We start from the raw sequence: 72,089 nt of genomic DNA, 5'->3' as shown, positions 1-72,089 counted from the left end.
ATGCACACATCACAAAGATGTTTCTCAGAATTTTTCTGTCTATTTTCTATGTGAAGATATTTTTTTCACCATAGACCTCAAGACATTCCAAATGTCCACTTGCAGATTCTACAAAAGCGTATTTCAAAAGTGCTCCATAAAAAAAAAGTTTCAAATCTGGGAGATGAATGCACACAACACAAAGAATTTTCTGAGATTGCTTCTGTCTAAATTTTATGTGAAGATATTTTCTTTTCCACCATTGGCCTCAAAGCTCTGGAAATGTGCACTTGCAGATTCTACAAAAATAGTGTTTCAAGACTGCACAATCAAAAGAAATGTTCAACTCCATGAGATGAATGCACACCTCACCAAGAAGTTTCTCAGAATTCTTTTTTCTAGTTTTTACATGAAGATATTTCCTTTTCGGCCATAGGCCTCAAAGCACTCCAAATGTCCATGTGCAGATTCTACAAAAAGAGAGTTTCAAAACTGCTCAATCAAAAGAAAGGTTTAACTCCTTGAGATGAATGCACACCAAAAAGAAGTTTCTCAGATTGCTTCTGTCTATATTTTATGTGAAGATATTTCCTTTTCTACCATAGGCCACAAAGCTCTCCAAATGTCCACTTGCAGATTCTAAAAAAAGAGTATTTCAAAACTGCTCAATCAAAAGAAAGGTTCAACTCTGTGAGATGAATGCACAGATTACAAATAAGTTTCTCAGAATTCTTCTGTCTAGTTTTTATGTGAAGATATTTCCTTTTCCACCATAGGCCTCAAAACACTCCAATTGTCCCCTTGCAGATTCTACAAAAAGAGTATTTCAAAACTGCTCAATCAAAAGGAAGGTTTAACTCTGTGAGATGAATCCACACATCCCAAAGAACTTTCTCAGGTTGCTTCTGTCTGTATATTATGTTAAGATATTTCCTTTTCTACCATAGGCATCAAAGCACTCCAGGTGTCCACTTGCAGATTCTAATAAAAGAGTTTTTCAAACCTGCTCAATCAAAAGAAAGTTTTAACTCTGTGAGATAAATGCACACATCACAAAGAAGTTTCTCTGAATTCTTCTGTCTAATTTGTATGTGAGCATATTTCCTTTTCCACCATAGGCCTCAAAGCACTGCAAATGTCCACTGGGAGATTTTACAAAAGAGTATTTCGGGGGTAAAGCCAAGATGGCCGAACAGGAACAGCTCCAGTCTACAGCTCCCAGCATGAGCGTCACAGATGACTGATGATTTCTGCATTTCCATCTGAGATACAGGGTTCATCTCACTAGGGAGTTCCAAACAGTGGTTGCAGGACAGTGGTTGCAGCGCATCATGCACAAGCCAAAGCAGGGCGATGCATTGCCTCACTTGATAAGCACAAATGTTCAGGGAGTTCCCTTTCCTAGTCAAAGAAATGGGTGACATATGGCACCTGGAATATCAGGTCACTCTCACCCTAATACTGTGCTTTTCCAATGGGCTTGGAAAACAGCACACCAGCAGATTGTGTCCTGTGCCTGCCTCAGAGGGTCCTATGCCCAGGGTGTCTCACTGATTGCTCGCACAGCAGTCTGAGATCAAACTGCAAGGTGGCAGCGAGGCTGGGGGAGGGGTGCCCACCATTGCCCAGGTTTGCTTAGGTAAACAATGCAGCCAGGAAGCTCGAATTGGCTGGAGCCCACCACAACTCAAGGAGACCTGCCTGCCTCTGTAGGCTCCACTTCTGGGGTCAGGGAACAGACAAACAAAAAGTCAGCAGTAACCTCTGCAGAATGAAATGTCCCTGTCTGACAGCTTTGAAGAGAGTAGTGGTTCTCCCAGCACGCAGTTGGAGATCTGAGAATGGGCAGACTGCCTCCTAAAGTGGCTCCCTGGCCCCCAAGCAGCCTAACTGGGAGGCACCCCCCAGTAGGGACAGACTGACACCTCACTTGACCGAGTACTCCTCTGAGACAAAACCTCCAGAGGAACGATCAGACAGCTTAACTTGCGGTTCACCAAAATTCGCTGTTCTGAAGCCACTGCTGCTGATACCCAGGAAAACAGGGTCTGGAGTAGACCTCTAACAAAATCCAACAGACCTGCAGCTGAGGGTCTTGTCTGTTAGAAGGAAAACTAACAAACAGAAATGACACTCACACCAAAAACCCATCTGTACATCACCATCGCCAAAGCCCAAAAGTTGATAAAACCATAAAGATGGGGACAAAAAAGAGCAGGAAAACTGGAAACTCTAAAAAGCAGAGCACCTCTTCTCCTCCAAAGGAACACAGTTCCTCACCAGCAATGGAACAAAGCTGGATGGAGAATGACTTTGATGAGTTGAGAGAAGAAGGCCTCAGATGATCAAACTACTCTGAGCTACAGAAGGAAATTCAAACCAATAGCAAAGAAGTTAAAAACTTTGAAAAAAATTAGATGAATGTATAACTGGAAAATGTTAGATGAATGTATAACTGGAATACATTAGATGAATGTATAACTGGAAGCAGAGAAGTGCTTAAAGTAGCTGATGGAGCTTAAAGCCAAGTTTCGAGAACTGCATGAAGAATGCAGAAGCCTCAGGAGCTGATGCAATCAACTGGAAGAAAGAGTATCAGTGATGGAAGATGAAATGAATGAAATGAAGTGAGAAGGGAAGTTTGGAGAAAAAAGAATAAAAAGAAATGAACAAAGACTCCAAGAAATATGGGACTATGTGAAAAGACCAAACCTATGTCGGATTGCTCTACCTGAAAGTGATGGGGAGAATGGAACCAAGTTGGAAAACACTCTGCAGGATATTATCCAGGAGAACTTCCTCAATGTAGAAAGGCAGGCCAACATTCAGATTCAGGAAATACAGAGAACACCGCAAAGATACTCCTTGAGAACAGCAACTCCAAGACACATAATTGTCAGATTCACCAAAGTTGAAATGGAGGAAAAAATGTTAAGGTAGGCAGAGAGAAAGTTCGGGTTACCCACAAAGGGAAGCCCATCAGACTAACAGCTGATCTCTTGGCAGAAACTCTACAAGCCAGAAGAGAGTGGCAGCCAATATTCAACATTCTTAAAGAAAAGAATTTTCAACCCAGAATTTCATATCCAGTCTAACTATGCTTCATAAGTGAAGGAGAAATAAAATCCTTTACTGGCAAGCAAATGCTGAGAGATTTTGTCATCACCAGGCCTGCCATAAAAGAGCTCCTGAAGGAAGCACTAAACATGGACAGGAACAACCAGTACAAGCCACTGCAAAAACATGCCAAATTGTAAAGGCCATCAAGACTAGGAAGAAACTGCATCAACTAACGAGCAAAATAACCAGCTAATATCTTAATGACAGGATCAAATTCACACATAACAATATTAACTTTAAATGTAAATGGGCTAAATGCTCCAATTAAAACACACAGACTGGCAAATTGGATAAGGAATGAAGATCCATCAGTGTGCTGTACTCAGGAAACCCATCTCCCGTACAGAGACACACATAGACTCAAAGGGATGGAGGAAGATATACCAAGCAAATGGAAAACAAAAAAAGGCAGGGGTTGCAATCCTAGTCTCTGATAAAATAGACTTTGAACAAACAAAGATCAAAAGAGACAAAGAAGGCCATTACATAATGCTAAAGTGATCAATTCAACAAGAAGAGCTAACTATCCTAAATATATATGCACCCAATACAGGAGCACTCAGATTCATAAAGCAAGGCCTGAGTGACCTACAAAGAGACTTAGACTCCCACACAAGAATAATGGGAGATTTTTACACCCCACTGTCAACATTAGACAGATCAATGAGACAGAAAGTTAACAAGGATACCTAGGAATTGAATGCAGCTATGCACCAAGTGGACCTAACAGACATCTACAGAACTCTTCACTCCAAATCAACAGAATATACATTCTTTTCAGCACCACACCACACCTATTCCAACATTGACCACATGGTTAGAAGTAAAGCTCTCCTCAGCAAATGTAAAAGAATAGAAATTATAACAAATTGTCTCTCAGACCACAGTGAAATCAAACTAGAACTCAGGATTAAGAAATTCACTCAAAACCGCTCAACTACATGGAAACGGAACAACCAGCTCTTGAATGACTACTGGGTACACAACAAAATGAAGGCAGAAATAAAGATGTTCTTTGAAACTAATGAGAACAAAGACACTACATACCAGAATCTTTGGGACACATTCAAAGCAGTGTGTACAGGGAAATTTATAGCACTAAATACCCACAAGAGAAAGCAGGAAAGATCCAAAATTGACCTCCTAACATCACAATTAAAAGAACTAGAAAAGCGAGAGCAAACACATTCAAAAGCTAGCAGAAGGCTAGAAATAACTAAAATCAGAGCAGAACTGAAGGAAATAGAGACACAAAAAACCCTTCAAAAAATTAATGAATCCAGGAGCTGGTTTTTTGAAAAGATCAACAAAATTGACAGACCGCTAGCAAGACTAATAAAGAAGAAAAGAGAGAAGAATCAAATAGATGCAATAAAAAATGATAAAGGGGATATCACCAACGATCCCACAGAAATAAAATCTACCATCACCTCTACACAAATAAACTAGAAAATCTAGAAGAAATGGATAAATTCCTGGACACATACACCCTCCCAAGACTAAACCAGGAAGAAGTTGAATCTCTGAATAGACCAATAACAAGCTCTGAAATTGTGGCAAAAGTCAATAGCTTACAACCAAAAAGAGTCCAGGACCAGATGGATTCACAGCCGAATTCTACCAGAGGTCCAAGGAGGAACTGGTACCATTCTTTCTGAAACTATTCCAATCCATAGAAAAAGAAGGAATCCTCCCTAACTCATTTAATGAGGCTAGCATCATCCTGATACCAAAACCTGGGAGAGACACAACGAAAAAAGAGAATTTTAGACCAAAATCCTTGATGAACATTGATTAAAATAACCATCAGTAAAATACTGGCCAACTGAATCCAGCAGCACATCAAAAAGCTTATCCACCATGATCAAGTGGGCTTCATCCCTGGGATGCAAGGCTGGTCCAACATATGCAAATCAATACATGTAATCCAGCATATAAACATAATCAAAGACAAAAAACACATGATAATCTCAATAGATGCAGAAAAGGCCTTTGTCAAAATTCAACAACCCTTCCTGCTAAAAACACTCAATAAATTAGGAATTGATGGGACGTATCTCAAAATAGTAAGAGCTATCTATGACAAACCCACAGCCAATATCATACTGAATGGGCAAAAATTGGAAGCATTCCCTTTGAAAACTGGCACAAGACAGGGATGCCCTCACTCACCACTTCTATTCAACATAGTGTTGGAAGTTCTGGCCAGGGCAATCAGGCAGGAGAAGGAAATAAAGGTACTGAATTAGGAAAAGACAAAGTTAAATTGTCCCTGTTTGCAGATGACATGATTGTATATCTAGAAAACCCCATTGTCTTAGCCCAAAATATCCTTAAGCTGATTAGCAACTTCAGCAAAGTCTCAGGATACAAAATCAATGTACAAAAATCACAAGCATTCCTGTACACCAATAACAAACGGAGAGCCAAATCATGAGTGAACTCACATTCACAATTGCTTCAAAGATAATAAAATACCTAGGAATTCAACTTACAAGGGATGCAAAGGACCTCTTCATGGAGAACTACAAACCACTGCTCAATGAAATAAAAGAGGATACAAACAAATGGAAGAACATTCCATGCTCATGGGTTGGAAGAATCAATATTGTGAAAATGGCCATATTGCCCAAAGTAATCTATAGATTCAATGCCATCCCCATCAAACTACCAATGACTTTCTTCACAGAATTGGAAAAAAACTACTTTAACGTTCATATGGAACCAAAAAAGAGCCCGCATCACCAAGTCAATTCTAAGCCAAAAGAACAAAGCTGGAGGCATCATGCTACCTGACTTCAAACTATACTTAAGGCTACAGTAACCAAAACATCATGGTACTGGTACCAAGACAAAGACATAAGTCAATGGAACAGAACAGAACCCTCAGAAATAATGCCACATATCTACAATTATCTGATCTTTGACAAACCTGACAAAAACAAGAAATGGGGAAAGGTTTCCCTATTTAATAAATGGTGCTGGGAAAACTGGCTAGCCATATGTAGAAAGCTGAAACTGGATCCTTTCCTTACACCTTATAAAAACTTAATTCAAGATGGATTAAAGACTTACATGTTAGACCTAAAACCATAAAAACCCTAGAAGAAAACCTAGGCAATACCATTCAGGACACAGGCATGGGAAGGGACTTCATGTCTAAAACACCAAAAGCAATGATAACAAAAGACAAAATTGACAAATGGGATCTAATTAAACTAAAGAGCTTCTGCACAACAAAAGAAGCTACCAACAGAGTGAACAGGCAACCTACAAAATGGGAGAAAATTTTTGCAACCTACTCATCTGAGAAAGGGCTAATATCCAGAATCTACAATGAACTCAAACAAATTTGCAAGAAAAAAACAAATAACCCTATCAAAAAGTGGGTGAAGGACATGAACAGACACTTCTCAAAAGAAGACGTTTATGCAGCCAAAAAACACATGCAAAAATGCTCATCATCACTGGCCATCAGAGAAATGCAAATCAAAACCACAATGAGATACCATCTCACACCAGATAGAATGGTGATCATTAAAAAGTCAGGAAACAACAGGTGCTGGAGAGGATGTGGAGAAATAGGAACACTTTTACACTGTTGGTGGGACTATAAACTAGTTCAACCATTGTGGAAGTCAGTGTGGTGGTTCCTCAGGGACCTAGAACTAGAAATACCATTTGACCCAGCCATCCCATTACTGGGTATATACACAAAGGACTATAAATCATGCTGCTATAAAGACACATGCACACATATGTTTATTGCGGAACTATTCACAATAGCAAAGACTTGGAACAAACCCAAATGTCCAACAAAGATAGACTGGATATAGAAAATGTGGCACATATACACCATGGAATACTATGCAGCCATAAAAATGTTGAGTTCATGTCCTTTGTAGGGACATGGATGAAGCTGGAAACATTAATTCTCAGCAAACTATCGCAAGGACAAAAAACCAAACATTGCATGTTCTCACTCATAGGTGGGAATTGAACAATGAGAACACATGGACACAGGAAGGGGAACATCACACTCTGGGGACTGTTGTGGGGTGGGAGGAGGGGGGATAGCATTAGGAGATATACCTAATGCTAAGTTACGAGTTAAGGGGTGCAGCATACCAACATCGCAGAAGGATACATATGTAACAAACCTGCACTTTGTGCACATGTACCCTAAAACTTGAAGTACAAAAATATTTAAAAAAATGAAATAATAAATAAAAATATTTAAAGAAAAGAAAGAAAACCACTCATTGATCATGGCTCCCCTGTCAGAATTGTGTGTACTCTGTAACTTCTTTGGTAGTGGTAGTCCTGTTTTCCTAATCACTTGGTTACTGTGCTGTGAACGACTAAGAATTTGAATATGAAGTATACATGCTATTCATTTGTGAATTTTTGGGACACATGTAACAGCTTATAATCATGTGAAGATACCGGTAATTGATAGCTTCTTAAGGACAATTTGCTTCCAAATTTTAAGCTGGAACGTCACTGGAATAACTTTAAAAAAAAGAATTACAATACATTACTTTTTAGATTTTCAGTGAGTAGTTAAGAATTGTGTACAAATTGAAATGTCTGTACTGATCCTCAACCAATAAAATCTCAATTATGAAAGAAATAAACCTTTCTTTTGATTGAGCAGTTTTGAAACTCTCTATTGTAGAATCTACAAGTGGACATTTGGAGCACTTTTAGGCCTATGGTGGAAAAAGAAATATCTTCATATAAAAACTAGATGGAAGCATTCTGAGAAACTTCTTTGTGATGTGTGAGTTCATCTCCCACAGTTGAACTTTTGTTTTGATTGAGCAGTTTTGAAACATTCTTTTTGTAGAATCTGCAAGTGTACATTTGTAGAACTTTGAGGCCTATGGTGGAAAAGGAAAAATCTTCACATAAAAATTAGACAGAAGAAGTATGAGAAACTACTTTGTGATGTGTGCATTCATCTGCCAGAGTTGAACTGTTCTTTTAATGGAGCAGTTTTGAAATACTCTTTTTGTACAATCTGCAAGTGGACATTTGGAATGCTTTGAGGCCTATGGTGGAAAAGGAAATATCTTCATATAAAAACTAGACAGAAGCATTCTCAGAAACTTCTTTGTGATGAGTGCATTCACCTCACAGAGTTGAACGCTTCTTCTGATTGAGCAGTTCGGAAACACTTTTTGTAGAATCTGCAAGTGCACATTTGCAGAGCTTTGAGACCTAAGGTGGAAAAGGAAATATCTTCACATAAAAACTAGACAGAAGCATTCTGAGAAACTACTATGTGATGTGTGCATTCATCTCCCAGAGTGGAACACTTCTTTTGATGGAGCAGTTTTGAAATACTCTTTTTGTAGAATCTCCAAGTGGACATTTGGAGCGTCTTGAGGCCTATGGTGGAAAATGAAATATCTTCATATAAAAACTAGACAGAAGAATTCTGAGAAACTTCTTTGTGATGTGTGAGTTCATCTCATAGAGTTGAACATGTTTTTTGATTGAGCAGCTTGGAAACACTCTTTTTGTAGAACCTGCAAGTGGACATTTGGAATGCTTTCAGCCCTATGGTGGAAAACGAAATATCTTCACATAAAAACTACACAGAAGAATTCTGAGAAAATTCTTTCTGATGTGTGCATTTATCTTACAGAGTTGAAGCTTTCTTTTGATTGTGCAGGTTTGGAACACTATTTTTAGGATCTCAAAGTGGACATTTGTAGTGCTCTATGGCCTATGGTGGAAAAGGGAATATCTTCACATAAAATCTAGACACAAGCAATCTAGGAAACTTCTTTGTGATGAGTGCCTTCATCTTTCAGACTTAAACCTTTCTTTTGATTGAGCACTTTTGAAACTCCCTTTTTGTAGGATCTGCAAGTGGACATTTGGAGCAGTTTGAGGCCTATGGTGGGAAAGGAAATATCTTCACATAAAAACTAGAGAGAAGAATTCTGAGAAAATACTTTGTGATGTGTGTGTTCATCTGACTGAGATGAACATTGCTTTTGATTGAACAGTTTGGAAACACTCTCTGTAGAAACTTCAAGTGGACATTTGTAGTGCTTTTGGGCCATGGGTGGAAAAGGAAATATCTTCATACAACAACTAGACAGAAGCATTCTGAGAAACTTATTTGGGAAGAGTGCACTCATCTCAAAGAGTTAAACCTTTCTTTTAATTGAGCAGTTTGAAAATCTCTTCTTGTAGAATCTGCAAGTGCACATTTGCAGAGCTTTGAGGTCTATGGTGGAAAAGGAAATATCTTCACATAAAAACTAGACAGAAGCATTTTGACAAACTTCTTTGTGATGTGTGCATTCATCTCCCAGAGTTGAACATTTCTTTTGATTGAGAAGATTTGAAATTCTCTTTTTGTAGAATCTGCAAGTGGCATTTGGAGCTCATTCAGGCCTATGGTGGAAAATGAAATATGTTCACATAAAAACTAGACAGAGGAATTCTGAGAAACTTCTCTGTGATGTGTGCACTTATGTCACAGAGTTGAACCTTTCTTTTGATTGAGCAGTTTTGAAATACTCTTTTTTTAGGATCCGCAAGTGGACATTTGGAGTGCTTTGTGGCATATGGTAGAAAAAGAAATATATTCACACAAAATATAGACAGAAGCAATCTGACATACTTCTTTTTGATGTATGCATTCATTTCACAGAGTTAAACATTTCTTTTGATTGAGCAGATTTCAAAATCTCTATTGTAGAATCGGCAAGTGGACATTTGGAGTGCTTTGAGGCCTGTGGTGGAAAAGGAAATATCTTCACATAAAAACTGGACAGAAGAATTCTCAGAAACTTATTTGTGATGTGTGTGTTCATCTCAAAGAGTTAAACGTTTCTTTCTTTGACCAGTTTTGAAACTCCCTTTTGTAGAATCTGAAAGGTGATGTTCAGAGCGCTTTGAGGCCTATGTTGGAATATAAAATATCTTCAAATAAAAACCAGACAGAAGAATTCAGAGAAATTAATTTGCAATACATGCATTCATCTCACTGAGTTGAATATTTCTTTTGATTGAGAAGTTTGGAAACACTCCTTTTGTAGAATCTACAAGTGGACATTTGGAGTGCTTTTAGGCCTGCAGTGGAAAAGGAAATAACTTCATATAAAAACTAGACAGAAGCATTCTGAGAAACTTCTTTGTGATGAGTGCATTCATCTCCCAGAGTTGAACATTTCTTTTAATTGAGTAGTTTTGAAACACTCTTTTTAGAATCTCAAAGTGTAGATCTGGAGCGCTCTGAAGCCAATGGTAGAAAATGAAATATCGCTACATAAAATCAAGACAGAAGCAATCTAAGAAACTTCTTTGTGATGTGTGCGTTAATTTCAAGGAGTTAAACCTTTCTTTTGATTGAGCAGTTTTGAGACTCTCTATTGTAGAATCTGCAAGTGGACATTTGTAGTGCTTTGAGGCCTATGGTGGAAAAGGAAATATCTTCACATAAAAACTAGACAGAAGAATTTTGAAAATATTTTTCATGATGTGTGCATTCACCTCACAGAGTTGAACCTTCCTTTTGATTGAGCAGTTTGGAAACATTCTTTTTGTAGAATCTACAAGTGGACATTTGGAGAGTTTTTAGGCATACAGTGGAAAAGGAAACGTCCTCATATAAAAACTAGACAGAAGCATTCTGAGAAACTTCTTTGTGATAAGTGCATTCATTTTTCAGAGTTGAACTTTCTTTTGAATGAGCAGTTTTGAAACACTCATTTTGTAGAATCTGCAAGTTCACATTTGCAGAGCTTAGAGGCCTATGGTGGAAAAGGAAATATCCTCACATAAAAACTAGACAGAAGCATTCTGAGAAACTACTTTGTGATGTGTGCATTCATATCCCAGAGTTTAACCTTTCTTTTGATAGAGCAGTTTTGAAATACTCTTTTTGTAGAATCTGCAAAGGGACATTTGGAGCGCTTTGAGGCCTATGGTGGAAAATGAAATAACTTCACATAAAATCTAGACAGAAAAATTCTGAGAAACTGCTTTGTGATGTCTGCACGTATCTCACACAGTTGAATCTTTCTTTCATTTGAGCAGTTTGGAAATACTCTTTTTTTAGACTGCAGGTGGACATTTTGAGGGCTTTTCAGCCTATGGCAGAAATGGAAATATCTTCACATAAAATCTAGACAGAAGCAAGCTGAGAACTACTTTGTGATGTGTGCATTCATTCCACAGACTTTAATGTTTCCTTTGATTGACCAGTTTTGAAACTCTCTTTTTGTAGAATCTGCAAGTGGCTATTTGGAGTGGTTTGAGACCTCTGGTGGAAAAGGAATTATCTTCACATAAAAACTAGACAGAAGAATTCTGAGAAACCTCTTTGTTACGTGTGTATTCATCTCACAGATTTGAAACTTTTGATTGAACAGTTTTGAAACACTCTTTTTTAGAATCTGCAAGTGGACATTGGAGTGCCTTGCAGACTAAGGTGGAAATGGAAATATCTTCACATAAAATCTGGACAAAGCATTCTGAGAAACTTCTTTGTGATGTGTGCATTCATCTCACAGAGTTGAACATTTTTTTTGATTGGCCAGTTTTGAAACACCCTTTTTGTAGTATCTGCAAGAGGACATTTGGAGCGGTTTGAGGCCTATGGTGGAAAAGGAAATATTTTCACATAAAAACTAGACACAAAAATTCTGAGAAACTTCTTTGTGATGTGTGCACTCATTTCACAGAGTTGAACATTTCTTTTGATTGAACAGTTTGGAAACACTCTTTTTGTAGAATCTGCAAGTGTACATTTGGAGTGCTTCTTGGCCTATGGTGAAAAAGGAAATATCTTCATATAAAAATTAGACAGAAGCATTCTGAGAAACCTGTTTGGCATAAGTGCATTCTTCTCCCAGAGTTGCACCTTTCTCTTAATTGGGCAGTTTTGAAACACTCTTTTTGTAGAATCTGCAAGAGCACATTTGCAGAGATTTGAAGGCTATGGTGGAAAAGGAAATATCCTCACATAAAAACCAGACAGAAGCATTCTGAGAAACTACTTTGTGATGTGTGCATTCATCTCCCAGAGTTGAACATTTCTTTTGATGGAGCAGTTTGTAAATTCTCTTTCTGTAGTATCTGCAAGTGGCATTTGGAGCTCTTTGAGGCTTATAGTGGAAAATGAAATACGTTCACATAAAAACTAGACAGAAGAATTCTGAGAAACTTCTTTGTGATGTGTGCACTTATCTCACAGAGTTGAAGTTTTCTTTTAATTGGGCCATTTTGAAATACTCTTTTTTTAGAATCTTCCAGGGGACATTTGGAGTGCTTTGTGGCCTATGGTACAAAAGGAAGTATCTTCACATAAAATCTAGACAGAAGCAATCTGAGAAACTTCTTTGTGATGTGTGCATTCATCTCACAAAGTTAAACATTTATTTTGATTGTGCAGATTTGAAACTCTCTATTGTAGAATCTGCAAGCGGACATTTGGAATCCTTAGAGGCCTATGGTGGAAAAGGAAATATCTTCACATAAAAACTAGACAGAAGAATTCTGAGAAACTCCTTTTGGTGTGTGCGTTCATCTCACAGAGTTAAACGTTTCTTTTGATTGAGCAGTTTTGAAACTCCCTTTTTGTAGAATCTGAAAAGGGACATTTTGAGTGCTCTGAGGCCTATGTTGGAATAGGAAATATCTTTAAATAAATACTGGACCGAAGAATTCTGAGAAACTAATTCTTGATGTGTGCACTCATCTCACAGATTTGAACATATCTTTTGATTGAGCAGTTTGGAAACACTCTTTTTGTGGAATCTACATGTGGACATTTGGAGTTCTTTTAGGCCTATGGTGGAAAAGGAAATAACTTAATATAAAAACTAGACAGAAGCATTCAGAGAAACTTCTTTGGGATGAGTACATTCATCTCATAGACCTGAAGCTTTCCATTGATTGAGCAGTTTGAAACACTCTTTTTGGAGAATCTGCAAGTTCACGTTTGCAGAGCTTAGAGGCCTATGATGGAAAAGGAAATACCATAACACAAAAACCAGACAAAAGCATTCTGAGAAACTACGTTGTGATGTGTGCATTCATCTCCCAGAGTTGAACATTCCTTTTGATTGAGCAGTTTGGAAATACTGTTTTTTTTAGAATCCGCAAGTGGACATTTGGAATGCTTTGGGACCTACGGTAGAAAAGGAAATATCTACACATAAAATCTAGACAAAAGCAATCTGAGAAACTTGTTCAGGATGTGTGAATTCATCTCACAGAATTAAAACTATCTTTTCATTCAGCTGTTTTGAAAATCTCTTTAAATAGAATCTGAAAGGGGAAATTTTGAGCACTTTGAGGCCTATGGTGGAAAAGGAATTATCTTCACTTAAAAACTAGACAGAAGAATTCTGACAAATTTCTTTGTGATGTGTGAATTCACGTAACAGAGTTGAACATTTCTTTGGATTGAGCACTTTAGAAACACTCTTTTTGTAGAATCTACAAGTGGACATTTGGAGTGCTTTTAGGCCTAAAGTGGAAAAGGAAATATCTTCACATAAAAAGAAGACAGACGGATTTTGAGAAACTACTTTGTGATGTGTGAATTCATCTCCCAGAGTTGAACATTTCTTTTGATAGAGCAGTTTGTAAATTCTCTTTCTGTAGTATCTGGGAGTAACCAACCTGATGATGATGAAGCTTCTGGGAGTCACCTCACCGAAGATGATGAAATTTCTGGGAGTCACCACCCCAATGATGATGAAGCTTCTGGGAGTCACCACGCCTAAGATGATGAAGCTTCTGGGAGTCACCACCAAAAAGATGATGAAGCTTCTGAAAGTCACCAACTTGAAGATGAAGCTTCAGGGAGTCACTATGCTGATGATGATGCAGCTTCTGGGAGTCACCACCCCAATGATGATGAAGCTTTTGGAAGTCACCACAGAGATGATAATAAAGCTTCTGTTAGTCAATACCCCAATGATGATGAAGATTCTGGGAGTCACCACCCAGATGATAATGAACCTTCTGGGAGTCACCACCCCGATGATGATGAAGAATTTAGGAGTCACCACCCTGATGATGATGAAGCTTAAGTTAGTCAACACCTCAATGATGATGAAGCTTTGGGGAGTCACCACAACGATGATGATGAAGTTTCTGAGAGTCACCACCCCTATGATGATGAAGCTTCTGGGAGTCGCCACCCCAAAAATGACGAAGCTTCTGGGAATAACCACCCCAATGATGATAAAGCTTCTGGGAGTAACCACCCAGATGACAACGAATCCTCTAGGAGTCATCACCCCAGTGATGATGAAGCTTCTGACAGTCACCACCCCGATGATGATAAAGTATCTGGGAGTCACCAATCCGATGATGATGAAACCGTTGAGACTCACCACCACAATGATGATGAAGCATCAGGGAGTCACAACCCCGATGATAATGAAGTTTCTGGGAGAGACCACTATGATGATGGAGATTCTGGGAGTCACCAACCCGATGATGAAACTTTTGGGAGTCACCACTGTGAAGATGACGCTTCTGGTAGACACCAAGTCGATGACGAAAGTTCTGGGAGTCACCACCCCAATGATGAAGCTTCTAGAAAGCACCAATTTGGTGATAAAGCTTCTGGGAGTCACCACCACGATGATGATGAAGCTTCTGGGAATCACCACCACGATGATAAATCTTCTGGCAGTCAACACCCCGATGATGATGAAGCTTCTGGGAGTCATGACTCCGATGATGATGAAGTCTCTGGGAATCACCACCCCAATGATGAAGCTTCTGGTAGTCACGACCATGATGATGACGAGGCTTCTGGGAATCACCACCCTGATGATGAAGATTCTGGGAGGGACCACTCCGATGATGAAGCTTCTGTGAGTCACCACCCTGATGACGAAGCTTCAGGGAGTCACCACCCAGATGATGAAGCTTCTGGGAGTCAACACCATGGTGAAGAAACTACAGGGAAACACCACCCTGATGATGAAGCTTCTGGGAATAATCACCCTGATGATGATGAAGCTTCTGGGAGTCACCACCCTGGTGATGATGAAGATTCTGGGAGTCACCACCCAGATGATGAAAATTCTGGGAGTCACCACTCCGATGATGAAGCTTCTGGGATTCACCACCCCAATGATGAAGCTTCTGGGAGACACCACCTGGATGATAACGAAGCTTCTGGGAGTCAACACCCCGATGATGATGAAGCTTCTGGGAGTCAAAAGGCCAAAGATGATGAAGCTTCTGGGAGTCACCAGCCCGATGATGATGAGGCTTCTGGGAGTCACCACCCCGATGACAACGAAGCCTCTGGGAGTCATCACCACAATGATGATGAAGCTTCTGACATTCACCACCCCGATGATGATGAAGTATCTGGGAGTCACCAATCCGATGATGATGAAACTGATGGGAGTCACCACCCCAAAGATGATGAAGTATCTGGGAGTCACCAATCCGATGATGAGGAAACTGCTGGGAGTCACCACCCCAATGATGATGAAGCATCAGGTAGTCACCACCCCGATGATAATGAAGCTTCAGGGAGAGACCACTACGATGATGGAGATTCTGGGAGTCAACAACACAATGATAAAAATTCTGGGAGTCACCACTGTGAAGATGAAGCTTCTGGTAGAAATCAAGCCAATGACGAAACTTCTGGGAGTCACCACCCCGATGATGAAGCTTCTAGAAGGCACCAATCCGGTGATGAAGCTTCTGGGAGTCACCACCACGATGATGATGAAGCTTCTGGGAATCACCACCACGATGATGAAGCTTCTGGCAGTCACCACTCCAAGGATAATGAAGCTTCTGGGAGTCATGACTCCGATGATGATGAAGTTTCTGGGAATCACCACCTCGATGATGAAGCTTCTGGGAGACACCACCCTGATGATGAAGCTTCAGGGAGTCAGCACCCCGATGATGAAGCTTCTGGGAGTCACCACCACCATGATGAAACTTCAGGGAAACACCACCCCGATGATGAAGCTCTGGGATTAACCACCCCGATGATGATGAAGCTTCTGGAAGTCACCACCCTGGTGATGATGAAGATTCTGGGAGTCACAACCCAGATGACAAAGCTTCTGGGAGCCAGCACCCTGATGATCAACCTTCTGGGATTCAGAACCCCGATGATGAAGCTTCTGGGAGTCACCACCCCGATGATAACGAAGCTTCTGGGAGCCAACACCCCGATGATGATGAAGCTTCTGGGAGTCAAAAGGCCGAAGATGATGAAGCTTCTGGGAGTCACCAGCCCGATGATGATGAAGCTTCTGGGAGTCACCACCCCGATGATGATGAAACTTCTGGGAGTCACCACCTCGATGATGGTGAAGCTTCTGGGAGTCACTAAACCTATGATGATGAAGCTTTTGGGAGTCACAACCCCGATGATGATGAAGCTTCTGTTAATCAACACCCCAGTGATGGTGAAGCTTCAGGGAGTCACAACCCTGAGGATAATGAAGTTTTGGGAGTCACAACCCCGAGGATGATGAAGCATTTGGGAGTCACCACCACTATGATGATGAAGCTTCTGTTAGTCAACACCCCGATGATGATGAAGCTTCTGGGAGTCACCACCAAGATGATGATGAAGCTTCTGGAAGTCAACACCACTATGATGATGAAGCTTCTGAGAGTCACCAGTCCAATGGTGATGAAGCTTCGGGACTCACTACCACGAGGATGATGAAGCTTCTGGGAGTCACCACCCCAATGATGATGAAGCCTCTTGGAGTCACCACCCCAATGATGTTGAAGCCTCTGGCAGTCACCACCCTGATGATAATGAAGCTTCTGGTAGTCACCACCCTGATGATGAAGATTCTGGGAGTCATCACCCCGATGATGAAGCTTCTGGGAGACACCACCCCGATGATGAAGATTCTGAGAGTCACCACCCTGATGATGATGAAGCTTCTGGGAGTCAACAACCCGATGATGAAGCTTCTGGCAGTCACCACCCCGATGGTGATGAAACTTTTGGGAGTCACCATCCCTATGATGAAGCTTCTGGTAGTCACCACAATGATGATGATGAAGCTTCTGGGAGTCACCACTCCGATGATGAAGCTTCTGGGAGTCACCACCTGGAAGATAAAGCTTCTGGGAGTCAACACCCTGATGAAGAAATTTCGGGGAATCAATACCACGATGATGAAGCTTCTGGGAATCACCACTCTGATGCTGATGAAGCTTCTGAGAGTCAACTCCCTGATGACGATGAGGTTTCTGGGAGTCACCATCGTGATGATGAAGCTTCTGGGAGTCACCACCCTGATGATGATGAAGCTTTTGGGAGTCACCAACCAGATGATGAAGCTTCTGGGAGTCAGCACCCAGATGATGAAGCTTCTGGCAGTCACTACCCCAATGATGATGAAGCTTCTGAGAGTGAACACCCTGATGATGATGTAGTTCCTGGGAGTCACCACCCTGACGATGAACCTTCTGGTAGTCACCACCCTGATGATGAAGCTTCTGGGAGTCACCACCCCAATAATGAAAATTCTGGGATTCACCTCCCCGATGATGAAGCTTCTTGGATTGACCACCCCGATGATGAAGCTTCTGGGAGTCAGCACCTGGATGATGAAGCTTCTGGGAGTCAACCTCCTGATGATGATGAAGCTTCTGGGGGTCACCAGTGTGATGATGAAGCTAATGGGAGACACCACCCTGATGATTTTGTAGCTTCTGAGAGTCACCACCTCGATGACGAAGCATCTGGGAGTCACCACCCCGATGATGAAGCTTCTTGGAGTCACCACACAGAAGATGAAGCTTCTGGGAGTCAATACCACGATGATGATGAAGCTTCCAGGAATCACAAGCCTGATGATGAAGTTTCTGGCAGTCACCGCTATGATGATGATGAAGATTCGGGAATCACCACCCTGATGAATGCTTTCTGGTAGTCAACACTCCGATGATGAAGCTTCTGGTAGTCAGCACCATGATGATGATGAAGCTTCTGAATTCATCACCATGATGATGAGGCTTCTGGGAGTCGCCACCCAGATGATGAAGCTTCTGGGAGACAGCAACCCGATTATGAAGCTTCTGTGAGGCAGCAACTAGATGATGAAGCTTCTCTGAGTCACCACCCAATGAAGAAGATTCTGGGAATCACCACCCTGATGATGAAGCCTCTGGGAGGCACCAACAGGATGACGAAATTTCTGGCAGCCAGCACCCCGATGATGAAGCTTCTGGGAGTCAGCAAACAGATGATGAAGCTTCTGGGAGTCACCACCCTGATGAAGAAGCTTCTGCGAATCACCACCCCTATAATGAAGCTTCTGGGAGTCACCAAAACGGTGATGAAACTTATGGGAGTCACGGCCACGATGATGAAGCTTCTGGGTGTCACCACGCTGATGATGAAGCTCCTGGGAGTCAACACCCCAATGATGAAGCTTCTGGGAGTCACCACCATGAAGATGAAGCTTCTGGTAGTCACCAACCTGCTAATGAAACTTCCGGGAGTCACCATCCCAATGATGATGAAGCTTCTGGGAGTCATCACCCTGAAGATGATGAATCTTCTGGGAGCCACCACACCGATGATTATGAAGCTTCTGGCAGTCACGTCCCTGTTGATAATGAAGCTTCTGGGAGTCACCACCCCAATGATGAAGATTCTGGGAGTCACCACTCTGATGATGAAGCGTCTGGGAGTCAACACCGCAAAGATGAAGCTTCTGTGAGTTAACTCCCCGATGATAAAGCTTCTGTGAGTCAACTCCCCGATGATGAAGCTTCTGGGAGTCACTACCCCAATGATGAAGCTTCTGGGAGACACCACCCTGATGATAAAGCTTCCGGGATTCTCCACTAAGAAGATGATGAAGATTCTGGGAATCACACCTCAATGATGAAGCTTCTGGAAGTCACCACCCCGATGATAAAGCTTCTGGGAATCACCACCCCGAGAATGAACTTCTGGGAGTCGCCAAACCAATGATGATGAATCTTCCGGGAGTCACCACCCCGATGAAGACAAAGGTTCTGGGAGTCTCCACCCCGAAGATGACGAAGCGTCTGGGAGTCACCACCCTGATGATAATGAAGCTTCTGGGAGTCAACACCCCGATGATGATGAAGCTTCTGGGAGTCACCAACCAGATGATGATGAAGATTCTGGGAGTCACCATCCCGAAGATGACGAAGCTTCTGGGAGTCAACACCACGATGATGAAGCTTCCCAGAGTCACCACCCCGAAGATGAAGTTTCTGGAAATCACAACCCCGACGATGAAGCTTCTGGGGGTCACAACCCAGATGATGAAGCTTCTGAGATTCACCACCCCGATGATGAACTTCTGGGAGTCATAACAATGACGATGAAGCTTCTGGGAATCACCACCCCGTTGATGAAGCTTCAGGGAGTCACCACCCCGATGATGATGGCGCTTCTGAGTGTCACAAAGCCAATGATGAAGTTTCTGGGATTCACCACCTCAATGACAAATCTTCTGGGAATCATCACCCCGATAATGAAGCTTCTGGAAATCACCACCCCAATGATGAATCTTCTGGGAGTCACCACCCCAATGATGATGAAGCTTCTGGGAGTCACAATCTGGGTGATGATGAAGCTTCTGGGATTGCCTACCCCGATAATGAAGCTTCTGGAAATCACCACCCCAATGATGAATCTTCTGGGAGTCACCACCCCGATGATGATGAAGCTTCTGGGAGTCACAATCTCGATGATGATGAAGCTTCTGGGATTGCCTACCCCGATGATGAAGCTTCTGGGAGTCACCACCTTGATGATGATGAAGCTTCTGGGAGTCACCACCCTGATGATGAAGCTTGTGGGATTCGCCACTGCCATGATGAAGCTTCAGGGAGTCTCCAAAACGATGATGAAGATTCTGGGAATCACCACCCAGGTGATGAAGCTTCAGGGAGTCATGACCCTGATGACGATGAAGCTTCTCTGTGTCACCACCCCAATGATGAAGCTTCTGGGATTCACCAATGCAATGATGAAGCTTCTGGAAATCACCACCTTGATGATGAAGCTTCTGGGAATCACCACCCCAATGAGGAAGCTTCTGGGATTCACCACCCCAATGATGATGAAGCTTCTGGGAGTCTCCACCCCAATGATGATGAAGCTTCTGGGAGTCCCCACACCGATGATGAAGCTTCTGGGAGCCACCACACCGATGATGAGGAAGCTTCTGGGATTCACTACCCCGATGATGAAGCTTATGGGAGTCACTACCCGGATGATGAAAATTCTGGGAGTCACCACACCGATGATGAAGATTCTGGGAGTCACCACCCCAATGATGAAGCTTCTGGGAGTCACTACCTCGATGATGAAGCTTCTGGGAGTCACCACAACGATGATGAAGCTTCAGGGAATCACCACCCCTATGATGAAGCTTCAGGGAGTCACCACGCGTCGATGATGGTGCTCCTGAGAGTCACCACCCCAATGATGAAGCTTCTGGGATTCACCACCCCGATGAAGAAGCTTCTGGGAATCACCAACCCAGTGATGAAGCTTCTGGGAGTCACGGCCCCAATGATGAAGCTTCTGGTAATCACCACCCCAATGATGAAGCTGCTGGGATTCTCCATGCCGACGATGACGAAGTTTCTGTGAGTCACCACGCTGATGATGATAAAGCTTCTGGGAGTCACCACCCAGATGATGAATCTTCTTGTGATCACCACCCCGATGACGAAGCTTCTGGGAGTTACCACACTGACGATGAAGAATCTTCTGGGAGTCATCACCGTGATGATGAAAATTACATGAGTCACCACCCTCATAATGAAGCTTCCCAGTGTCACCACCTCGACGATGAAGTTTCTGGGAATCACGACCCCAATGATGAAGTTTCTGGGAGTCACAACCCCGATGATGAAGCTTCTGTTAGTCACCACCCTGAAGAAGAAGCTTCTGGGAATCTCCACCCCGATTATGAGGCTTCTGGGAATCACCACCCAGATGATGAAGCTTCTGGGAGTCTCGACCACAATGATGATGAAGCTTCTGAGAGTCACCACCCCAATGACGAAGCTTCTGGGATTCACCACCCCGATGATGAAGCCCCTGGGAGTCACCAAACCGATGCTGAAGCTTCTGGGATTCGTCACTCCAATGATGAAACTTCTAGGATTCACAACCCCGATGATAAAGATTCTGAGAGTCGGCACCGCGATGAAGATGAACATTCTGGGGGTCTCCACACATATGATGGTGTATCTTCTGGGAGTCAACACCCCGATTATGATGAAGATTCTAGGAGTCAAACCCCAATGATGACGAAGCTTCTGGGAGACACCACCTCAATGATGAAAGTTCTGTGAGTAACGACCCCGATGACGAAACTTCTTGGAGTCACCAACCCATTGATGATGAAGCTTCTGGGAGTCACTAACCTGATGATGAGGCTTCTGGGAGTCCTCAAACCGATGATGAAGATTTTGGGAAGCACCACCCAGATCATGATGCTTCTGGGAGTCACCACTCCGATGATGATGAATCTTCTGGAAGTCACCACCCCAATGATTATGAAGCTTCTGGGAGTCACCAACCCGATGCAGAAGCTTCTGGGAGTCACCATAAAGATGATGAAGCCTCTGAGAATCACCACCCCGATGATGAAGCTTCAGGGAATCATGACTCCGATGATGAAGGTTCTGGGAATCACCACCCCGATGATGACGATTCTGGGAGTCATCCCCCTGATGATGATGAAGCTTCTGGGAGTCAAAACGCCAATGATAAAGCCTCTGGGAGTCAACACCCCAAGGATGAAGTTCTGGGAATTACTCACCAGATGATGATGAATCTTCTGGGAGTCACCACCCCGATGATGAAGCTTCAGGGAATAAAGACTCCGATGATGAAGGTTCTGGGAATCACCACCCTGATGATGACGCTTGTGGGAGTCAACCCCCCGATGATGATGAAGCTTCTGGGAGTCAAAACGCCAATGATAAAGCTTCTGGGAGTCAACACCCCGAGGATGAAGTTCTGGGAATTACTCACCAGCTGATGATGAATCTTCTGGTAGTCACCACCCCGATGATGACGAAGCTACTGGGACTCAAACACAGATGATGATGAAACTTCTGGGAGTCACCAAACCAATGATAATGAAGATTCGGTGAGTCACCACCCCAATGATGATGAAGCTTCTTGGAGACAGCACCCCGATGATGATGAAGCTTCTGAGAGTAACCATCCAGATGATGATGAAGCTTCTGGGAGTCTCCACCTCAAGTATGATGAAGCATCTGGGAGTCATAACCCCAATGACGAAGCTTCTCATAGTCACCACCGAGATGATGAAATTTCTGGGAATCACCACCCCAATGATGAAGCTTCTGGGAGTTACCACCCTGGTGATGAAGCTTCTGGTAGTCAACACATTGATGATGAAACTTCTGAGGATCACCACAACGATGATGAAGCTCCTAGGAATCACCAGCCCGATGATAAACTTCAGGCAGTCACCACCCTGATGATGATTAAGCTTCTGGGAGCCAACAACTCGATGATGATGAAGCTTCTGGAGTCACCACCCCGAAGATTATGAAGCTTCTGGGAATCACCACTGCGATGATGATGAAGCTTCTGAGAGTCACCACTACGATGATAAAGCCTCAGGGAGTCACCACCCTGATGATGATGAAGCTTCTGGGAGTCACCACCCCGATGATGAAGCTTCTGGGTGTCACCACCCCAATGATGAAGGTTCTGTGAATCCCCACCCTGATGATGAAGATTTGGGGAGTCACCAACCCGATGATGAAGCTACTGGAAGTCACCAAGCCGATGATGATGAAGTTTCTGGAATTAATCCCGATGATGAGTAAGCTTCTTGGAGACACCATCCTGATGATGCAACTTCTGAGAGTCACCACCCTGATGATGATGAAACTTCTGGGAGTCATCACCCCAATGATGAAACTTCTGGGAGTCACCACCCTGATGATGAAGCTTCTGGGATTCACAACCCTGATGATGAAGCTTCTGGGACTCACCATCCCGATTATGAAGTTTGTGGGATTCACCAACCCGATGATGAAACTTCTGGGAGTCACCAACATGATGAAGATGAAGCATCTGCGTGTCACCACCCCGATGATGATGAAGCTCAGGGAGTCACCACCACGATGATGAAACTTTTGGGAATTACAACCCGATGATGAAGTTTCTGGGAATAACCACCCGAAAGATGAAGCCTCTGGGAGTCACCACGGCGATGATGAAGCTTCTGGGAATCACCACCCCGATGATGAAGCTTCGGGTAATCACCACCCCTATGATGAAGCTGCTGGGTTTCACCACCCCAATGATGACTAAGTTTCAGGGCTTCACGACCCCAGTGCTGTGAAAGCTTCTGGGAGTAACCACCCTGATGATGAAGCTTCTGGGAGCCACCAACCCGATGATGAAGCTTCTGGGAGTCAAAACCCCAATGATGAGTCTTCTCGGAGTCACCACCCTGATTATGAAGATTCTGGGAATCACACCCTGATGATGAAGCTTCTGGGAGTCACCACCCCGATGCTAAAGCTTCTGGGAATCACCAAACCGAGGACGAAGCTCCGGGAGTCACAAACCCAATGATTATGAATCTTCTAGGAGTCCCCACCCCAATGATGATGAAGTTTCTGGGAGTCAACACCCTGATGAGGAATCTCCTGGGAGTCACCACCCCGATGATAATGAAGCTTCTGGGAGTCACCACCCTGATGATGGTGAAGCTTTTGGGAGTAACCACACCGATGATGATGAAGATTCTGGGAGTCGCCACTTTGAAGATGATGAAGCTTCTGGGAGTCAAAACCCCGATGATGAAGATTCTGAGAGTCACCACCCCGATGATGAAGCTTCTGGGATTTGCCACCCCAATGATGAAGATTTTGGGAGCACCACACGGATCATGATGCTTCTGGGAGTCACCACCCCGAAGATGATGAAGCTTCTGGGAGTCATCAACCCGATGATGATTAAGCTTCTGGGAGTCACCACCCCAAAGATGATGAAGCTTCTGGGAATCACCACCCAGATGATTAAACTTCAGGGATTCACCACCCTGATGATGAAGATTTTGGGAGCACCACCCGGATCATGATGCTTCTGGGAGTCACCACCCTGATGATGATGAAGCTTCTGGGAGTCACCACCCCAAAGATGATGAAGCTTCTGGGATACAAAACACCGATGATGATGTTTCTCGGACTACCACCCGGATCATGAAGTCTCTATGAATTACCATCCCGATGATGAAGCTTCAGATAGTCACCACCCCAATGATGAAGCTTCTGGAAATCACCACCACGATGATGAAGCTTCTGGGAGTCAACATCCTGATGAAGAAGATTCTGCGAGTCACCACAACGATTATGAAACTTCTGGGATTCATGACCCCAATGATGAAGCTTCTGGGAGTCACCACCCCGATGATGAAGATTTTGGGAAGCACCACCCCGCTGATGATACCTCTGGGTATCACCACCCCAATGATGATGAATCTTCTGGGAGTCACCACAATGATTATGATGAAGCTTCTGGGAGATACCACCACAATGATGATAAAGCTTCTGGGAGTCACCACCCTGATGACGATGAAGCTTCAGGGATTCAACACCCCGATGATGATGAAGCTACTGGGAGTCACCACCCTGATGATGATGAAGTTTCTGGTTGTCTCCATCTCGAAGACGATGAAACTTCTGTGAGTAAAAACCCCGATGATGAAGCTTCTTGGAGTCAACACCCCGATGATGAAGTTTCTGGGAATCACCACCCCTATGATGAAGCATCTGGGAGTCACCAACCTGATGATGAAGCTTCTGGGAATCACCACTTCGATGATGAAATTTCAGGGAGTCACCACGGTGATGATGATGAAGCTTCTGAGCCTCACCACCACGATTATGAAGCTTCTGGAAGTCACCGCCCCGATGATGAAGCTTCGTGGAGTCACCACAACGATGATTAAGCTTCTGGGAATCAGCATCCAATGATGAAGCTTCTGGGATTCAGCACCCCGATGATGATGAAGCTACTGGGAGTCACCACCCCGATGATGATGAAGCTTCTGGGTCTCACCATCTCGAAGATGATGAAGCTTCTGGGAGTAAAAACCTCGATGATGAAGCTTCTCGGAGTCACCACCCCGATGATGAAGTTTCTGGGAATCATCATCCCTATGATGAAGCATCTAGGAGTCACCAACCCAATGATGTAGCTTCTGGGAATCACCACCCCGATGATGAAGATTCTGGGTGTCACCACAAAGATGATGAAGCTTCTGGGAATCAACAACCCGATGATGAAACTTCAGGGAGTCACCACGCCGATGATGAGGAAGCTTCTGGAAGTCACCACCCCAATGATGAAGCTTTGGGGAGTCACAACAACGATGACTAAGTTTCTGGGAATCACCACCCAGTTGATGAATCTCCAGGGAGTCACCACCCCGATGATGATGAAGCTTCTGAGTGTCATCACCCCAATGATGAAGCTTCTGGGATTCACCACTGCAATGATGAAGCTTCTGGGAGTCACCACCCCGATTATGAAGCTTCTGGGAATCACCACCCCAATGATGAAGATTTGGGGATCATCACCCCAATGATGATGAAGCTCCTGGTAGTCACCACCCTGATGATGATGAAGCATCTGGGAGACACCACTCCTATGATAACAAAGCTTCTGGGAGTCACCACCCCGATGATGATGAAGCTTCTGGGATTCAGCACCCCGATGATGATGAAGCTACTGGGAGTCACCACCCCGATGAAGATGAAGCTTCTGAGTGTCTCCATCTCGAAGATGATGAAGCATCTGGGTGTAAAAACCCCAATGATGAAGCTTTTCAGAGTCACCACCACGATGATGAAGTTTCTGGGAATCACCACCCCTATGATGAAGCATCTGGGAGTCACCAACCCGATGATGTAGCTTCTGGGAATCACCACCCCGATGATGAAGTTTCTGGGTGTCACCACAAAGATGATGAAGCTTCTGATAATCAACACCTCGATGATGAAACTTCAGGGAGTCACCACGCCAATGATGATGAAGCTTCTGTGAGTCACCGCCATGATTATGAATCTTCTGGAAGTCACCACCCCAATGATGAAGCTTTGGGGAGTCACCACAACGATGATTAAGTTTCTGGGAATCACCAACCAGTTGATGAAGCTTCAGGGAGTCACCACTCCAATGATGATGAAGCTTCAGACTGTCACCACCTCAATGATGAATCTTCTGGGATTCACCACTGCAACGATGAAGCTTCTGGGAGTCACCACCCTATGATGAAGCTTCTGGGAATCACGACCCCAATGATGAAGCTTCGGGGAGTCACCACCCCGATGATGATGAAGCTTCTGGGAGTCACCATCCAGATGATGATGAAGCTTCTGGGAGTCCCCAACCCAATGATGAAGCTTCTGGGAGTCACCACCCTGATGATGATGAAACTTCTGGGAGACACTACTCCAATAATGAAGCTTATGGGGGTCACTACCCCGATTATGAATATTCTGGGAGACAACACACTGATGATGAAGATTCTCGGTGTCAAAACCCCGATGATGAAGCTTCTGGGAATCACGACCCCAATGATGAAGCTTCTGGGAGTCAACACAACGATGATGAACTTCAGGGACTCACCACCCCGATGATGAAGCATCGGGGAGTCACCACCCCAATGACAATGAAGCTTCTGAGAGTCACCACCCCAATGATGAAGATTCTGGGATTCACCACCCCCACGATGAAGCTTCTGGGAGTCACCACCCCGATGATGACAAAGCTACTGGGAGTCACCACCCTAATGATATAGAAGCTTCTGGGAGTCATCACCGCAATGGTGTAAATTATGAGAGTCAACACCCTGATGATGAAGCTTCTGGGAGTCTCCACCGCCATGATGATGAAGCTTCTCAGAGTCACCACCCCGATGACGAAGCTTCTGTAATCCACCACACCGATGATGAAGCCTCTGGGAGTCACCAACCCAATGATGAAACTTCTGGGATTCATCATCCCGATGATCTAACTTCTGGGATTCACCACCCCGATGATGAAGGTTCCGGGAATCACCACCGTGATAATGATGAAGCTTCTGGGAGTCACCACCCCGATGATGTTGAAGCTTCTTTTAGACACCACCCCAATGATGAAGCTTCCGGGTGTCACAGCCCTGATGATGATGAAGCTTCTGGGAGTTACCATCCCGATGATGATGAAACTTCTGGTAGTCCTCACTCTGATGATGAAAATTCTGGGAGTAACCACCCCAATGATGAAGCTTCTGGGAGTCACCACCTTGATGATGATGAAGCCTCTGGGAGTCACTACCCTGATGATGAAACTTATGGGAGTCACTACCCCGATGATGAAAATTCTGGGAGTCACAACAACGATGATGAAGCTTCTGGGATTCACCACCCCTATGATGAAGCTTCTGGGAGTCACCACCCTGATGATGACGAAGATTCTGGGAGTCACCACCCGACGATGATGAAGCTTCTTGGAGTCACCACCCCAATGATGAAGTTTATGGGTGTCTCCACCCTGATGAAGAAGCTTCTCGAAGATATCACCGCGATGATGAAAATTATGGGAGTCACCACCCTGATGATGAAGCTTCTGGGAATCATAACCCAGATGATGAAGCTTCTCGGAGTCACCACCCCGATGATGAAGCTTCTGAAATTCACCACACCGAAGATGAAGCCTCTGTGGGTCACGAACCAGATGATTTAGCTTCTGGGATTCATATTTCTGAAATGAAACTTCTGGAAGTCACCACAACGATGATGAAGCTTCTAGGAATCTCAACCACGATGATGAAGCTACTGGGAGTAACCACCGCAATGATGATGAAGCTTCTGAGAGTCACCACTCCGATAATGAAGCTTCTGGATTCATCACACCAATGATGACGCCTCTGGGAGTTACCAACCTGATGATGAAGCTCCTGGGATTCATTTCTCGATGATGAGACTTCTGGGATTCACCACCCCGATGATGAAGGTTCCAGGAGTCACCACCACGATGATGGTGAAGCTTCTGGGAGTCACCACCCCGATGATGATGACGCTCCTGAGAGTCACCACCTCAACGTTGATGAAGTTTCCTTTAGACAACACACCAATGAAGAAGCATCTGTGAGTCACCACCTCGAAGAGGAAGCTTCTGGGAGTCACCACCCTGATGATGATGAAGCTTCTAGGAGGAACCATCCCAATCATGAGGCCTCTGGGAGTCCCCACACCGTTGATGAAGCTTCTGGGAGTCACCACCCCAATGATGAAGGTTGTGGGATTCACCATCCCGATGATGAAGCTTCTGGGAGTTGCCACCCCGATGATGGAGATTTTGGGAAGCACCACCCCGCTAATGATACTTATGGGAGTCACCACCCCCATGATGATGAATCTTCAGGGAGTCACCATACGGATAATGATGAAGTATCTCGGAGTCACCATCCCTATGATAATGAAGCTTCAGGGAGTCACCACCCCAATGATGATGAAGCTTCTGAAAGTCACCACCTCAATGATGAAGCTTCTATGAGTAACCACCCCAATGTTGAAGATTCTGGGAATCACCACCACGATGATGAAACTTCTGAGAATCACCACACCGATGATGAAGCTTCTGGGAGTCACCACCCGATGATGAAACTTCTGGGAGTCACCATCCCGATGATAGAGATTTTAGGAAGCACCACACCGCTGATGACACTTCTGGGTGTCACCACCCCGATGATGATGAATCTTCTGGGAGTCACCACCGCGATCATGATGAACCAAAAAAAAAAAGCTGGAGTCACCACCCGATATGATGAAGCTTCCAGGAGATACCAACCTACGATGATGAAGCTTCTGGGAGTCACCACCCCGATGATGATGAAGCTTCTGGGATTCACCACCACGATGATGATGAAACTTCTGGAAGTCCCCAACCCGATGATGATGAAGCTTCTGGCAGTCTCCCTCCCGAAGATGATGAAACTTCTGGGAGTCAAAAGCCCGATAATGAAGCTTCTCGATGTCACCACCCAGATGATGAAGTTTCTGGGAATCAACACCCCGATGATGAAGACTCTGAGAGTCACCAAAACAATGATGAAGGTTCTGGGAATCACCACCCCGATGAGGAAGCCTCAGGGAGTCACCTACCCTATGATGAAGCTTCTGGGATTCACCACCACCATGATGAAGCTTCTGGGAGTCAAAACCCTGATGATAAAGCTTCTGGGAATCACCACCCCTATGATGATGAACCTTCTGGGAGTCACAACCCTGATGATAATAAAGCTTATGGTAGTCACCACCCCGATGATGATGAAGCTTTTGGGAGTCACCACACCGATGATGCTGAAGCTTCTGCGAGTCTCCACTTCGAAGACGATGAAGCTTCTGGGAGTCAAAACCCCGATGATGAAGCTTCTGTGAGTCACCACCCCAATGATGAAGCTTCTGGGAATCACCAGCCAGATGATTAAACTTCTGGGATTTGGCACCCCGATGATGAAAATGTTGGGAGCACCACCTGGATCATGATGCTTCAGGGAGTCACCACCCCACTGATGGTGAAGCTTCTGGGAGTCACCACTCCGATGATGATGAAGCTTCTGGGAGTCAAAATACCGATGATGAAGATTCTTGGACTCACCACCTGGATGATGAACTTTCTATGAATCACCACCACGATGGTGAAGCTTCTGGGAGTCACCACCCCGATGATAAAGCTTCTGGGAGTCACCACAACAATGATGAAGCTTCAGGGAATTACCATCTCGATGATGAAGTTTCAGGGAATCACCACCCTGATGATGATGAAGCTTCTGAGAGCCACTACCCCGAAGATGAAGCTTCTGGGATTCACCACCGCCATGAGAAGCTTCTGCGAGTCACAAGCCCGATGATGGAACTTCTGAGAATCACCACCCCGATGATGAAGTTTCTGGAAGTCGCCACCCCAATGATGAAGCTCCTGGGAGGCATCAACCCGATGATGAAGCTTTTGGGAATCACCACCCCGTTGATGAAGCATCTGAGAATCACCAACGCGGTGATGAAGCTTCTGGGAATCACCACCACGATGATGAAACTTCTGGGAGTCACCACTGCGATGATGAATATTTTGTGAAGCACCAACCTGCTGATGATATTTCTGGGAGCCACCACCTTGATGACGATGAATCCTCTGGGAGTCACCACCCTGATGATGAAGCTGCTGTTAGTCACCATCCTGATGATGAAGAAGCTTCTGGGAGTCATGACCACGTTGATGATGAAGCTTCTGGGAGTCACCACCACGATGATGAAGATTCTGGGAGTCACCACCCTGATGAGGAATATTCTGAGAATCACCACTCAGATGATGATGTTTCTGGGAGTCACCACCCCGATGATGAAGCTTCTGGGCGTCACCAACCCAATGATGAAACATCTGGGAACAACCATCCCGATGATGAATCCACTGGGAGTCACCACCCTCATGATGAAGGTTCTGGGAGCCACCACCCCAATGATGAAGCCTCTGGGATTCACCACCCCGATGATGAAGATTCTGGGAGTCACCACCCAATGATGATGAAGTTTCTGGGAGTCACCACCCCGATGATGATGCAGCCTCTGTGAGTCACCACCACGATGATGACGCTTCTGAGAGTCACCACCCTGATAAAGATGAAGCTTCTGGGAGTCACCACCTTGATGATGATGAACCTTCTAGTAGACACCACCCCGTTGATGAAGCTTCTGGGAGTCACCACCCCGATGATGAATATTCTGGGAAACACAACACTGATGATGAAGCTTTTGGGAGTCACAACCCCAATGAAGATGCTTCTGGGTGCAACCACCCCGATGATGATGAAGATTCTGGGAATCACTACCCGACGATGGTGAAGCTACTGGGAGTCACCACCCCTGTGCCGAAGCTTCTGGGAATCACCACCCTGATGATGAGGAAGCTCCTAGGAGTCACCACCGTGATGATGAAAATTATGGGAGCCATCACTCTGATGTTGAAGCTTCTGGGATTCATAACCGTAATGATGAAGCTTCTCGGAATCACCACCCCGATGATGAAGCTTCTGGGATTCACTACCCAGATGATGAAGCTTCTGTGATTCACCAAAACGATGATGAAGCATCTGGGAATCACTACCCTGATAATAAAGCTTCTGGGAGTCACCACCGCGATGATGATGAAGCTTCTGGGAGTCACCACCGCGATGATGATGAAGCTTCTCAGATTCACCACCACAATGATGAAGTTTCTGGGATTCACCACACTGATGATGAAGCCTCTGGGAGTGAACAACCCGATGATGAAGCTTCTGGGATTCATCATCCCCATGATGAAATTTCTGGGATAAACCACCCTCATGATGAAGGTACTGGGAGTCACCACCAGGATGATGATGAAGCTTTTGGAAATCACCACCCTGATGATGAAGCTACTGGGAGTCACCACCCCGATGATGATGAAGCTACTGGGAGTCACCACCCTGTTGATGATGAAGCTTCATTTAGACACCACCCCAACGATGAAGCTTCTGTGAGTCACCACCTCAATGATGAAGCTTCTGGAAGTCTCCATCCCGATGATGATGAAGCTTCTGGGAGTCACCACCCTGATGATGAGGCTTCTGGGAGTCACCACACCGATGATGAAGCTTCTGGGAATCACCACCCCGATGACGAAGATTCTGGGATTCACCATCCCAGTGATGAAGCTTCCGGAAGTGAACACCCCATTGATGAAGCTTCTGGATGTCACCACCCGATGATGAAGATTGTGGGAATCACTACCCCAATGATGAAAATTCTGGGAGTCACCACCCCGATGATGGAGATTTTGGAAAACACCACCGCTCTGATGATGATTTTGGGAGCCACCACCCAGATAATGCTTAATCTTCTGTTAGTCACCACCCCGATGATGATGAAGCTTCTGGGAGTCACTACCCCTATGATGATGAAGCTTCTGAGAGTCACCACCATGATGATGATGAAGCTTCTGGGATTCACCACACCGATGATGATGAAGCTTCTGGGAGTCACCTCCCCGATGCTGATGAAGGTTCTGGGAGTCTCCGTCTTGAAGATGATGAAGCTTCTGGGAGTCAAAACCCCGATGATGAAGCTTCTGGGAATCACCACCCCGATGGTGAAGTTTCTGGGAATCACCACCGAGATGATGAAGCTTCTGAGAGTCACCACCCCGATGATAAAGCTTCTGGGAATCACCACCCCGATGATGAAACTTCTGGGAGTCACCACCCTGATGATGAAGATTTTGGGAAGCACAACCCCGATCATGATGTTTCTGGGACTCACCACACTGACGATGATGAAGCTTCTGGGAGTCACCACCCCAAAGATGATGAAGCATCTGTGAATCAACACCACCATGATGAAGAAGCTTCTGGGAGTAACCACCCCGACGAAGAAGCTTCTGGGAATCACCACCCCAATGATGAAGCTTCTGTGAGTCACCACAGCGATGATGAAGCTTCACAGAATCATCACCACGATGATGAAGCTTCAGGGAGTCAATATTCAGATGATGATGAATCTTTTGGGGGTCACCATTCCGATGACGACTAAGCTTCTGGGAGTCACAACCCCGATGATGATGAGGGCTTTGGGAGTCACTACCCCAATGATAATGAAGCTTCTCAGTGTCACCACGCCGATGATGACAACGCTTCTTGGAGTCAAAACCATGATGATGGTGAAGCTTCTGGGTAACAGCACTACGAAGATGATGAAGCTTCTGGGAGTCAATACCTCGACGATGAAGCTTCTCAGAGTCACCACCCCAATGATGAAGTTTCTGGGAATCCCCAATGCAATGATGAAGCTTCTGGGAGTCACCACCCCAATGATGAAGCCTTTGGGGGTCACCACAACGATGATGAATCTTATGGGACTCAACAGCCTGCTGACGAAGCTACAGGGAGTCACCACCCCGATGATGATGAAGCTTCTGAGTGTCAACCACCCGACGATGAAGCTTCTGGGATTCACCACCGCAATGATGAAGCTTCTGGGAATCACCACCCCGATGATGAAGTTTCAGGGAATCACCACCCCAATGACGAAGCTTCTGGGAGACACCGCCCAGATGATAATGAAGCTTCCAGGAGTCACCATCTGGATGATGATGAAGTTTCTGGGAGTCATCACCGCGATGGTGAAACTTCTGGGAGTCACCACCCTGATGATGATGAAGCTTCTGGGACTCACTACCCCGATGATGAAGCTTATGGGAGTCACTACACCAATGATGAAATTTCTGGGAGTCACCCCCAGGATGAAGAAATTTCTAGGTGTCACCACCCCGATGCTGAAGCTTCTGGGAGTCACCACCCCGATGATGAAGCTTCTGGGATTCACCAACCCGATGATGAAGCTTCAGAGAGTCACCCCCCTGATGATGAAGAAGCTTCTGGGAGTCATCACCTCGATGATGAAAATTATGGGAGTCACCTTCCGGATGATGAAGCTTCTGGGATTCATATCTCCGATGATGAAGCTTCTCCGAATCACCACAGCGATGATGAACATTCTGGGATTCACCATCCCGATGATGAAGCATCTGGGAGTCACCACCCTGATGATGAAACTTCTGGGAGTCACCACCCCGATGATGAAGCTTTTGTGAGTCCAAAAACGATGATGAAGCATCTCAGAATCACCACTCCGATGATGAAGCTTCTGGGAGTAACCACCGCGATGGTGATGAAGCTTCTGAGAGTCACCACCACGATGATGAAGCTTCTGGGATTCTCCAAACCGATGATGAAGCCTCTGGGATTCACCATCCCTATGATGAAGCTCCTGGGATTCATCATCCCGATGATTAAACTTCTAGGATTGACCAATCCCATGACGAAGTTTCTGGGAGTCACCAACCTGACGATGATGAAACTTCTGGGAGTCAACACCCTGATGATGAAGCTTCTTTTAGACATCACCCCAATGATGAAGCTTCTGAGAGTCACCACCTCAAAGATGAAGCTTCTGGGAGTCACGACCCTGATGATGATGAAGCTTCTGGGAGTCACCACCACGAATATGAGGCTTCTGGGATTCCCCACACCGATGACGAAGCTTGTTGGTGTCACCACCATGATGACGAAGATTCTGGGATTCACCATCCCAGTGATGAAGCTTCTGGGAGTCAACACTCCAATGATGAAGTTTCTGGGTGTCACCACCCCATGAGGAAGATTCTGGGAATCACCACCACGGTGAGGTAACTTCTGGTACTCACCACCCTGATGATGGAGATTTTGGGAAGCACCACACCGCTGATGATACTTCTGGGAGTCACCACCCTGATGATGATGAATATTCCGGGATTCACCACCCCGACGATGATGAAGCTTCTGGGAGTCACCACCCTTATGATGATGAAGCTACTGGGAGTCATCACCCCGATGATTATGAAGCTTCTGGGATTCACCACACCGATGATGATGAAGCTTCTGGGAGTCACCACCACGATGATGATGAAGCTTCTGGGAGTCTCCATCTCGAAGGTGATGAAGCTTCTCGGAGTCAAAACCCCAATGATGAAGCTTCTCATAGTCTCCACCCCAATGATGAAGTTTCTGGGAATCACCACCCCGTTGATGAAGATTCTGGGAGTCAGCCCTGATGATGAAGCTTCTGGGAGTCACCACAATGATGATGAAGACTCTGTGAATCACCACCCCGAAGATGAAGCTTCAGGGAGTCACCACCCCGATGATGAAGAAGCTTCTGTGAGTCACCACACTGATGACGAAGTTTCTGTGAGTCACCACCCCGATGATGAGGTTTCTGGGCATCCCAACACCGAGGATGAAGCTTCTGAGAGTCACTACCCCGAAGATGAAGATTCTGGGATTCACCATCCTGATGATGAGGCTTCTAGGAGTCAACACACCAATGATGAAACTTCTGGGAGTCACCACCCGGACGATGAAGCATCTGGGAATTACAAACCGGATGATGAAACTTCTGGGAGTCACCACCCCGTTGATGAAGGTTTTGAGAATCACCACCCTGCTCATGATGCTTCTGGGAGTCATCACCCCGATGATGAATCTTCTGGGAGTCACTACCCCAGTGATGATGAAGCTTCTGGGAGTCACCATCCAAATGATGATGAAGCTACTGGGAGTCACCAAGATGATGATGAAGCTTCTGGGAATTACCACCCCAATGATGATGAAACTTCTGTGAGTAACCACCACGACAATGGTGAAGCTTCTGGGAGTCACCTACCCAAAGAAGATGAAGCTTCTGGGAGTCAAAATCCCGATGATGAAACTTCTCAGAATCATCACCCCAATGATGAAGTTTCTGGGAATCACCACTGCGATGATGAAGTTTCTGGGATTCACCACTCTGATGATGAAGCCTCTAGGAGTCACCAACCCGATGATGAAGCTTCTGGGATTCATCACCCCAATCATGAAACTTCTAGGACTCACCAATCCTATGATGAAGATTGTGGGAGTCACCACCACGATGATGATGAAGATTCTGGGAGCATCCACCCAGATGGTGATGAAGCTCCTGGGAGTCAATGCTTCGATGATGATGAAGCTTCTAGGAGTCAGCTCCGCAATGATGATGAAGTTTCTGGGAGAAACCACCCGAATGATAACGGTTCTGTGAGTCACCACCCCGATGATGAAGCTTCTGGGAGTCAACACACCGATGATGATGAAGCTTCTGGGAGTCACCACCCTGATGATGAGGTTTCTGGGAATCCCCACACCGATGATGAAGCTTCTGGGAGTCTCCACCCCGATGATGAAGATTCTGGGATTCACCATCGCAATGATGAAGCTTCTGGTGTTCAACACACCGATGATGAAGCTTATGGGAGTCACCACTCCAATGACGAAGCTTCTGGGAATCACCATCCCAATGATGAAACTTCTGGCAGTTGACACCCCAGTGTTGAAGATTTAGGGAGGCACCAACCTGATCATGATGCTTCTGGGAGTCACCACCCTGATGATGATGAATCTTAAGGGAATCACCACCCCGATGATGATGAAGCCTCTGGGAGTCACCACCCTGATGATGATGAAGCTTCTCGGAGTCACCACCCAGATGTTGAAGTTTCTGGGATTCACCAACAAGATGATGTAGCTTTTGGGAGTCACCAAACTGATGATGAGGCTTCTGGGAGTTAACACAAAGATGATGAAGTTTCTGGAATCACCACCTCGATGGTGAAACTTCTGGGAGTCTCCACCGCGATGATGATGAAGCTTCTGAGAGTCCCCACCCCGAAGACGAAGCTTCTGGGATTCAACATCCCGATGATGAAGCCTCTGGGAGTCACCAACCCGATGATGAAGCTTCTGGGATTCATTTCCCCAATGATGAAATTTCTAGGATTCACCACACCGATGATGAATATTCTGGGAGTCACCAAGGAGATGACGATGAAAATTCAGGGAGTCACCACACTGATGATGATGAAGCTTCTTGGAGTCACAACACCGATGATGATGAAGTTTTAGGAGTCACCCCCCATGATGATGATGATGCTTCTGGCAGACACCAAACCAATGATGATGGTTCTGTGAGTCACCACTCCAATGACAAAGTGTCTGGGAGTACCTACACCGATGATGAAACTTCTGGGATTCACCACCCCGATTATGAAGCTTCTGGGAATCACCACCATGATGATGAGAGTTCTGGGAGTCGCTACCCCAATGATGAGGATTTGGGGAAGAACCACCCTGATCATGATTCTTCAGGGAGTCACCACATGGATGATGATGAATCATCTGGGAGTCACCAGCCTGATGATGATGAAGCTTCTGGGAGTCACCACCCTGATCATGATGAAGCTTCTGGGAGTCACCACCCTCATGATGATGAAGCTTCTGGGAGTCACCACCCTGATGATAATGAAGCCTCTGGGAGTCGCCACCGCGATGATGATGAAGCTTCTGGGAGTCACCAACCCGAAGATAATGAAGCTTCTCGGAGTCAAAACCCTGATGATGAAACTTCTCAGAATCTTCATCTCTATGATGGTTTCTGGGAATCACCACTGCGATGATGAAGCTTCTGGGACTCGCCACACCGATGATGAAGCTTCTGGGATTCACCTCCCCGATGCTGAAGCTTCTGGGAGTCAACACAACGATGATGAAGCTTCTGGGAAACACCAACCTGATGATGAACCTTCAGGGTATCACCACCCCGATGATGAAGCTTCTGGGAATCACCACCACGATGATGAATCTTCTGGGAGTCACCAACCCTATGATGATGAAGCTTCTGGGAGTCAAAATCCCAATGATAAAGCTTCTGGGAGTCACAACCCCGAGGATTAAGTTCTGGGAGTCAGCAACCAGATGATGAATCTTCTGGAATTCACCACCCGATGATGATGCCTCTGGGAGTCACCACTCCGATGATGAAGCTTCTGGGAATCACCATCCCAGTGATAAATCTGGGAGTGACCACTCAGATGATGGTGAAGCTTCTGGGAGTCACTACACTGAAGTTGAAATTTCTGGGAGTCACAACCACAATGATGAAGCTTGTGGGAGTCACCACCCCGATAATAAAGCTTCTGGGAGTCACCACCCTGATGATGAAGCTTCTGGGAGTCACGACCAAGATGATGAAGAAGCTTCTTGGAGTCATCACCGCGACAATGAAAATTATGTGAGTCATCACCCTGATGATGAAGGTGGTGGGATTCAAAACTGATGATGAAGCTTCTCGGAGTCACCACCAGGATGATGAAATTTCTGGGATTCACCAACCCGATGATGAAGCTTTTGAGAGTCACCACCCAAATGATGAAGCTTCTGGATGTCACCACAATGATGATGATGATGAAGTTTCTGATAGTCACCACACCGTTGGTGAAGCTTCTGGGATTCAAAACCTCGATGATGAAACCGCTGGGATTCACCAACACCATGATGAAGCTTCTGGGATGCAACACCCCGATGATGAAACTTCTTGGATTCACCAACCCGATGATGAATATTCTGGGAGTCACCACCGCGATGATGATGAAGATTCTGGGAGTCACCACTCTGATGATGATGAAGCTTCTGGGAGTCGCCACTATGATGAATGAAGCTTCTGTGAGTCACTACCCCATTGATGATAAGTTTTTGGGAGTCATCACCCCGATGATGATGAAGCTTCTGGGAGTCTCCACCTTGAAGATGATGAAGCTTCTGGGAGTCAAAATCCTGAAGATGAAGCTTCTGGGAGTCATCACCCAGAACATGAAACTACTGAGAATCACCACCCCGAAGATGAAGTTTCTGGGAGTCACCACCCCAATGATGAAGCTTCTGGGAATCACCACCCTGATGATGAAGCTTCTGAGAATCACCACCACGATGATGCAGATTCTGGGAATCACCACCCAGATGATGAAGGTTCTGGGAATCACCAACACGATGATGAAGCCTCTGGGAGTCACCACTCAGAAGATCAAACTTCCAAGAGTCACCACCCCAGTTATGAAACTTCTGGTAATCACCACCCCAATGTTGAAACTTCAGGGAATCACCACCTCGATGATGATGAAGCTTCTGAGAGTCACCACCCCGATGATGAAGTTTCTGGGATTCATCACCGCAATGATGAAGCTTCTGGGAATCACCACTCTGATGATGATGAAGCTTCTGGAAGTCACCAACCCGATGATGATGAAGCTTCTGGGAGTCGCCACCACGATGATGATGCTTCTGGCATTCACCAATCCGATGATGAAGCTTATGGGAATCACCACCCAGATTCTGATGAAGCTTCTGCGAGTCACCACTCCGACGATAATGAAGCTTCTGGGAGTCATCACTCAGATGACGAAGCTTCTGGGAGTAACCACCCTGATGATGAAGAAGCTTCTGGGAGTCATCACTGCGATGATCAAAATTATGGGAGTCAGCACCCTGATGATTAAACTTCTGGGATTCAAAACACTGATGATGAAGTTTTGGGGTAACCACCCCGATGATGAATATTCGGGGAGTCACCACCGCTATTAAGAGGCTTCAGGGAATCACCACCCTGATGATGAAGCTTCTGGGAGTCTCCATCACAATGATGATGAAGCTTCTGAGAGTCACCACCCCAATAATGAAGCCTCTGGGATTCACCACCCTGATGATGAAAATTCTAGGATTCAGCAATCCCATGATGAAGATTATGGGAGTCACCGCAGCATTGATGACGAAGATTCTGTGAGTGTCCACCCCTATGATTATGAAGTTTCTGGGAGTCAACACCCCGATGATGATGAAGCTTCTAGGATTCACCCCCCAAATGATGGCGAAGCTTCTGGGAGACACCACCCCAGTGATAAAGGTTCTGTGAGTCACCACCCCAATGACGAAGCTACTGGGAGTCACCACCATGACGATAAGGCTTCTGGGCATCCCAAAACCGATGATGAAGCTTCTTGGAGTCACCACCCCGATGATGAAGATTCTGGGATTTACCATTTCGATGATGAAGCTTCTGGGAGTCAACACACTGATGATGAAACTTCTGGGAGTCACCACCCCGATGATGAAGTGTCTGGGAATCACCACCCTGATGATGAAACTTCTGGGAGTCACCAACCCTACGATGAAGATTTTGGGAAGCACCACTCTGATCATGATGCTTCTGGGAGTCACCACCACGATGAAGTTGAATCTTCTGGGAGTCACCACCCCGATGATGTTGAAGCTTCTGGGAGTCACCATCCCAATGATGATGAAGATTCTGGGAGTCACCAACAGGATGATAATGAAGCTTCTGGGAATTACCACCCCGATGATGAAGCTTCTGGAAGTAACCACCACGATGATGATGAAGCCTCTGGGAGTCACCAACCTGAAGATGAAGAAACTTCTGGGAGTCCAAACCCCGATGATGAAACTTCTCGGAATCATCACTCCAATGATGAAGTTTCTGGGAATCACCACTGCAATGATGAAGCTTCTGAGATTCACCACCCAGATGATGAAGCCTCTGGGAGTCACCAACCTGATGATGAAACTTCTGTGATTCATCACCCTGATGATGAAACTTGTAGGATTCACCAATCCCATGATGAAGATTGTGGGAGTCACCACCACGATGATGATGAAGATTCTGGGAGTATCCACCCAGATGATGATGAAGTTTCTGGGAGTCAACGCCCTGATGATGATGAAGCTTCTGGGAGTCACCTCCCCAATGATGACGAAGCTTCTGAGAGACACCACACCAGTGATGAAAGTTCAGTGAGTCACCACCCCGATGCCGAAGCTTCTGGGAGTCACCACCCTGATGATGAAGAAGCTTCTGGGAGTCACGACCACAATGATGAGGCTTCTGGGAGTCCCCACACTGACGATGAAGCTTCTGGGAGTCACCACCCTGATGATGAAGATTCTGGGATCCACCATCCCATGATGAAGCTTCTGGTGGTCAACACAACGATGATGAAGATTCTGGGAGTCACCACCCCGGTGATGAAGCTCCTGGGAATCATCACCCAGATGCTGAAGATTCTGGCAGTCGACACCCTGATGATGAAGATTTTGGGAATCACCACCCTGATCATGATGATTCTGGGAGTCACCACCCCGATGATGAATCTTCTGGGAGTCACCACGCCGATGATGATGAAGCTTCTTGGAGTCACCACCCTGATGATGATGAAGCTTCTCAGAGTCACCACCCGGTAGTTGAAGTTTCTGGGATTCACCAACGCGATGATGAAGCTTTTGGGAATCACCACTCTGATGATGAGGCTTCTGGGAGTCACCACAACAATGATGCAGTTTCTGGAATCACCACCCCGATGATGAAACTTCTGGGAGTCTCCACTGCGATGATCATGAAGCTTCTGAGAGTCACCACCCTGAAGATGAAGCTTCTGGGATTCAATACCTCGATTATGAAGCTTCTGGGACTCACCAACCCGATGATGAAGCTTCTGGGATTCATCTCCCTGATGATGAAACTTCAAGGATTCACCACCCTGATGATGAATATTCTGGGAGTCTCCAAAACGATGATGATGAAGTTTCTGGGAGTCGCCACCCTGATGATGATGAAGCTTCTTGGAGTCACAACCCCGACGATGATGAAGTTTTAGGAGTCACCCCCAGATGATGATGAAGCTTCTGGGAGACACCACCCCAATGATGATGGTTCTGTGAGTCACCACTCCGATGACAAAGTTTCTGGGAGTAACCATCCTGATGATGAAGCTTCTGGGAGCCACTACCCCGATTATGAAGCTTCTGGGAATCACCACCCTGATGACGAAATTTCTGGGAGTCGCGACCCCGATGATGAAGATTTTAGGAAGCACCAAGCTGATCATGATGCTTCTGGGAATCACCACCTCGATGATGATGAATCTAGTGGGAGTCACCAGCCTGATGATGATGAAGCTTCTGGGAGTCACCACCATGATGATGATGAAGCTTCTGGGAGTCACCACTCCGATTCTGATGAAGCTTCTGTGAGTCACTGTCCTGATGATGATGAAGCTTCTGGGAGTCACCACTCCGATTCTGATGAAGCTTCTGTGAGTCACTGTCCTGATGATGATGAAGCTTCTAGGAGTCACCACCCCAATGATGAAGCTTCTGTGAGTTACCACCCTGATGATGATGAAGCTTCTGGGGGTCACTACGCCGATGTTGAATCTTCTGGGAGTCACTACCCCGATCATGAAACTTCTGGGAGTCACCACCCGAAAGATAATGAAGCTTCTGAGAGTCATCACCCGATGATGAAGCTTCTGGGAGTCACCACCCCCATGATGAAGCCCCTGGGAGTCACCAACCCGATGATGAAGCTTCTGGGATTCATCACCCCGATGATGAAACTTCTAGGATTCACCAATCCCATGATGAAGACTGTAGGAGTCACCACCACGATGATGATGAAGATTCTGGCAGTATGCACCCAGATGATGATGAAGTTTCTGGAGTCAACGCCCTGATGATGATGAAGCATCTAGGAGTCACCTCCCCAATGGTGAGGAAGCTTCTGGGAGACATGACAATGATGAAGGTTCTGTGAGCCACCACCCCAATAATGAAGCTTCTGTTAGTCACCACCCCGATGATGATGAAGCTTCTGGGAGTCACAACGCCAATGATGAGGCTTCTGGGAGTCACAACACCGATGATGAAGCTTCTGGGAGTCACCAACCCTATGATGCAGATTCTGTGATTTTCCACCCCGATGATGAAGCTTCTGGTGGTCAACACATCAATGATGAAGATTCTTGGAGTCACCACCCCGATGATGAAGCTTCTGGGAGTCAACACCCCGATGATGAAGATTTTGGAAATCACCAAACGGATCATGATGCTTCTGGGAGTCACCACACTGATGATGATGAATCTTCTGGGAGTCACCACCCCGATGATGACGAAGCTTCTGGGAGTCATCACCCTGATGGTGATGAAGCTTCTCGGAGTCACCACCCGGATGTTGAAATTTCTGGGATTCACCAACGCGATGATGAAGCTTTTGGGAATCACCACACTGATGATGAGGCTTCTGGGAGTCACCAAAATGATGATGAAGTTTCTGGAATCACCACCCCGAGATGAAACTTCTGGGAGTCTCCACCGCGATGATGATGAAGCTTCTGAGAGTCACCACCCCGAAGATGAAGCTTCTGGGATTCAACACCTCGATGATGAAGCTTCTGGGAGTCACCAACCCGATAACGAAGCTTCTGGGACTCATCGCCATGATGATGAAACTTCTAGGATTCACCACACCGATGAGGAATATTCTGGGAGTCTCCAACGCGATGATGATGAATATTCTGGGAGTCACCACCCTGATGATGATGAAGCTTCTGGGAGACACCAACCCAATGATGATGGTTCTGTGAGTCATGACTCCGATGACAAAGGTTCTGGGAGTCACCATCCTGTTGATGAAGCTTCTGAGAGGCACCACACCGATTCTGATGAAGCTTCTGGGAGTCACCACCCCGACGATAGTGAAGCTTCTGGGAGACATCACCCCGATGAGGAGCTTCTGGGAGTCTCCATCGCGATTATGATGAAGCTTCTGAGAGTCACCACCCCGATGATGAAGCATCTGGGAGTCACCAACCTGATGAAGAAGATTCTGGGATTCATCACCCCGATGATGAAAGTTCTAGGATTTAGCAGTCCCAAGATGAAGATTATGGGAGTCACCATCGCGTTGAAGATGAAGATTCTGTGAGTGTCCACCCCTATCATTATGTAGTTTCTGGGAGTCAACACCCTGATGATGATGAAGCTTCTAGGAGTCACCCCCCAAATGATGGCAAAGCTTCTGAGAGACACCACCCCAGTGATAAAGGTTCTGTGAGTCACCACCCCAATGACGAAGCTTCTGGGAGTCACCACCCCGATGATGAGGCTTCTGGGCATCCCAAAACCGATGACGAAGCTTCTTGGAGTCACCACCCCAATGATGAAGATTCTGGGAGTCAACACACCAATGGTGAAACTTCTGGGAGTCATCACCCCGATAATGAAGCGTCTGGGAATCACCATCACTATGATGAAACTTCCGGGAGTCACCTCCCCGATGATGAAGATTTTGGGAAGCACCAACCTGATCATGATGCTTCTGGGATTCACCACCACGAAGACGTTGATACTTCTGGGAATCACTACCCCGATGATGATGAAGATTCTGGGAGTCACCACCAAGATGATGATGAAGCTTCTGGGAGTTACCACCCCGATGATGATGAAGCTTCTGGGAGAAACCACCGCAATAATGATGAAGCTTCTGGCAGTCACCAACCCGAAGATGAAGAAGCTTCTGAGAGTCCAAACCCCAATGATTAAACTTCTCGGAATCATCACAACGATAATGAAGTTTCTGGGAATCACCACTGCGATGATGAAGCTTCTGGGATTCACCACCACGATGATGAAGCCTCTGGGAGTCACCAACCCGATGATGAAGCTTCTGGGAATCACTACCCCAGTGATAAATCTTATTTGAGTAATGACTCAGATGATGATGAAGCTTCTGGGAGTCACTACCCCGATGATGATTAAGTTTCTGGGAGTCACTAACCCAATGTTGAAACTTCTGGTAGTAACTACCCCGATGATGAAGCTTCTGGGAGTCACCACCCAGATGATGATGAAGCTTCTGGGAATCACCACCCTGACGAAGATGAAGCATTTGGGAGTCACCACCCCGATGAAGAAGCTTCTGGGAGTCACCAACCTGATGATGAAAAAGCTTTTGGGAGTCATCACCACGATGATGAAAATTGTGGGAGTCATTACCCTGATGGTGAAGGTTCTGGAATTCAAAACACTGATGATGAAGCTTCTCAGAGTCACCACCAAGTTGATGAAGTTTCTGGGATTCACCAACCCGATGATGAAGCTTTTGGGAGTCACCACCCCACTGATGAAGCTCTGGGTGTCACCACAACGATGATGAAGCTTCGGGGAATCACCACCCCGATGATGAAAGTTCTGGGTGTCTCCACCGCCATCATGATGAAGCTTCTGAGAGTCACCACCCTGATGATGAAGCTTCTGGGATTCAACACCCCAATGACGAAGCCTCTGAGAGTCACCAACCCGATGATGAAGCTTCTGGGATTCATCACCCCGATGAAAAAACTGCTAGGATTCACCAACCCGATGATGAATATTCTGGGAGTCACCACCACGATGATAATGAAGATTCTGGGAGTCATCACCGCGATGATGATAAAGCTTCTGGGAGTCACCACCCCGACGATGCTGAAGCTTTTATGAGTCACCCACCCGTTAATGATGATGACGATTCTGGGAGACACCACCCCAATGACGAAGGTTCTGTGAGTCACCACTCTGATGATGAAGCATCTGGAAGTCACCACTCTGATGATGATGAAGCTTCCGGGATTCACTACCACGATTACAAGGCTTCTGGGAGTCCCCACACCGATGATGAAGCTTCTGGGAATCACCTCCCCAATGATGAAGACTCTGGGATTCATCACCCTGATGATGAATCTGCTGGGAGTCAAAACCCCGATGATGAAGCTTCTGGGTGACACCAACCCGATGATGAAGTTTCTGGGAGTCACCAGCCCGATGACAAAGCTTCTGGGAGTCACCATCCTGATGATGAAGAAACTTCTGGGAGTCATCACCGCGATGATGAAAATATGGGAGTCATTACCCTGATGGTGAAGGTTCTGGAATTCAAAACACTGATGATGAAGCTTCTCGGAGTCACCACCAGGATGATGAAGTTTCTGGGATTCAACAAACAGATGATGAAGCTTTTGGGAATCACCACCCCAATGATGAAGCTTCTGGGTGTCACCACAACGATTATGAAGCTTCGGGGAATCACCATCCCGATGATGAAACTTCTGGGAGTCTCCACCGCCATGATGATGAAACTTCTGAGAGTCACCACCCCGAAGATGAAGCTTCTGGGATTCACCACCCCGATGATGAAGATTCTGGGAGTGAACATCCGGGTGATGAAACTTCTGGGAGTCGCCACCCCGATGATGAAGATTTTGGGAAGGATGATGATGATGATGATGCTTCTGGGAGTCACCACCCCAATGGTGATGAAACTTCTGGGAGTCAATACCCTGATGATGATGACGCTTCTGGGAGTCACCATGGCGATGATGATGAAGCTTGTGGGAGTCACCACCCTGATGATGATGAAGCTTCTGGGGGTCACCACCCCAATGATGACGAAGATTCTGGGAGTCCCCAACCTGAGGAGGAACTTTCTGGGAATCACCACACCAATGATTAAGCTTCTGGGAGTCACAACCCCAATGATGAAGCATGTGGGATTCACCACCAAAATGAAGAAGCTTCTGGGTATCACCACAACGATGATGAAGATTCTGGGAATCACCACCACAATGATTAAGCTTCTGGGAGACACCACCCTGATGATGAAGCTTCAGGAATTCACCACCTCAATGATGAAGCTTCTGGGAATCAACAACCTGATGATGAAGCCTCTGGGAATCACCACCCCGATTATGAAGCTTGTAGGACTCACCAACCCAATAATGAAGGTTTTGGTAGTCACCACCCCGATGAGGAAGATGCTGGGGCTCACCACCCCACTGAAGATGAAGCTTCTGTGAGTCACCTTCCCGATGATGATAAAGCTTCAGGGAGTCACCACCCCGATGAAGAAGCTTCTGGGAGTCACCACCCCGATGAAGAAGCTTCTGGGAGTCACCACCCAGATGATGAAGCTTCTGAGAGGCACCACCACGATGATGAGAATTCTGGGAGTAACCACCCGGATGATGAAGCTTCTGGTAATCACCAAACCAATGATGAAGACTCTTGGACTCACCACTATGATGATGAAGCTTCTGGGAGTCACCACCTAGGTGATTATGAAGCTTCTGAGAGTCACCACCCCTTGATGAATCCTCTGTGACTCACCACCGCCATTATGAATCTTCTAGGAGTCACATCCCCGATGATGAAGCTTCTGGGAAACACCACCCCATTGATGAAGCTTCTGGGAGTCACTACCCTGATGATGAATCTTCTGGGATTGAACACCCTGATGATGAAGCTTCTGGGAATCACCAACCTGATGTTGAAGCCTACGGGAGTCACGACCCTGATGATGAAGCTTCTCGTAGTCACTATGCCGATGATGAATCTTCAGGTAATCACCACCCCGATGATGAAGCTGCTGGTATTCACCACCACGATGATGAGGAAGTTTCTGGGAATCAGCACCCCAATGATAGTAAAGCTTCTGGGAGTCACCACCCTGATGATGAAGCTTCTGGGAGTCACCACCCTGATGATGAAACTTCTGAGAATCAACAGCCTGATGATGAAGTTTCTGGGAGTCACCACCCCGATGATGAAGCTTCTGGGAGTCACCACGCCGATTTTGAAGCTTCTGGGAATGACCACCCCGATGATGAAGCTTCTGAGACTCACCACCACGATGATAAAGTTTCTGGGATTCACCACCCAGATGATGAAGCTTCTGAGAATCACGAACCCAAAGATGAAGCCTCTAGGAGACACCACTAGGATGATGAAGCTTCTGGGAGTCAACAACCCAATGATGAAATTTCTGGGATTCACCATCCCAATGATGAAACTTCTGGGAGTCACCACCCTGATGATGAAACTTCTTGGATTCAAAACCCAGATGATGAAGCTTCTCGGAATCACCACCCTGATGATGAAGTTTCTGAGAGTCACCACCGCGATGATGAAACTTCTGAGAGTCACCACCTCGATGATGTAGCTTCTGGGAATCAACAACCCGATGATGAAGCCTCCTGGAGTCAACAACCCGATGATGAAGCTGCTGAGATTCATCACTACGATGAAGAAACTTCTGGGATTCACCAACACAATGATAAAGATTCTGGGAGTCACCACCGTGGTGATGATGAGGCTTCTGTGAGCCACCACCCTGATGATGATGAAGCTTCTGAGATTCAATACCCCGATTATGATGAAGCTTCTGTGAGTCACAACACCAATGATGAAGCTTCTGTGATTCACCAGCAAGATGATGAAGCCTCTGGGAGGCACCAACCCAATGATGAAGCTTCTGGGATTCATCACACCAATGATGAAGCTTCTGGGATTCACCATCCCGATGATGAAGACTCTGGGAGTCACCACTGCGGTAATGATGTAGCTTCTGGGAGCCACCACCCCGATGATGATGAAGCTCAACACAACAATGATGAAGCTACTATGAGTCACTGCACCGATAAAGAAGATTCTGGGAGTCACCACCCTGATGATGATGAAGTTTCTGGGAGTCACCAACCCAATGATAAGGCTTCTGTGAGTACCCACCCTGATGATGAAGCTTCTGGGATTCACCACCATGATGATGAAGATTCTGGGAATCATCATTCCGATGATGAAGCTTCTGGGAGTCAAAATCCCGATGATGAAGCTTCTGGGAGTCAATACCCAGATGAGGAAGCTTCTGGGAATAAACACCCGGATGATGAAATTTCTGGGAGTCGACACCCTGATTATGAAGATTTGGAGAAGCACCACCCCGATGATGATGCTTCTGGGAGTCACCTCCCTGATGATGAAGAAACTTCTGGGAGTCACCACCCCGATTATGAAGCTTCTGGGAATCACCAACCTGATGACGAAGCCTCTGGGATTCACCACTATGATGATGAATCTTCCAAGAATCACCACCCCGAGGATGAAGTTTCTGGTAGTCAACACCCCGATGATGAAGCTTCTGGCAGTCACCAACCCGATAATGAAGCTTCCAGGAATCACCATACAGATGACGAAGCCTCTGGGAGTCACCACGACAATGATGAAGCTTCTGGGAGTCTCCACCCTGATGATGATGATGCTTCTGGGAATCACCACCCCCATGATGATGAAGCTTCTGGGAGTCAACACCCCGAAGATGACGAAGCTTCTGGGAGTCATCATCCCGATGATGAAGTTTCAGCGAGTCACCACCCCGATGATGAAGCTTCTGTGAATCCCCATCCCGATGATGAAGATTCTGGGAGTCACCAACCTGATGATGAAGTATATGGAAGTCACCAACCTGATGATGACGAAGTTTCTGGGAGTGACAATCCTGATGATGATGAAGCTTCTTGGAGTCACCACCCCGATGATGCAACTACTGGGAATCACCACCCTGATGATGATGAAACTTCTGGGAGTCATCACCTCAATGATGAAACATCTGGGAGTCATCACCCCAATGATGAGGCTTCTGGGATTCACCACCCTGATGATGAAGCTTCTAGGATCACCAAAACTATGATGAAGCTTCTGGGAATCACCAGCCCGATGATGAAGCTTCAGGAATTCACCTCTCCGATAATAAAGAAGATTCTGAGAGTCACCACCACGATGATGAAGCTTCTGAGATTCACAACTGCCATGATGAAGCTTCTGGGAGTCACGACCCTGATGATGAAGCTTCTAGGAATCACCACCCCTACGATGATGAAGCTTCTGGGAGTCACCACACCGATGAAAATGAATCTTCTGGAGTCACCACCACGATGATGATGAAGCTTTTGGGAGTCACCACCCCGATGATGATGAAGCTTCTGAGAGTCTCCACCTCAAAGATGATGAAGCTTCAGGGAGTCAAAACACTGATGAAGAAGCTTCTGGGAGTCACCACCACGATGATGTAACTTCTGGGAATCACCACCCTGATGATGACACTTCTGGGATTCGCTCCCCCCGATGATGAATGTTTTGGGAGCACCACCCCGATCATGATGCTTCTGGGCGTCACCACCCAGATGATGATGAATATTTTGGGCGCCACCACCCCCATGATGATGAAGCTTCTGGGATTCACCATCGCGAAGATGATGAAGCTTTTGGGAGTCACCACGCCTATGATGATGATGCTTCTGGGAGTCACCACCCCGATGATGATGAATCCCGTGGGAGTCACCACCCCAAAGATGATGAAGCTTCTGGGAGTCATAACCCTGATGATGATGCTTCTCAGAGTCACCAGCCAGACGATGAAATTTCTGGGAATCAACACCCCGATGATGAAGCTTCTGGGAGTCACAACACCAATGATGAAGCTTCTAGGAGTCAACACCCCAATGATGAATATTCTGGGAGTCACCACAACGATGATAAATCTCCTGGGAATCACCACCCCGATGATCAATCCTTAGGAACTCACTACCCTGATGACGATGAAACTTCTGGGAGTCACCAAACCGGTGATGATGAAGCTTCTGGGAGTCACCACCCCAAAGATTATGAAGCTTCTTGGAGTCAACACCCCGATGATAAACTTCTCAGAGTCACAACCCCTATGATGAAGTTTCTGGGAATCACCACCCCAATGATGAAGCTTCTTGGAGTCCCCACCTCAATGACGAATCTTCTGGGAGTCACCACAACAATGATGGAACTTCTGGGAATGACCACTCCATTGATGAAGCTTCAGGGAGTCACCACCCCGATGATGATGAACTTCTGACTGTCGCCACCCCAATGATGAAGCTTCTGGGATTCACCACTGCAATGATGAAGATTCTGGGAGTCACCACCCCGATGATGAAATTCTGGGAATTACCAGCTCAATGATGAAGCATCTGGGAGTCACCATCCCGATGATGATGAAACTTCTGGGAGTCCCCATCCCCATGACGAAGCTTCGGTGAGTCACAACTCTGCTGTCGATGGAGCTTCTGGGAGTCACTACCCTGATGATGAAGCTTAAGGGAGTCACTACCCCGATCATGAAAATTCTGGGAGTCACCACCCCGATGATTAAGGTTCTGGGTGTCACCACCCCGATGATGAAGCTTCTGGGAGTCATCACGCCTATGATGTAGCTTCTTGGATTCACCAACCCAATGATGAAGCTTCTGGGAGTCGCCACACCGATGATGACAAAGCTACTGGGAGTCACCACCCTGATGATGAAGAAGCCTCTGGGAGTCATCACCATGATGATGAAAATTATGGGAGTCACCACCCTGATGAGGAAGCTTCTGGGATTCCTAACCCCGATGATGAAGCTTCTGGGATTCATCATCACGATGATGAAACTTCTGGGATTCACCACGCCGATGATGAAACTTCTGGGATTCACCACAACGATGATGAAACTTCGGTAAATCACGACCACGATGATGAAGCTTCTGGGAGTCACCACCGTGATGATGATGAAGCTTCTCAAAGTCACCACTCTGATGATGAAGCTTCTGGAATTCACCACACTGAAGATGAAGCCTCTGGGAGTCACAAACCCGATGATGAAGCTTCTGGGATTCATTTCCCAATGATGAAACTTCTGCTATTCATCATCCCAATGATGATGAAGCTTCTGGGAGTCACCACCCAGATGATGAGGCTTCTGGGAGTAATATCCCCGATGATGATGAATCTTCTGGGAGTCACCACCCTGATGATGAGGCCTCTGGGAGTCGCCACACCTATGATGAATCTTCTTGGAGTCACCACCCCGATGATGAAGATTGTGGGATTCACCTTCCCTGTGATGAAGCTTCTGAGAGTCAACACCCCGATGAGGAAGCTTCTGTGAGTCACCATCTGATGATGAAGCTCCTGGGAATCACCACCCCGATGATGAAACTTCTGGGAGTCACCACCCCGTTGATGGAGATTTTGGGAAGCACCACCCCGCTGATGATACTTATGGGAGTCACCACCCTGATGATGATGAATCTTCTGGAAGTCAATACCCCAATACTGATGAAGCTTCTGGGAGAAATCACCCCTGTGATAATGAAGCTTCAGGGAGTCACCACCCTGATGATGATGAAGCTTCTGAGGGTCACCACCCCAATGATGAACCTTCTTGGATTCACCACCACCATGATGAAGCTTCTGGGAGTCACCACCCCGATGATGAAACTTCTGAGAATCACCACCCCAATGATGAAGTTTCTGGGAGTCACCACCAAAATGATAAAGCTTCTGGGAGTCACCATCCCAACGTTGAAGCTTCTGAGAATCACCACCCCGATGATGAATCTTCTGAGAATCACCACTGCGATGATGAAGCTTCTGGGAATCACCACCTGATGACGAAGCATCTGGGAATCACCACCCCGATGATGAAACTTCTGTGAGTCACCACCCAGAAGATGGAGATTTTGGGAAGAACCACCCAGCTGATGATACTTTTGGGTGTCACCACACCGATGATGAATCTTCTGGGAGTCACCACCCCAATGATAATTAAGCTTCTGTGAGATAGCACCCCTATGATGATAAAGCTTCTGGGAGTCACCACCCGGATGATGATGAAGCTTCTGGGATTCACCACCTCAATGATGATGAAACTTCCTTGAGTCACGTCGACGATGATGATGAAGCTTCTGGGAGTCACCACCCCGATGATGATGAAGAATCTGGGAGTCCCACCCCAACGATGTTGAAGCTTCTTTTAGACACCAACCCATTAAGAAGTTTCTGTGAGTCACCACCTTGATGACATAGCTTCTGGGAGTCATCACCCCAATGATGATGAAGCTTCTGGCAGTCTCCCTCTCGAAGATGATGAACATTCTGGGAGTCAACACACCAGTGATGATGAAGTTACTGGGAGTCACCACCTAGGTGATGATGAAGCTTCTCGGAGTCACCACACCGATTATGAAGTTTCTGGTAGTCACTCCCATGATGATGATGAGGCTTCTGTGAGTCCCCACCCAGATGAAGCCTCTGGGAGTCACCACCCCGATTATGAAGCTTCTTTGTGACACCACCCTGACGATGAAGTTTCTGGGAATCACAACCCCGACGATGAAGCTTCTGGGAGTCACCACCCCGATGGTAATGAAGTTTCTGGGAGTCACCATCCCAATGATGATGGAGCCTCTGGGGGTCAGCACCCAGATGATAAAGCTTCTGGGAGTCACCACCCCAATGATGAAGCTTCTGGGAATCACCAACCTGATGATGAAGCCTCTGGGAATCACCACTCCGATTTTGAAGCTTCTGAGACTCACCACCCCGATTATGAAGCTTTTGGTAATCACCACCCCGATGATGAAGATGCTGGGGCTCACCACCCCAATGATGATGAAGCCTCTGGGAGTCACCTCCCCGATGATGATAAAACTTCTGGGAGTCACCACGCCGATGATGAAACTTCTGGGGGTCACCACACCTATGATGAAACTTCTGAGAGGCACCACCATGATGATGAGATTTCTGGTAGTCACCACCCGGATGGTGAAGCTTCTGGTAATCAGCAAACCGATGATAAAGCCTCTAGGATTCACCACTATGATGATGAAGCTTCTAGGATTCACCACCCCATTGATGAAGTCTCCGGGATTCACCACTTCAGTGATTATGAAGCTTCTGAGAGTCACCACCCCGATGATGAATCTTCTGTGATTCACCACTGCCATGATGAATCTTCTGGGAGTCACATCCCCGATGACGAAGCTTCTGGGAAAAACCACCCCATTGATGAAGCTTCTGGGAACCACCACCCTGATGATGAATCTTCTGGGATTGAACACCCTGATGAAGCTTCTGGGAATCACCAACCCGATGCTGAAGCCTCAGGGAGTCACCACCCCGTTGATGAAGCTGCTGGTATTCACCACCCCGATGATCATGAAGTTTCTGGGAATCACCACCCTGATGATAATAAAGCTTCTGGGAGTCACCACCCTGATGATGAAGCTTCTGAGAGTCACCATCCTGATGATGAAACTTCGGAAAATCAACAGCCTGATGATGAAGTTTCTGGGAGTCACCACCCCGATGATGAAGCTTCTGGGAGTCACCACGCCGGTTTTGAAGCTTCTGGGAATCACCACCGTGATGATGAAGCTTCTGAGACTTACCACCGCGATGATAAAGTTTCTGGGATTCACCACCTGGATGATGAAGCTTCTGGGAATCACGAACCCGTTGATGAAGCCTCTGTGAGACACCACTAGGATGATGAAGTTTCTGGGATTCACCACCCCGATGATGAAAATTCTGGGAATCACCACCCCGACGATGAAAACTCTGGGAGTCTCCACCCTCATGATGAAACTTCTTGGATTCAAAACCCCGATGATGAAGCTTCTCAGAGCCACCACCCCGATGATGAAGTTTCTGAGAGTCACCACCAAGATGATGATGAAACTTCTGAGAGTCACCAACCTGATGATGTAGCTTCTGGGATTCAACAACTTGATGATGAATCCTCTGGGAGTCAACAACCCAATGATGAAGCTGCTGGGATTCATCACCCCGATGAAGAAACTTCTGGGATTCACCAACCCAATGATGAAGATTCTGGGAGTCACCACCCCGATGATGGTGAAGCTTCTGGGAGTCAACACAACGATGATGAAGCTTCTATGAGTCACTGCCCTGATAACGAAGACTCTGCGAGTCACCACCCAGATAAATGATGAAGCTTCTGGGAGTAACCAACCCGATGATAAGTCTTCTGGGAGTCCCCTCCCCGATGATGAAACTTCTGGGATTCAACACCCCAATGATGAAGATTCAGGGATTCACCATCCCGATGATGAAGATTCTGGGAGTCAAAATCCCAATGATGAAGATTCTGGGAGTCACTACCCAGATGATGAAGCTTCTGGGAATCAACACCCCGATGATGAAATTTCTGGGAGTCGCCACCCCCATCATGAAGATTTTGGGAAGCACCACTCTGATGATGATGCTTCTGGGATTCACCACCCCAATGATGATTAATCTTCTGGGAGTCAACACCCCGATTATGAAGCTTCTGCGAATCACCACCCCGATGATGAAGCTTCTGAGATTCAACACTCCGATGATGATGAAGGTTTTGAGAGGCATAACCCCGCTGATCAAGCTTCTGGAATTCATCAGCCAGATGATGAAGCCTCTGGGAGTTAACAACCAGATGATGAAGCTTCTGGGGTTCATCACACAGATGATGAAACTTCTGGGATTCACCACCCCGATGATGAAGATTCTGGTAGTCACCACCGTGGTGATGACGTAGCTTCTGGGAGACACCACCCTGATGATGATGAAGCTTCTGGGAATCACCACCCCCATGATGATGAAGCTTCTGGGAGTCACCACCCTGATGATGATGAAGCCTCTGGGAGTCATCATCCCGATGATGAAGTTTCAGCGAGTCACCACCCCAATGATGAAGCTTCTGTGAATCCCCATGCCGATGATGAAGATTCTGGGAGTCACCAACCTGATGATGAGGTTTATGGAAGTCACCAACCTGATGACGATGAAGCTTCTGGGAGTGACAATCCTGATGATGATGAAGCTTCTTGGAGTCACCACCCCGATGATGCAACTTCTGGGAATCACCACCCTGATGATGATGAAACTTCTGGGAGTCATCACCTCAATGATGAAACATCTGGGAGTTACCACTCTGATGATGAGGCTTCTGGGATTCACCACCCCGATGATGAAGCTTCTAGGACTCACCAAAACTATGATGAAGCTTCTGGGAATCACCAGCCCGATGATGAAGCTTCAGGAATTCACCTCTCCGATGATAAAGAAGCTTCTGAGAGTCACCACCACGATGATGAAGCTTCTGAGATTCACCACTGCCATGATGAAGCTTCTGGGAGTCACGACCCTGATGATGAAGCTTCTAGGAATCACCACCCTACGATGATGAAGCTTCTGGGAGTCACCACCACGATGATGATGAAGCTTTTGGGAGTCACCACCCCAATGATGATGAAGCTCCTGAGAGTCTCCACCTCGAAGATGATGAAGCTTCAGGGAGTCAAAACACTGATGAAGAAGCTTCTGGGAGTCACCACCACGATGATGAAAATTCTGGGGATCACCACCCTGATGATGACACTTCTGGGATTCGCCCCCCCGATGATGAATGTTTTGGGAGCACCACCCCGACCATGATGCTTCTGGGCATCGTATGATGATGAATCTTTTGGGCGTCACCACCCCCATGATGATGAAGCTTCCGGGATTCACCACGCCGAACATGATGAAGCTTCTGGGAGTCACCACGCCTATGATGATGATGCTTCTGGGAGTCACCACCCCGATGATGATGAATCCCGTGGGAGTCACCACCCCAAAGATGATGTAGCTTCTGGGAGTCATAACCCTGATGATGATGCTTCTCAGAGTCACCAACCAGACGATGAAGTTTCTGGGAATCAACACCCCGATGATGAAGCTTCTGGGAGTCACAACACCAATGATGAAGCTTCTAGGAGTCAACCCCCAATGATGAATATTCTGGGAGTCACCACAACGATGATAAATCTCCTGGGAATCACCACCCCGATGATCAATCCTCGGGAACTCACTACCCTGATGATGATGAAACTTCTGGGAGTCACTAAACCGGTGATGATGAAGCTTCTGGGAGTCACCACCCCAAAGATTATGAAGCTTCTTGGAGTCAACACCCCGATGATAAAGCTTCTCAGAGTCACAACCCCTATGATGAAGTTTCTGGGAATCACCACCCCAATGATGAAGCTTCTTGGAGTCCCCACCTCAATGATGAATCTTTTGGGAGTCACCACAACAATGATGAAACTTCTGGGAATGACCACCCCGTTGATGAAGCTTCAGGGAGTCACCACCCCGATGATGATGAACTTCTGACTGTCACCACCCCAATGATGAAGCTTCTGGGATTCACCACTGCAATGATGAAGATTCTGGGAGTCACCACCCCGATGATGAAATTCTGGGAATTACCAGCTCAATGATGAAGCATCTGGGAGTCACCATCCTGATGATGATGAAACTTCTGGGAGTCCCCATCCCGATGATGAAGCTACGGTGAGTCACAACCCTGATGTCGATGGAGCTTCTGGGAGTCACTACCCCGATGATGAAGCTTAAGGGAGTCACTACCCCGATCATGAAAATACTAGGAGTCACCACCCCGATGATTAAGGTTCTGGGTGTCACAGACCCGATGATGAAGCTTCTGGGAGTCACCACGCCTATGATGTAGCTTCCTGGATTCACCAACCCAATGATGAAGCTTCTGGGAGTAACCACCCTGATGATGAAGAAGCCTCTGGGAGTCATCACCGTGATGATGAAAATTATGGGAGTCACGATCCTGATGAAGAAGCTTCTGGGATTCCTAACCCCGATGATGAAGCTTCTGGGATTCATCATCACGATGATGAAACTTCTGGGATACACCACGCTGATGATGAAACTTCTGGGAGTCACCACAACGATGACAAAACTTCTGCTATTCACCATCCCAATGATGATGAAGCTTCTGGGAGTCACCACCCCGATGATGAGGCTTCTGTGAGTAACATCCCCGATGATGATGAATCTTCTGGGAGTCACCACCCTGACGATGAGGCTTCTGGGAGTCTCCACACCTATGATGAATCTTCTGGGAGTCACTACCCCGATGATGAAGATTGTGGGATTCACCATCCCTATGATGAAGATTCTGGGAGACAACACCCCGATGAGGAAGCTTCTGTGAGTCACCATCTGATGATGAAGCTCCTGGGAATCACCACCGTGATGATGAAACTTCTGGGAGTCGCCACCCCGTTGATGGAGATTTTGGGAAGCACCACCCCGCTGATGATACTTATGGGAGTCACCACGCCGATGATGATGAATCTTCTGGAAGTCAATACCCCGATACTGATGAAGCTTCTGGGAGAAATCACCCCTGTGATAATGAAGCTTCAGGGAGTCACGACCCTGATGATGATGAAGCTTCTGAGAATCACCACCCCGATGATGAACCTTCTTGGATTCACCACCACCATGATGAAGCTTCTGGGAGTCACCACCCCGATGATGAAACTTCTGAGAATCACCACCCCAATGATGAAGTTTCTGGGAGTCACCACCCCAACGTTGAAGCTTCTGGGAATCACCACCCCGATGATGAATCTTCTGAGAATCACCACTCCGATGATGAAGCTTCTGGGAGTCACCACCCGATGATGAAGCTTCTGGGAATCACCACTGCAATGATGAATCTTCTGTGAGTCACCACCCAGAAGATGGAGATTTTGGGAAGAACCACCCAGCTGATGATACTTTTGGGTGTCACCATACCGATGATGAATCTTCTGGGAGTCACCACCCCAATGATAATTAAGCTTCTGTGAGATAGCACCTGTATGATGATAAAGCTTCTGGGAGTCACCACCCGGATGATGATGAAGCTTCTGGGATTCACCACCTCGATAATGATGAAACTTCTGGGAGTCACCTCGATGATGATGATGAAGATTCTGGGAATCACCACCCCGATGATGATGAAGAATCTAGGAGTCCCACCCCGACGATGTTGAAGCTTCTTTTTTTTTTTTTTTTTTGAGACGGAGTCTCGCTCTGTCACCCAGGCTGGAGCACAGTGGCGCAATCTCGGCTCACTGCAAGCTCCGCCTCCTGGGTTCACGCCATTCTCTTGCCTCAGCCTCTCCGAGTAGCTGGGACTACAGGCGCCCACCACCACGCCCGGCTAATTTTTTGTATTTTTAGTAGAGACGGGGTTTCACTGTGGTCTTGATCTACTGACCTCGTGATCCGCCCGCCTCGGCCTCCCAAAGTGCTGGGATTACAAGCGTGAGCCACCGCGCCCGGCCTGAAGCTTCTTTTAGACACCAACCCATTAAGAAGTTTCTGTGAGTCACCACCTTGATGACTTAGCTTCTGGGAGTCATCACCCCGATGATGATGAAGCTTCTGCGAGTTAACATCCTGATGATGAGGCTTCTGGGAGTCACCACCCCAATGATGAAGATTGTGGGGTTCACAATCCCGATGATGAAGCTTCTGGGAGTCACCACCCCAATGATGAAGATTGTGGGATTCACCATCCCGATGATGAAGCTTCTGGGAATCACCACTCCGATGATGAAACTTCTGTGAGTCACCACCCTGAAGATGGAGATTTTGGGAAGAACCACCCAGCTGATGATACTTTTGGGTGTCACCACCCTGATGATGAATCTTCTGGGAGTTACCACCCCATGATAATTAAGCTTCTGTGAGATAGCACCCCTATGATGATAAAGCTTCTGGGAATCACCACCCAGATGATGACGAAGCTTCTGGGATTCACCATCTCGATGATGAGACTTCTTCGAGTCACCTCAATGATGATGATGAAGCTTCTGGGAGTCACCATCCCGATGATGATGAAGAATCTGGGAGTCCCAACCCGATGATGTTGAAGCTTCTTTTAGACACCAACCCGTTAAGAAGTTTCTGTGAGTCACCACCTTGATGACGTAGCTTCTGGGAGTCATCACTCTGATGATGATGAAGCTTCTGCGAGTCAGTCTCCCGATGATGAGGCTTCTGGGAGTCCCCACTCCGATGATGAAGCTTCTGGGAGTCACCACCCCAATGATGAAGATTGTGGGATTCACCATCCCAATGATGAAGCTTCTGGGAGTCAACACCCCGATGATTAAGCTTCTGGGGGTCACCATCCGACGATGAAACTTCTGGAAATCACCACACCAATGATGAAATTTCTGGGAGTCGCCACCCCATGATGGAGACTTTGGGAAGCACCACCCTGCTGATGATACCTATGGGAGTCACCAACCCGATGATGATTAATCTTCTGGGAGTCACCACCCTGATAATGAGGAAGCTTCTGGGAGTCACCACCCCAATGGGGATGAAGCTTCAGGGAGTCATCACCCCGACGACGATGAAGCTTCTGAGTCGTCAACCCAATGATGAAACTTCTGTAATTCAACGCCAGCATGATGAAGCCTTCTGGGAGTCACAACTCCGATTATCAAACATCTCAGAATAACCACCACGATGATGAAGTTTCTGGGATTCACAACCCTAATGATGAAGCTTCTGGGAGTCACCACCCCAATGTTGAAGTTTCTGGGAATCACCACCCCAATGATAAAGCTTCTGACAATCACCAAACCAATGAGGAAGCTTCTGGGAAACACCACACCAATGATGAATCTTCTGGGAGTCACCACCAAAATGATGGAGATTTTGGGAAGCACTTCCCCGCTGATGATACTTCTGGGTGTCACCACCACGATGATGGTGAATCTTCTGGGAGTCACCACCCCGATGATGATTAAGCTTCTGGGAGTCACCACCCAGATGATGATGAAGCTTCTGGGATTCAACACCCTGATGATGATGAAGCTTCTGGGAGTCACTACCCCGATGATGAAGTTTCTGGGAGTCACCACCCCGATAATGAAGATTCTGGGAGTCACCACGCTGATGATGGTGAAGCTTCTGGGAGTCTCCATCTCGAAGATGATGAAGGTTCTGGGAGTCAAAACCCCAATGATGAAGCTTCTCGGAGTCACCACCAAGATGAGGAAGTTGCCGGGAATCACAACCCTGATGATAAAGCTTCCGGGAGTCACCAAAATTATGATGAAGATTCTGGGAATCACCACCCCGATGATGAAGCTTCTGGGAATCACCATCCAGATGATGAGGCTTCTGGGAGTCACCAAAACGATGATGAAGCTTCTGGGAATCAACATCCCTATGATGAAACTTCAGGGATTCACCTCCCCAGTGATGAAGAAGCTTCTGAGAGTCACCATCGCGATGATGAAGCTTCTGGGTTTCACCAACGCCATGATGAACCTTCTGGGAGTAACCACCCCTATGATGATGAAGCTTCTGGGAGTCACCACGGCGATGATAAGGAATCTTCTGGGAGTCACCACACCAATGATGAAGAAGCTTCTGGGAGTCACCACACAGATGATAATGAAGCTTCTGGGAGTCTCCACCTCGAATATGATGAAGCTTCTGGGAGTCAAAACCTGATGATGAAATTTCTGGAAGTCATCACCCCGTTGATGAAGCTTCTGGGAATCACCACCCCGATGATGAAACTTCTGGGTTTCCCACCCCGATGATGAAGATTTTGGGAGCACCACCCCGATCATGATGCTTCTGGGAGTCACCACCCAGATGATGATGATGAAGTTTCTGGGAGTCACCACCCCGATGATGATGAAGCTTCTGGGCGACACCACCCTGATGATGATGAAGCTTCTGGAGTCACCACCTCGAAGATGATGAAGCTTCTGGGAGTCAGCACTCCTATGACGATGAAGATTCTGGGAGTCAGCACCCTGATGATGATGAAGCTTCTGGGAGTCTCCATCTCGAAGATGATGAAGCTTCTGGGAGTCAAAACTCCGATAATGAAACTTCTTGGAGTACCCACCTAGATGATTAAGTTTCTGGGAATCACAACCCCGATGATGAAGCTTCTGGGAGTCACCACCCCGATGATGAAGCTTCTGGGAATCAGCACCCCGATGATGAGTTTTCTGGGAGTCAACAAAATGATGATGAAGCTTCTGGGAATCACCACCCCTATGATGAAGCTTCAAGGATTCACCTCCGTGATGATGAAGAAGCTTCTGAGGTCACCACCACGATGATGAAGTTTCTGGGTTTCACCAACGCCATAATGAAGCTTCTGGGAGTCACCACCCAGTTGATGATGAAGCTTCTGGGAGTCTCCACCTCGAATATGATGAAGCTTCTGGGAGTCAAATCCCTGATGATGAAACTTCTGGAAGTCATCACCCTGATGATGAAGCTTCTAGGAATCACCACCCCAGTGATGAAACTTCTGGGATTCGCCACCCCAATGATGAAGATTTTGGGAGCACCACCCCGATCATGATGCTTCTGGGAGTCACCACCCCAATGATGATGAAGTTTCTCGGAGTCACCACCCCGATGATGATGAAGCTTCTGGGAGTCACCACCCCAAACATGATGAAGCTTCTGGGAGTCATAACCCCAATGATGATGCTTCTCACAGTCACCACCCAGGTGATGAAATTTCTGGGAATCACCACCCCGATGATGAAGCTTCTGGGAGTCACCACCCCGATGATGAAGCTTCTGAGAGTCAACATCCTGATGTTGATGAAGCTTCTGGGAGTCACCACAACGATGATGAGTATCCTGAGAATCACCACCCCGATGATGAGTATTCAGGGAGTCACCACCCTGATGATGGACATTGTGGGAAACACCACCCCATAATGACACATCTGGGTGTCACCACCCAGATGAAGATGAAGCTTCTGGGAGACACCACCCCGATGATGATGAAGCTTCTGGGAGTCACCAACATGATGATGACGTAGCTTCTGGGAGTCACCACCCTGATGATGATGAAGTTTCTGGGAGTCTCCATCTAGAAGATGATGAGGCTTCTGGGAGTCATAACCCCGATAAAGAAGATTCTCAGAGTCACCACCCAAATGATGAAATCTCTGGGAATCACCATCCCGATGAGGAAGTTTCTGGGAATCACCACCCCGATGATGAAGATTCTGGGAGTCACCAAAACGATGCTGAAGCTTCTGGGAATCACCACCCCGATGATGAAGATTCAGGGATTCACCTTTCAGATGATGAAGAAGCTTTTGAGAGTCACCTCCCCCATGATGAAGCTTCTGTGATTCACCACAGCCATAATGAAGTTTCTGGGAGTCAACACCCTGACGATGAAGCTTCTGGGAGTCACCACCCCTGTGATGATGAAGCTTTGGGGAGTCACCACCCCAATGATAATAAAGCTCTGGGAGTCACCAACCCGATGATGATGAAGCTTTTGGGAGTCACCACCCCGATGATGATGAAGCTTCTGAGAGTCTCCACCTCGAAGATGATGAAGCTTCTGGGAGTCAAAACCCTGATGATGAAGCTTCTGGGAGTCATCACCCTGATGATGAAGCTTCTGGGAATCACCACACCGATGATGAAACTTCTGGGATTTGCCACCCTGATGAAGATTTTGGCAGCAACACCCCACTCATGATGCCTCTGGAAGTCACCACCCCAGTGATGATGATGCTTCTGGGAGTCACCACCCCGAAGATGATGAGGCTTCTGAGAGTCCAAACGCCAACGATGAAGCTTCTTGGACTCACCAGGCGGATGATGAAGTTTCTACGAATCACCACCCCAATGATGAAGCTTCTGGAAGTCACCACCCCGATGATGAAGCTTCTGGGAGTCACCACAACGATGATGAAGATTCAGGGAATCACCACCTCGATGATGAAGTTTCAGGGAATCACCACCCCAATGATGATGACGCTTCTGAGAGTCACTACCCCCATGATGAAGATTCTTGGATTCACCACCGCCATGGGGAAGCTTCTGGGAGCCACCACCGTGATGATGAAACTTATGAAAATCAACACCCCAATGATGAAGTTTCTGGGAGTCACCACCCCAATGATGAAGCTTCTGGGAGTCACCACCCCAATGATAAAGCTTCTTGGAATCACCACCCTGATGATGAAGCTTCTGAGAATCACCACCCTGATGATTAAGCTCACCACCCCAATGATGAAGCTTCTGGGAATCACCAACCTGATGATGAAGTTTCTGAGAATCAAAACCCCGATGATGATGCTTCTGGGAGTCACCTCCCGATGATGAAGCTTCCTGGAATCTCCATCACGATGATGAATCTTCTGGGATTCATGAAGATTTTGGGAAGCACCAACCTGCTAATGATACTTCTGGGAGTCACCACACCAATGATGATGAATCTTCTGGGAGTTACTACCCCGATGATGAAGTTGATGGTAGTAACCACCACGATGACAATGAAGCATATGGGAGTCACATCACAAAGATGATAAAGCTTTTGGGAGTCACCACCACGACGATGAAGCTTCTGGGAGTCACCACCCCAATGAGGAATCTTCTGAGAATCACAACTCAGATGATGATGCTTCTGGGAGTCATCACCCCGTTGATGAAGCTTCTGGGAGTAACCAACCCGATAATGAAGCTTCTGGGAATCACCATCCCAATGATGAATCATTTGGGAGTCAACACCCCAATGATGAAGCTTCTGGGAGCCACCAACCCGATGACGAAGTTTCTCGGATTCACCACCATGATGATGAATGTCCTGGGAGTCAACACCCCCATGATAATGAAGTTTCTTGGAGTCACAACCCCGATGATGATGAAGCTTCTGGGAGTAACCACCCCGTTTATGAAGTTTCTGGGAGTCACCACCCCAATGATGATGAATCTTCGGTGAGTCACCACCCCTATCATGATGGGGCTTCTGGGAGTCCCCACCCCGATGATGAAGCCTCTGTGAGTCAACTCCACGATAATGAAGCTTGTTGGAATCACCACCCAGATGGTGAAGATTCTTGGGGTCACCACCCAGATGGTGAAGATTCTTGGGGTCACCACCCTGATGATGATGAAGCAACTGGGAGTCACCACCCTGATGATGATGAAGCTTCTGGGAATCACCACCCCCATGATGATGAAGCTTCTGGGAGTCACAACTCTGATGATAAAGCTTCGGGGAGTCACCACCCTGATGATGATGAAGCTTCTGGGAGTCCTCATCCCGATGATGAAGATTCTATTAGTCACCACCCGATGATGAAGCTTCTGTGAATCCCCACCCCGATGATGAAGATTCTGGGAGTCACCAACCCGATGATGAAGCTTATGGAAGTCATCAACCAGATGATGATGAAGCTTCTGGGAGTCACAAACCTGATGATGATGAAGCTTCTGGGAGTCACGACCCTGATGATGAAGCTTCTGGGAGTCACCACTCCTATGGTGATGAAGCTTCTGGGAGTTACCACGCCAATGAAAACGAATCTTCTGGGAGTCACCACCCCGATGATGATGAAACTTTTGGGAGTCAACATCCCGATGATGATGAAGATTCTGGGAGTCTCAACCTCGAAGATGATGAAGCTTCTGGGAGTCAAAACCCTGATGAAGAAGCTTCCAGGAGTCACCACCCCGATGATGAAACTTCTGGAAATCACCACCCCAATGATGAAACTTCTGGGATTCGCCACCCCAGTGATGAATATTTTGGGAGAACCACCCTGACCATGATGCTTCTGGGAGTGACCAACCAGATCATGATGCTTCTGGGCGTTACCACCCGGATGATGATGAAGCTTCTGGGCATCACCACCACGATGATGACGAATCTTTTGGGATTCACCACCCCGAAGATGATGAAGCTTCTTGTAGTCACCACACCTATGAGGATGATGCTTCTGGGAGTCACCACCCCCATGATGATGAATCTTATGGGAGTCACCACCCCAAAGATGATGAAGCTTCTGGGAGTCATAACCCCGATGATGATGCTTCTCAGAGTCACCACCCAGATGATGAAATTTCTGGGAATCAACACCCCGATGATGAAGCTTCTGGGAGTCACCACCGCAATGAAGCTTCTAGGAGTCAACACCCTGATGATGAAGATTCTGGGAGTCACCACAATGATGATGAATCTCCTGGGAATCACCACTCCGATGATGAATCCTTAGGAAGTCACCAACCCAATGATGATAAAGCTTCTGGGAGTCAACACTCTGATGATGATGAAGCTTCTGGGAGTCACCAACCTGAAGATTATGAAGCTTCTGGGAATCACCACCCAGAAGATTATGAAGCTTCGGGGAGTCAACACCCCAATGATAAAGCTTCTCAGAGTCACAACCCTGATGATGAAGTTTCTGGGAATCACAACCCCAGTGATGAAGCTTCTGGGAGTCCCCACCCAGAGGATGAATCTTCTGGGAATCACCTCAGCGATGATGAAACTTCTGGGATTCACCACACTGATGATGAAACTTCTGGGAGTCACCACTATGATGATGAAACTTCTGGGAATCACAACCACGATGATGAAGCTTCTGGGAGTCACCACCGTGATTATGATGAAGCTTCTCAGAGTCACCACTCCGATGATGAAGCTTCTGGAATTCACCACACTGATGATGAAGCCTCTTGGAGTCACAAACCCAATGATGAAGCTTCTGGGATTCATTCCCCGATGATGAAATTTCTGGGATTCACCACCCGGATGATGAAGTTTCTGTGAGCCACCAACACGATGATGATGAAGCTTCTGGGAGTCACCACCATGACGATGATGAAGCTTCTTTTAGACACCACCACGGTGATGAAGCTTTTGGGAATCACCAACTTGATGATGATGAAACTTCTGGGAGTCACCACCCCGATGATGATGAATCTTCTGGGAGTCACCATCCCGATGATGAAGATTGTGGGATTCACCTTCCCGATGATGAAGCTTCTGGGAGCCAACACCCTGATGAGGAAGCTTCTGCGAGTCACCATCCGATGATGAAGCTCCTGGGAATCACCACCCAGATGATGAAACCTCTGGGAGTCGTCACCCCATTGATGGAGATTTTGGGAAGCACCACCCCGCTGATGATACTTAGGGGAGTCAGCACCACGAAGATGATGAATCATATGGGTGTCACCACCCGATAATGAAGAAGCTTCTGGAGTCACCACCCTGTGATAATGAAGCTTCAGGAGTCACCTCCCTGATAGTGATGAAGCTTCTGGAGTCACCACCCGGATGATGAAACTTCTGAGAATCACCACCCCGATGATGAAGTTTCCGGGAATCACCACCCAAATAATGAAGCTTCTGGGGGTCACCACCCCAGCGTTGAATCTTCTGGGAATCACCACACTGATGAGGAAGCTTCTGGGAGTCACCACCTGATGATGAACCTTCTGGGAATCACCACCCCGATGATGAAACTTCTGGGAGTCACCACCCCGATGATGGAGATTTTGGGAAGCACCACACCGCTGATGACACTTCTGGGTGTCACCATCCCGATGATGATGAATATTCTGGGAGTCACAACCCCAATGATGATGAAGCTTCTGGGAGACACCACCCCTATGATGATGAAGCTTCTGGAGTCACCACTAGGATGATGATGAACCTTCAGGGATTAACCAACATGATGATGATGAAGCTCCTGGGAGTCACCACCCCGAAGATGATGAAGTTTCTGGGAGTCTCCATCTAGAACATGATGAAACTTCTGGGTGTCAACACCCCGATAATAAAACTTCTCAGAGTCACCACCCAGATTATGAAGTTTCTGGGAATCACCACCCCGGTGAGGAAGCTTCTTGGAGTCACCACTCTGATGAGGAAACTTCTGTGAAACACCACCCCGATGATGAAGCTTCTGGGAGTCACCAAAACGATGATGAAGCTCCTGGGAATCACCACCCCGATGATGAAGATTCACGGATTCACCTTCCAGATGATGAAGAAGCTTCTGAGAGTCACCACCCCCATGATGAAGCTTCTGTGATTCAACACCGCCATGATGAAGCTTCTGGGAGTCAACACCCTGATGATGAAGCTACTGGGAGTCACCACCCCTGTGATGATGAAGCTTCTGGAAGTCACCACCTCAATGATAATAAAGCTCTGGGAGTCACCAACCCGATGATGATGAAGCTTTTGGAGTCACCACCCTGATGATGATGAACATTCTGAGAGTCTCCACCTCAAAGATGATGAAGTTTCTGGGAGTCAAAACCCTGATGATGAAGCTTCTGGGAGTCACCAACCCAGTGATGAAGCTTCTGGGAATCATCACCCTGATGATGATGATGCTTCTGGGAGTCACCACCCCTATGATGATGCTTCTGGGAGTCTCCACACCTATGATGAATCTTCTGGGAGTCACCACCCTGATGATGAAGATTGTGGGATTCACCATCTAGATGACGAAATTTCTGTGACTCAAAACCCCGATGAGGAAGCTTCTGTGATTCACCATCCGACCATGAAGCTCCTGGGAATCACCACCCCAATGATGAAACTTCTGGGAGTCGCCACCCCGATGATGGAGATTTTGGGAAGGACCACCCCACTGATGATACTTATGGGAGTCACCACGCCGATGATGATGAATCTTCTGGGAGTCACCACCCCGATAATGATGAAGCTTCTGGGAGTCACCACCCCTATGATAATGAAGCTTCAGGGAGTCACCACCCTGATGATGATGAAGCTTCTGAGAGTCCTTATCCTGATGATGAACCTTCTTGGATTCATCACCGCCATGATGAAGCTTCTGGGAGTCACCACCCCGATGATGAAATTTCTGAGAATCACCACCCTGATGATGAAGCTTCTGGGAGTCACCACCCAAATGATGAAGCTTCTGGGAGTCACCACCACAATGATGAGGCTTCAGGGAATCACCACCCCGATGATGAATCTTCTGAGAATAACCACACCGATGATGAAGCTTCTGGGAGTCACCACCTGATGATGAAGCTTCTGGGAATCACCACCCCAATGATGAAACTTCTGGGAGTCACCACCCCAATGATGGAGATTTTGGGAAGAACCACCCCACTGATGATACTTCTGGGTGTCACCACCCTGATGATGAATCTTCTGGGAGTCACGACCCCAATGATGATGAAGCTTCTGAGAGACACCACCCCTACAATGATAAAGCTTCTGGGAGTCACGACCCGGATGATGATGAAGCTTTTGGCATTCACCACCCCGATGATGATGAAGATTCTGGGAGTCACCAACCCGATGATGATGAATCTTCTGGGAGTCACCACTCTGATAATAATGAAGCTTCCGGGAGTCAACAACCCTACAAAGATGAAGCTTCAGGGAGTCACCACCCCGGTGATGATGAAGCTGCTGAGAGTCATCAACCTGATGATGAAGTTTCTGGGATATGCCACCACCATGATGAAGCTTCTGGGAGTCACCACCCCAATGATGAAACTTCTGGGAGTGACCACCAAAATGATAGAGATTTTGGGAAGCACCACACTGCTGATGATACACTTCTGGGTGTCACCACCCCGATGATGATGAATCTTCTGGGAGACTGGACCCCTATGATGATAAAGCTTCTGGGAGTCACCACCAGGATGATGATGAAGCTTCTGGGATTCACCACCCTAATGATGATGAAGCTTCTGGGAGTCACCACCCTAATGACGATGAAGCTTCTGGGGGTCATGAACCCAATGATGAAGCTTATGGAAGTCACTATCCCGATGATGAAAATTCTTGGAGTCTCCACCCCGATGATTAAGGTTCTGGGTGTCACCACCCCGATGATGAAGCTTCTGGGAGTCACCATCCCTATGATGTAGCTTCTGGGATTCACCAACCAGATGATGAAGTTTCTGGGAGTCACCACCCCAATGACGAAGCTTCTGGGAGTCACCACCCCAATGATGATGAAGCTTCTGGGAGACTGCATCCCTATGATGATAAAGCTTCTGGGAGTCACCACCCAGATGATGATGAAGCTTCTGGGATTCACCACCCCAGTGATGATGAAGCTTCTGGGAGTCACCACCCCGATGATGATGAAGCTTCTGGGAGTCTCCATCTCTAAGATGATGAAGCTTCTGGGCGTCAACATCCTGATGATGAAGCTTCTTGGAGTCACCACCCAGATGAGGAAGTTACTGGGAGTCACCACCCTGATGATGAAGGTTCTGGGAGTCACCACCCCAATGATGAGGATTCTGGGAATCACCATGCCAACAATGAAGCTCCCGGGAGTCACCAAAACCATGATGAAGCTTCTGGGAATCACCACCCCGATGATGAAGCTTCAGGGACTCACCTTCCCGATGATGAAGAAGCTTCTGAGAGTCACCACCCCGATAATGAAGCTTCTGGGATTCACCACCACCATGATGAAGCTTCTCGGAGTCACCAACCTGATGATGAAGCTTCTGAGAGTCACCACCCTATGATGATGAAGCTTCTGGGAATCACAAAAACCGATGATAATGAAGATTCTGGGAGTCATCACACCGATGATGATGAAGTTTTGGGAATCACCACCTCCAGGATGATGAAGCTTCTGGGAGTCTCCACCTCAAAGGTGATGAAGCTTGTGGGAGTCAAAACTCTGATGATGAAGCTTCTGGGAATCACCACCCCATGATGAAGCTTCTTGGATTCACCACCCCAATGATGAATCTTCTGGGATTCGCCACCCCGATGATGAAGATTTTGGGAGCACTACCTCGATCATGATGCTTCTGGGAGTCACCACCCCAGTTATGATGAAGCTTCTGGGTGTCACCAGCCCAATGATGATGAAGCTTCTGGGCATCATCACACCGATGATGATGAAGATTCCCGGAGTCATCACCCGGAAGACGATGAAGCTTCTGGGAGTCACCACACCTATGATGATAAAACTTCTGGGAGTCACCACCCCGATGATGATGAAGTTTCTGGGGGTCACCACCTGAAAGATGATGAAGGTTCTGGGATTCATAAACCTGATCATGAAGCTTCTCAGAGCCCCAACCCAGATGATGAAATTTCTGGGAATCACTACCCTGATGATGAAGCTTCTGGGAGTCACCACCCCGATGATGATGAAGTTTCTGGGAGTAACCACGTCAATGATGATGCAGCTTCTGGGAGTCACCTCCCCGATGATGAAGCTTCTGGGAGTCACCACCCCGACAATGATGAAGCTTCTTATAGACACCACACAAATGATGAAGCTTCTGTGACTCACCACCTCGATGATGAAACTTCTGGGAGTCACCACCCCAATGATGATGAAGCTTCTGTGAGTAACCACCACGATGATGAGGCTTCTGGGAGTCCCCACACTGATGATGAAGCTTCTAGGAGTCACTACCCAGATGATGAAGATTTTAGCATCCACCATCTCTATGATGAAGCTTCTGGGAGTGAACACCCCAATGATGAATCTTCTGGGAGTAACCATCCGATGATGAAGCTTCTGTGAATGACCACCCTGACGATGAAACTTCTCGGAGTCGCCACCCTGATGATGGAGATTTTGGGAAGCACCTCCCCGTGGATGATACTTCTGGGAATCATCACCCCGATGATGATGAATGTTCTGGGAGTCACCACCCAGATAATGATGAAGCTTCTGTGAGTCACAAACCCTATGATGACGAAGCTTCAGGGAGTCACCACCCCGATGACGATGAAGCCTCTGAGAGTCATCACCCCGATGATGAAGTTTCTGGGAGTCATCATCCCAATTAAGAAGCTTCAAGGGTTACCACCCCAATGTTGAAGCTTCTGGGAATAACCACCCGATGATGAAGCTTCTGAGAATCACCAAACCTATGATGAAGCTTCTGGGAACCACTACCCCGATGATGAAACTTCTGGGAGTCGCCACCCCGATGATGGAGATTTTGGGAAGCACCACCCTGCTGATGATGAATCGTCTGGGAGTCACCACTCCGATGATGATGAAGCTTCTGGGAGACACCACCCTATGATGATGAAGCTTCTGAGAGTCACCACCCTGATGATGATGAAGCTTCTGGAATTCACCACTCCAATGGTGATGAAGCTACTGGGAGTTGCCACCCTGATGATGATGAAACCTCTGGGAGTCTCCATCTCGAAGATGATGAAGCTTCTGGGAGTCAAAACCTGGATAATGAAACTTCCTGGAGTAACCACCCAGATGATGAAGTTTCTGGGAATCACCACCCCAATGATGAAGCTTCTGGGAGTCACCACCCAGATGATGAAGCTTCTGGGAATCACCACTACAATGATGAAGCTTCTGGGAGTCACCAAAACGATGATGAAGCTTCTGGGAATAACCACCCCTATGATGAAGCTTCAGGGATTCACCTCCCCAATGATGAAGAAGCTTCTGAGAGTCACCACCACAATAATGAAGCTTCTGGCTTTCACCAACGCCATGATGAAGCTTCTGGGAGTCACCACCCCTGTGATGAAGAAGCTTCTGGGAGTCACCACCCAGATGATGATGAAGCTTATGGGAGTCTCCACCTCGAATATGATGAAGCTTCTGGGAGTCAAAACCCTGATGATGAAACTTCTGGAAGTCATCACCCCTATGATGAAGCTTCTGGGAATCACCACCCCGATGATGAAACTTCTGAGTTTCCCACCACGATGATGAAGATTTTGGGAGCACCACCCCGATCATGATTCTTCTGCTGGTCACCACCACGATGATGATGAAAATTCAGTGTGTCACCATCCCAATGATGAAGCCTCTGGGATACAACAACACAATGATGAAGCTTCTGGGAGTCAGCATCCCAATGATGAAATTCTGGGAATCACCACCTCAATGATGAAGCTTCTGGGAGTCACCACCCTGATGATGATGAAGCTTCAGGTAGTCAACATTCCAATGATGATGAAATTTCTGGCAGTCACCACCCCGATGTTGAAGCTTCTTGGAGCCACCACCCTAACGACGATGAAGCTTCTGGGAGTAATGAACCCAATGATGAAGCTAATGGGAGTCACTATCCCGATGAAGAAATTTCTGGGAGTCACCACCTCGATGATTAAGGTTCTGGGTGTCACCACCCAGATGATGAAGCTTCTGGGAGTTACCACCGCTATAATGTAGCTTCTGGGATTCACTAACCCGATGATGAAGCTTCTGGGAGTCACCACCCCAATGACGAAGATTCTGAGAGTCACCACCCTGATGATGAAGAAGCTTTTGGGAGACATCACCGTGATGATGAAAATTATGGGATTCACCACCCAGATGATGAAGCTTCTGGGATTCATAACCCTGATGATGAAGCTTTTCGGAGCCACCACCC

Source organism: Nomascus leucogenys, unplaced genomic scaffold (genome assembly GCF_006542625.1).
Source record: "Nomascus leucogenys isolate Asia unplaced genomic scaffold, Asia_NLE_v1 000607F_164872_qpd_obj, whole genome shotgun sequence".
Taxonomy (NCBI): Eukaryota; Metazoa; Chordata; class Mammalia; order Primates; family Hylobatidae; genus Nomascus; species Nomascus leucogenys.
Note: the sequence above shows the minus strand (reverse complement) of the source record.